The following is a 60,948-nucleotide window of genomic DNA, read 5'->3' as shown; positions in this document are numbered from 1 at the left end:
AAGTGTTTGTTTCAGTCTCTTAAAAGGCTTATTTCTGTTGGTTTGCTCTGTATATCAGAGTGCGGACTGTGTTCTTTGCAAAAATCTCTTTTGAAATAAGGAGACTAATAGATCCTGCTCATTTGTGTTCCTTTTTTCATGAACAATGTGAACTGGTCACTGCCAGCATGACAATTCACATAATTGTAGCTTTGTGTCACAGACTCTAATGTCTAAATTTAGTCATGGGACATTTTAATTGCACGTCTCTATTAAATTGTCATAATTAAAAAGAGCATCGTAGAATTATGATAAGATGCACAATACAAAAGTCTCGGGGATGTGTGTGGATTTTTTTCCATAAAACATCAGTGCTTCACCAAAATAAGTATGTCTGTGAATTATAAAAATAAAATAAAAAATGCTCCATTTATGGCTCCCCAACACTGTGTGATGTTAATCTTTTTTATTTTTAGATTTTTTATTATTTGCTTACAGCAAGCAGCATTAGTCAGGGTTTAATTTAGGACTTGTCATGTAAATAAAATCATAGAAAATAGTCCATCAATTTTCCTTTGAAATAAAAATGATATATTTTTTTATATGATAAAATAATTGTATATATATTAAAAATATTATATATAAAATAGATATATACATATGTATATATTTATTTTTATACATATATTATTTTATCATATAAATGATACAAATAATATATGTAGGCCCTATATCATAACACACACACACACACACACACACACACACACACACACACACACACACACACACACACACACACACACACACACACACGTGTTTATAAGACTTGTAGGCTAATATATATATGATACAAATAATATATATAAAAATGAAATATATAATATGTATATTTTTTAATCATATATATATATATAGCTTGTTTACAGCTCTGGAAAAGTTTCACATTATCCAGTGAAGCAACAAGTGAGCGTCACTCTCAGGCCACGCCCACACGCCTGTTCACATAAAGAGCAACGGCGTGTGGGCGTGGCCTGAGAGTGACGCTCACTTGTTGCTTCACTGGATAATGTGAAACTTTTCCAGAGAAACATTAACGGACCTTTGACAAAACTTCACACAACTCGTCTGTCTGGACGGCTCGCGCGTCCTGTTGAGTTTTCACTTCCAACTGATACCGGTTGGGTTTTCACAGAAATGTCTCTGGCAGAGCAAAGCCAGCAGTGGTATCCCACCAGCGTCCAGGTAACGGTGCTCCAGGCGAGGGGCTTGCGGATCAAGGGGAAGAATGGCACCAACGACGCGTATGCTATCATGCAGGTGGCAAAGGATAAGTTCTCCACCTCGGTGGCCGAGAAGAGCGTCGCGCCGGTGTGGAAAGAGGAGGCCGCGTTCGACCTGCCGCTCTTTCACCCCAATAACGTGGAGCGCTGCACCCTACAGGTGTGTGTGATGCACCGGGCTCTGATAGGACCCGATAAAACGCTCGGTCAGGCGTCCATCAACCTCCTGGAGCTCCAGGACAATAAATCCCGTAATAAAACAGAGTGAGTGAACATGACTTTACATGCATCCTGATGACTAGTGCATTCCTAAGTTCTGTTGCGTCAAATGAAACACACACACACACACACACACACACACACACACACACACACACACACACACACACACACACACACACACACACACACACACACACACACACACACACACACACACACACACACACACACACTACTAGTCAAAAGTTTGGAAACCTCAAGTTTTTTTAATGTTTTTGAAAGAAGTCTCTTAATCTCACCAATGATGCATTTATTTGATCATAAATACAGCAAAAAACAGTATTATTGTGAAATATTTTTACAATTTAAAATAATTTCTATTTATTTTAAAATGCTATTTATTTATTTATGTGATTTAAGCTGGATTTTCAGCATCATTACTCCAGTCTTTAGAGTCACATGATCCTTTAGAAATCATTCTGATATGATGATTTGCTGCTCAAGAAACATTTATGATTATTATCAATGTTGAAAACCGTTGTGTACAATTTTTATTCAGGATTATTTAATGAATAGAAAGTTCAAAAGAACAGTATTTATCTGAAATCGAAAGCTTTTGTAACTTTGTACTACCGTTCACAAGTTTTTGGGTCGGTAAGATTTTTTAAATTAATTTTTTTAAAGAACAAAGAAATTAATACATTTATTCAGCAAGGATGCATTAAATTGATCAAGTGACAGTATTATAGACATTTATAATGTTGCAAAAGCTTTATATTTCAGATAAATGCTGTTATTTTGAACTTTCTATTCATTAAATAATCCTGAATAAAATATTGATAATAATCATAAATGTTTCTTGAGCAGCAAATCATATTAGAATGATTTCTGAAGGATCATGTGACACTGAAGACTGGAGTAATGATGCTGAACATTCAGCTTTAAATCACAGAAATAAATTGCATTTTAACATATATTCAAATAAAAAAAAAGTTATTTAAATTGTAAAAAATCTTTCCCAATACTGTTTTTGCTGTATTTATGATCAAATAAATGCAGCCTTGGTGAGATTAAAGGGATAGTTCACCCAAAAACGAAAATTTGATGTTTTTCTGCTTACCCCCAAGGCATCCAAGATGTAGGTGTCTTTGTTTCTTCAGTAGAACACAAATGAAGATTTTTAACCGTTTACGTCTGTCAGTTGTATAATGCATGTGAATGGGGTCCAATTCTATTAGAGTAAAAAAACAGGCACGGACAACTTCAAATTAAACCCTGCGGCTCGTGACGACACCTCGATGTCTAAAGACACGAAACAATCGGTTTCTGCGAGAAACCGAACGGTATTTATGCTATTATTTCACCTCATATCAGACGAATGTCATCAGCTCTCCAGACTGCCATAACTTCCTGTGAATAAGGTCAAAATACCGGCGCGGTCATAGATATATACATAGATGCCTCATTAGTGGCAGAACAAAAAGAAACCGACTGTTTCGTGTCTTTAGACATCAATGTGTTGTCACAAGCTGCAGGGTTTAATTTGAAGTTGTCCGTGCATGTTTTTTTTACTCTAATTTGGACCCCATTCACATGCATTATACGACTGACAGACGTAAACGGTTAAAAATCTTAATTTGTGTTCTACTGAAGAAACAAAGACACCTACATCTTGGATGCCCTGGGGATAAGCAGAAAAACATCCAATTTTCGTTTTTGGGTGAACTATCCCTTTAAGAGACTACTTTAAAAAACATGAAAAAAAAACCTTAATGTTTCCAAACTTTTGACTGGTAGTGTGTGTATATGTATGTGTATATATGTGTATGGCACAGGATGTTTGATTATATCCTTTTGACAAACTCAGGCATTTCTCAAGTGCATCTAACTTTTCTCTGCTTCTTATTAGTGTTTGAATGGTATTTCACAAGGATACTTCTGTGCTGAGGGATGGCATCAAAGCTTCCTTATGTGGAAATAATGAGTTTGAATTCTCTTGCACTTGGTCATGGTAGACCAAAGGACACATGGCAGGATTTTCCCCCTCAGCTAGAAATGCCACAGTCCTCCAAAACTGACTCTGAATTGAGTCTTTCATATTTACACAAGATGTTTTCTTTTAAGGATCGGTAAAATGTATGCTAATCGAATATGGGAACTATTGTAATGAGTTCAAACAATGTTGGATAGAATGTAGAATAACCTGTTGGATCGAAATTCCTCTCTTGGTTTATTTGTTCAGAATTTCGGTTTATCCAGTGGGATTGTATGTGATCGTTTCTGAATTATGGAAATTTCACTGGCTTTCCATTGGAATGTTTGTACAAGGTCGGTGGAAATCTGTTCGACTAGATCTAGTGGTTATTACGTCTCGCTGTAATCCAGAGCCACAGGGTGTACATTATGCACAGACTTCATGAATAAATGAGTTTGGCTCTAGTCATCATTGTAACGTCAGTCACGGCAAAGCGGCAAAGGTCTGAACTGAAATATACAAAGTGGCACACAAATCCGTCACAGCATTCTTCTGCCCTTGGGTTTGAAGAGCTTGTTTTAATGAGCTTGTGTTTCCTCACCTGCTCTCTGAATGACTTTCATTGTTTGCTTGTAAATGGACAAAGTTTTTGATTATAGCTCGCCTGGTCATTTTCATTATGAGACCTAATTTAACCTCATGCTCAAAGGCAACCAGCGCACGTCTGGCCTTCTGCCGAATAATTGTTTTGCTCTATAAGTTCAGCTCGCATTAGAGTCAGAATGAAAGCTGTTTTCTAATTAACTGGGCCGCTAGAGAGCTCGGCTTTTGTGGCATTGGGTTCTTTTTGGGTCCGACTTAGACGTTTCCTGTTGTCATGTGATCGAGTTTATGCTAAGGAAGTCATATCTTGTCCTGTTCCAGCATGGGCTGCTGTTCCCCCAGGTCAGAGGAACCGGAAACACGGTCAGGTGAAGTAAGCTGACTCTCGTATGAAACCGGACCACTGTGTTTCTTGTAAACGGATCTGCCGTTCTGATGGTGATTTGAAGTATAAGATTGCCAATCTTGTGGCTGACATCAACAGGGTGTTCTCGCTGGAAAATTCTATTTGAATATTATTCAAGATTCAATGCAAGTTGAGCAATTGACAGCTAGGGTTGGGTATGGTTTTTTTATTTATTTTTTTACGATACCGGTGCCGAACCGATACTTAAAAAAAAAAAGAGCCACAAAACGAGGTGGGTGAGATTAAAGAATGGCATTTTATAGATTTATTTATTTATTATTATTTAAATTGAACAATTTATTAAAAGTTTAAAGTATACTTAAACATATAAATAAATAAATAAATACCAAACACAATTTACTTAACAAATTCACAGTAAAAAAAAGAGCCACAAAACGAAGTGGATGAGATTAAAGAATGGCATTTTATAGATTTATTTATTTATTATTATTTAAATTGAACAATTTATTAAAAGTTTAAAGTATACTTAAACATATAAATAAATAAATACCAAACACAATTTACTTAACAAATTCACAGTAAAACCTAACCCAGCTACAATAGGCCTAATTTAACACTAAATAACAGTTACTCTACAGTACTAATAACAGCAGTAGTTGGTATTCTTGGTATGCTACAAACTAGCTTCAAGGTTAAGCATTATTTTGCAGAAATATGACCATATTCTCTGGCTAAATATTTTAGAACCAGGGATGGATATTAACTTTTTTGTCCACCGGCCACTGTACCTAAAAAATGGTTGATTACCACAAAAATAACTGATTTTGCATCACCTTTGCTTTGGCCTCTTCTTTAAAAAAGGTTTGAGGTTGAATGGGGCCCAAGGATTTTGGAGGATTTCAAAGCAGAAATGAAGCTTTTATAAATGCACCTAATTCTTTTAATTCTCTTAAATCTGCAGAGCTGTTTAAATATTTATTTTTAGGTTTTATGATGTAAGCATGGCAACAATCTTAAAGGATTATTTTACTTTAAAATGAAAATTACCCCATGATTCACTCACCCTCAAGTCTTCCTCGGTGTACATGACATTCTTCTTTCGGATGAACACAATCGGAATTACATTGATAATAAATATCCTGACGCCTCCAAGCTTTATAATGGCATCGTTGAGTTTGATGGGGTCCATTGAGATTGAAGCTCAAAAAAGTGCATTCATCCATCATAAACATATACTCCACACGGCTCCAGGGGGTTAATAAAGGCCTTCTGAAGCGAATCAATGGAGTTTAGTAAGAAAAATGAGCTTCTGCCCGACCGCCTTCCCTATTCAGCCATTCATAAAGCTTGGAAGCGTCAGGATATTCACTAAATTAACTCTGACTGTGTTCATCTGAAAAAAGAAAATCATATACACCTAGGATAGCTTGAGGGTGAGTAAATCATGGGCTAATTTTCATTTTTGGGTGAACTATCCCTCTAATAACATTATGCTACGTCAATTAAGCACAACTTGAATTGATTGATGAACTTCACATTGTTGTCAAAGTCACTGCTCATCATATCAGTATTTTCTAATCTACTGTTCCCAAAACGAGTTTTTCTTTTATCGTAACATTAGACATGAAGGTCATTACTTGTAAAACATTTAGTATTAAGACTATAACATCACTATTACTATTGCTAATACTTAGTGTTACGCTGCCGTTCAAAAGTCCGGAGTCAGTTAAGATGGATGTTGATTTTTTTTATTTTTGTAATTTTTTTTTTTTTTTAAGAAATGAAGAGTTTTATTCCGCAAGAATGCATTAAATTGATCAAAAATGACAGTAAAGTCATTGATAAAGTTACAAAAGTTTTCTATATCCAATAAATGCTGTTCTTTTGAATATTTATAACAAGAAGAAATGTTTCTTGAGCAGCAAATCAGCATATTAGAATGATTTCTGAAGGATCATGTGAGACTGAAGAAGACTGGAGGAATGATGATAAATGCAGATTTGACACAATTTCACACAAATTTGACACAATTATATCACAGGAATAAATTACATTTTAAAATATTAGAAGATGGTTATTTTGAATTGTAATATTTAACAATATTGATGTTTTACAATTTTTTTGATTTAAATAAATGCAGCATTGTTGAACATAAGAGACTTCTTTCAAAAACATTAAAATGCCTTACCAACCCTAAACTTTTAAAGGTGCACCATGTAAAAAAAAAAAATCAATAAAAAAAAAAAAACCCTAGGCCAGTTATAGATTTTGTTCAGTTGAGTACTTGCAATGTCACAAATGTTTCCAACTATTTGTAAATCGTGAGAAAATTGCTATTTTAACCAAGGAACCAGGACGCGTGAGGGAGTCGCCTGTCGATTGCGTCATATCTGCGTTACCCTCGGTTTCCAGTTTTATTTTGCAGAAACGCTTTATTCTGACTGCAGTGTGTAACAAATGTCATAGCAGCCGCAGAGCGAACGCACAGAGTAACGCCATAACATCATTTTAAACACTCAAATGTAGGGGTGGGCGATATCTCGATATTTAAAATATATCGAGATATTTTTTAAACACGATATGGATTTTGACATATCGTATATATCGATATATTGTTTATATTTAATTCTGATTCCGCCACTTTGCTTGTTTGCCTTCTCTGTGCTGTGCTCGCGCCCGCTCACTCGCCCCCCGCCTCCTTGCTTTTGTTCCCCCTCCCCTCGCGTGTTGTCATGGCGGCGTCCGCAACCAGCTCGGAGGCTACAGAACTCGTCTTAAAAACAACTGGCTCCATTATATGGTGATACTTCGGTTTTAAGGCGTCGGACGAACAGCAGACAGATGTCTACTGCCATGAATGCGGACAGTTGGTTCTCAAACACTTGATCCAAGATACAGTTTACCTAGGCAGCATTACTTTGCGAGACAAGAACTCCCGCGACTGTACACTACGGAGAGAGAGCGGATTGCTTGCTGGAGAAGGTTACTTACTATGCCCTTGATTTGAGTTGTTTTATTTTTGAATGAAAATTCATTATTTGCATGCGTTTTAAAGCCTTGCGCGTAGGGCACCATGCGCTTTCCCGAGCGCGCGCACTAAAAGCCTGTCAAACAAGTGATTACTGGACTAAATCTTACTGCGCTAATACTGTCAAATACTCACAAGGTTAACATAACACAGTCGGTTGTCTAAAGTGAAAGTAAAATCGGCGTGTGTCTGTATATTAGATGCGTGAAAGTCTTATATTGACAGCAGGGCAGCCAGTTAACACGCTGCCGCTTGTCCTTAAAGGGACAGTTCACTCTAAAATGATGTCATTATTTACTCACTCTAATGTTGTTCCAAACCTGTATTAATTTCTTCTGTTGAACACAGACAGCTGATGGTAGCGATTGACATTCATATTATTATTTCCTACAATGGGGACCAGCAACTGTTTGGTTTCCAATATTCTTCAAAATATATGTTATGTCCAACAGAAGAAATAACTTTATTCAGGTTTAAAACAACTTGAGCGTGCGTAATCAATGACAGAATTTTAATTTGAGTGAACTATTCCTTTAGTGGTTAATAAAATAACAAAAGACAAAGACAAAATCACTCACGGCTCTTGACTGAAAAACTAATACAGTAGCTTTAATAAGAATCAGTGTATATTTTATAGGGAAGTCTATGTAGTGTTTTATTTTTACATTTACATTACATTTACATTCATACATTACACAGCTCTGAGCTGCCAGTGTAAATCTTTATAAATATATATTTATTTTATATTATACAGTACACTAGGAATGTGTACAAGGTTTTTTAAAAGTAAAGTTTTAAGTTTAACTAAGGTTTTTCAAGTCTTTTAAGTAAAATAAAGAAAGAGTTTGCAATAAAAAAATAGTATTTTTTCCTCCTTAAGCTCTTGCGGTTCGGCTAAGAATAGAATAGCAAAAATCTGATGCGACTAGCCATCAGAACCAAACCGAACCGAAAACCGTGGTAAAAAAAAAACGAGGTATGTATTGAACTGTGGACTTACTGTATTGTTGCATCCCTACTTTGTTCCTACATGAACTGCCTACCTATTTGCATTTCAATAAAAAAAAGACTGTGTGTTATTTGGCATATTTGTTTTTGCAGTAGTTTTTGGGGGGTTATTTTTCCTGTAAAGATATCGAGATATATATCGTATATCGAGATATAGCAAAATATATCGAGATATATTTTTTGCTCCATATCGCCCAGCCCTACTCAAATGTATCTAACATGATAAACAGAGCTGCGTTACCTCATACTCATGACCGGAAAAGCGGAAATGGCGTCGCGACTGTGGCATAATAAAAGTCCCGCTGCTCGCGAGGCATGTGTTGCGTTCATCTTATTAACAATCGCTCCTGCGGCATTTGCTCAGCTCCACAACACTTGGTCCTGCTTTGCTTCATACTATAGTAACGTTAATAATCGCATCCATGAACATGATTTCTGCCCGAGTCCTATCCCGATTCTTTTCTACTGGCTGTGAGGTGTAGACCACATGTCCCAAGCATCTACACTCAAACGTGGCGTCATCAAAGTACGTCTTTGTTTTAAGTAGGCGACCTCTAGCGGACGGAAAAGTTACATAGTGCACCTTTTTAAATGGTAGAGTATGTGTTTTTAAAGGGTTAGTTCACCCAAAAATGAAAATTCTGTCATTAATTCCTCACCCTCATGTTGTTCCAAACCCATAAGACCTTCGTTCATCTTCGGAACACAAATTAAGATATTTTTTATTAAATCCGAGAGCTTTTCACATAGGCAACAAAGTCATAACCACTTACAAGGCCCAGAAAGGTAGTAAAGACATCGTTTCAATGTCAAAAGAAATCCATTTGACTACAGTGATTCAAACAAACAAAAATAAGGAATTTATTCAACAATGTTAATCTTCCCAGTTTCTCTCTTACGCTATTCACGTTGTTGGGCTATTCACACAGTGCAGCGCTTCCGGGTTCTATGGCAGAACGCCGGCTCACTATTGGCTGAGCACCACATGCATGCGTTGTGGTACTTGTTTGAATCACATAGGAGAGCGACACGAAAGAGAAGAGATTGTTGAATAAAGTCGGTTTTGTTTTTGTTTTTTTGCTCAACAAAAATTCTCATCGCTTGATAACTTTAAGGTTGAACCACTGTAGTCACATTAACTATTTTAACAATGTCTTTTACTTCCTTTCTGTGCCTTGAAAGTGGTTATGACGTTGCTGCCTATGTGGAAAGCTCTCGGATTTAATCAAAAATATCTTCAATTTTCTTCTGAAGACGAACGACGGTCTAAATGAACCCTTTAACCCGTCAGAACCTTGGTGTGGAACTCACACCCCTTGTGTGTGTGCGCATTTAAGCTTGCACTCAGATTCCCCTGTTATTTAAATTAAACAGTATTTTGGAGAAGGTTAAATATCTAACATCCCCTTTTCTGGTGTCTGATTGTTCTGTTTGTGCCCCAGTTCTCTCTCAGGCTTTGACATGCGTGTTGCCTGATAAATAAATTTCTGTTAGCGTGACATAAAGTCAAGGCTTGTCACCTGCTTCAGACTTCAAACAATGTCAAGAGAGCACTTTGTTTTCTCTCTGTCATGCATGTAGAGGATGCTTCAGAGGATATGCCTAAAATATGCTAAATGCCTCATGCTAATACAGAAGCTCATGAAAGGCATCAGGCGTTTCTTTCTGCGTGACCTCATCCACTGAGACTTTAACACAGTGACTCTTTCCTGATTTGAGGCAGAATGGGAGCACGTCTTCTCCAACTGCCAACAATGTTTCTGTTGTTGGCAGTCTTTTTGCATTGTTAAATTCAGTGTCTTTTTACCTCACCCACTCCCACCGGTCTGCTATAGAGACGCTTACGAGAGTCAAGTATAGCCTTGCTTTAGTAGGAAATACTACTTTGCAAACTTTTAGCCATAATGGTGTCGACTTGTATTATTCCCAGCAGTGTTCATTTCGTTGACTAATAATTTTCGTCAATAACCTTTTTTCACTGTCGAAGACGAGATGACTAAATAAAAAACAGTTTTGGATGGCAAAAACTATGACGAAAATCTACTGTCATTTTCAACAGCGAATAAAAAGACGACAAAAATGTTAGGGAGGGATTAGAGGGAATTAGGGATTAGGGAAGCGATCCAGTCAGATCTGATGTCCTGTGTAATGGATGCGCACATTTTAGTTATGTGCTGATATAACCGCGGGAAAACGTGGCGCTGTTGCTCATTCTAAAGGCTCACACAACAGCGCTTCAGAGCGGTTCAATCAATGAATCGCACACATTTATGCCAGGTAATGGTTTATTAGGGCTGTGCGATATTTAAGAAAAATGCGATATGCGATATCCTTGTTAAATAATGCGATACGATATTGCTTTAGTGTGTAAAATCTATTTCTTTCCCCAACTGATATCTTTCACTTAAAGCATAACCGACTGTGTTTACATGAATACTCATCAAGACATAACTGTGTGTGTATTTGACAGCTCGAGTGTGTAACAAGACACGAAAAAAAGAAAGGTTTGTGCCCACGTTTCGATATGTGTGTCAGACAGCGCAAGACTTCAAGGAGTTGTTTTTTGCAAGTTATTGCGTTTAATAACTGTTAGGGGTGCACCGATCCGACTTTTTCAGTACCGATACCGATGCCTGGGCTTTGTGTATCTGTCGATACCCGATACCGATCCGATACTATTGTTGAATTAATAATAAACTGCATATCTTCCACCTTATACCTTCCTTGAAGAGACTAAAGGCACTAGACTTTACTAACTAAACATAACTAAGACAAAATAACAGATGTATGTAAAGTGTTGCATTCTTATTTATTTAAAAAACAATTGTGCATTCAAATCTAAAATAGAATGTAATCAAACTTCTTTAAATAAATCAAATGTAGCAGTGGAAACAAAAAACAGTGTATTGGTCGAACATACAATAGTAATCTGACAGTTACCAAACATTTTTTACACTACAGATAATTGTTTTGGTATATAATCATATCAATATTAAAAAGTAGCATTACAAATTATCAAATAGTCTAATTTTCTGCCATATGCAATTTAATACAAATGATCAGCTAGCTAATAACTTTGTTCTGGTTTCACCTCACTCCAGTCTAAATGATTGTAGGCTAGGCCTATTTATTTTACTACACATTGTCAACAGAAATAAGCTGAAATATTGTTGATAATTAAAAATAATTCTTACTACCCTCTCTTGCTTAATTGAGTAAGCACACTTGTGTTCTCATTTCAGATGTTCTGAGTAAATTAATAAACTGATTCATGAGTTCAGTGTTGGACAGATCAGTTGTTCTAACCAGTCGTTAAAATGATTCGGTTCAAAGGAGTCATCAGGTCGCGAATCGGACATTAGCAGACGCGTTGTGTGCGAATCCCGTCTGTTAGAACATCGAGAAAGATGTCAACACACAGAAAACACTTCATAACTGAATATAATTTGTCTCCCGTTTATTGAAAGTATGCTTTATGTCAGCTGGTCAGAGAAGAGTCAATGTTTTTTGAGCGCAATTCACACCCAGCGATAATTCAAGGACAAAATTGTCCGAATGTGTCACGTGCAACATGGTTTCGGTCTTCCCACCTTTTGATTTGGATTAATATGTGAAATATGAGAGAGCTAACAGCTAACACTGATTATTTTGAAGACCCAGAGAGTGTGTTCGGGGGCGGAGCTCAGTCACAAGCGCAGCATCTGTTCTACATCACTCGTAAAACACAATAACTCATCAAATTAGGCTTTGGCGGCCGTCAAAAAATGTTCAATGCAGGAAAGACCCTGACTTTGCAGTAATACCTCCCCTCGAAACATTTAAGTTACTTTGCAGACATTGCAAACAGCCGACGAACTAGTTGGCGTGGCAAGCGTGAAATATCTCCTCCACACAGTCGACTCTCTGGCTCGCTCCATGTTGCTTCTAGCATGCGACACACGTGAAGCTGACGAATGACTTAGATTCTGATGCGACGAAAAAAAAACACCTGGATCGGCTTGTGTATCTGTTCATTTTTCCGATCCCCGATCCAGCTATTTTGTCAGTATCGCGGCCGATATCCGATCCTAATATCGGATCGGTGCACCCCTAATAACTGTTACTTATGTGACTTGCTTGATATCTAAAACAGTCGTGTGCCCAGTCTGTTCTCTGCTATATGCGTCGACCTAAAACGTACACTTTTCACAATGTTGAAGTAGCCTATTAAAATATTCAGATATTGCGAGCTGTTGCGATATGCATATTGCGATATGTACATTTGCAATATTTCGATATATTGGGTAGCCCTATTGTTTATGTACTAATAATATCTGTCACCACTCAAATTAATGCACGGCTCAGTGTAACTGTACAGCATGTGTGTAAGACTGTGATAACATTATAAAGTAATTATTCTATCATAAAATAAATCTCTCAATCAAGTGGCAGTGTCTATAGTATTATACACAACATTATAATATTTTCAAATACATTTTTATATTATTATTATTATTTAAAATGATTATTGCCCCTGGTTCAGTAAGGAACTCTTGTTATAAAGTAGCAGTGGTTGGGACAAATTTTAAGTATCAACGCCACTTAAAAAGGTGCAATCTAATCCTGTTTACATGAAATAAGCCTGCTCGCGAGCAGGTTTAATCTTACAGGCCTGTTGCTATGACAACAAGTCCAGGATGAGCGTTGAAGAACCAAACAATCCAAGATCATGCCAAATCGTCAACAATCAAATCCAGCTAACTGAGTTAGCGACGTACTAAGAACGGACCCTAGGTAACACGGAGAATGTACATATACATATACTACCAACATTGTCATGCTGGTTGAAAATCTGCGAAGTTACACTTAGTTTTGAGTTTTGGATAGTGATGTTTTGCCAGTTTGGAAGTATCAATAAATTCCTATTAAGTATCATATTTTTGTTGCATGACAAAATATGTCCAATTATCTGAGCATCTTAGTTCATTTGTTGAATATTTTGGAACAAAGTGAAGAAACTGTTGTTTCCCTGCGCAGCTGTGTGTGATATAACAGTCCTGCCAGTCAACGGGCTTATCAGCGCACTGGCACATGCAGGAAGTCAAGCTGCTGAGAGACACACTGGAACAATGAGACATCCAGTGCTGATTCATCTGATGGTGCTTGTACTTCCTGTCAGGGCACAGCTGTTATTGAGGATCTTTCGGGGGAAAACTGATGACTTTGCTTATTTAGGTTTTTATTATCTTACCTGACACTTTCCATTAGTAGGGTTTAAAATGGGGCCGAAAGGCACTTTTCATAAACTTTCAACAAATGGTCAATGAAAAGAGGCACTTAACTGAAAAACCTGAACCATCAATCATATAAACAAGCAATTATATGAGCATGTTTTAATTAGCGTTAAATTAAAGTATATCTTTTACCAAATGTTGGTTTGATAATGTACACCGATCAGGCATAACATTATCCTTATATTGTGTTGGTCCCCCTATGGCTGGCAAAAACAGCCCTGACCCGTCGAGCCATGGACTCCACTACACACACCCCTGAAGGTGTTCTGTGGTATCTAGCACCAAGATGTTGGCAGCACTGCAGATCCTTTAAGTCGTGTAAGTTGCGAGATGGGGCCTCCATGGATCGGAATTGTTTGTTCAGCACATCACACAGATGCTCGATTGGATTGAGATCTGGAGAATTTTGAGGCCAAGTCAACACCTTAAACTCATTGTGCTCCTCAAACTATTCCTGGTCCATTTTTGCTTTGTGGCAGGGCGCATTATCCTGCTGAAAGAGCCACAGCCACCAGGGAATACCGTTTCCATGAAAGGGTGTACATGGTCTGCAATAATGCTTACGTAGGTGGTACGTGTCAAAGTAACATCCACATGGATGGCAGGACCCAAGGTTTCCCAGCAGAATATTGCCCCAAGCATCACACTGCCTCCACTTGCTTGCCTTCTTCCCATAGTCAAGTGAATCCTGGTGCCATGTGTACCCTAGGTAAGCAACGCACATGCACCCGGCCATCCACGTTATGTAAAAGAAAACATGATTCATCAGACCAGGCCACCTTCTAGCTTTGCTCCGTGGTCCAGTTCTGATACGCACAAGCCCACTATTGGTGCTTTCGGCGGTGGTCTGCCTGACTGGTCTGTGACTATGCAGCCCCATATGCAATAATCTGCGATGAACTGTGTATTCTGACGCCTTTCTATCAGAACCAGCTTTAAATTTAGCAATTTGAGCTACAGTAGCTCTTTTGTTTGTAGCCTTGGCTCCCCATGTGCATCAATGAGTCTTGGCCGCCCAAGACCCTGTCGACGGTTCACCACTGTTCCTTCCTTGGACCACTTTTGATAGATACTGACCACTGCAGACCGGGAACACTCCACAAGAGCTGCAGTTTTGAGATGCTCTGACCCAGTCGTCTAGCCATCACAATTTGGCCCTTGTCAAACTCCCTCAAATCCTTACGCTTGCCCATTTTTCCTTCTAACACCGACTTTGAGGTCAAAATGTTCACTTGCTACCTAATATATCCCACCCACTAGCAATGCCATGATGAAGAGATAATCAGTGTTATCTTCATAATGTTATGCCTGATATAGGTGTATATTTCACATAAATTCATGAAAATATTTGTTTGATCACTTTTTCCTATGCTGTATGGTTGAGCTTGGCAATGTAAAATGTGAGAAAATTGAATGATTTAGTTTTATTCTACGTCTAAAACGATATAAAAACAGTACTTGAAATGAAATAAACATTAACTAAAAGGAAATGACCGTTTATTTTATTTCAGCTGTTTGCTAAGGCAATATTTCTAATATTGAAAATAGTTTTTTTAAGTTGAAGTAGTGACCAAATTTATAATAACTAAAACTAAATATTAAAACTTAAACTATATAAACATATTTAAAACAGGCAAAAACAACTAAATTAAATGTGAAAAATTAAAACAAAATTATTTAAAATGACAACCTACTACAAATTATAATAGTATATCAATAATACTAAAATCTAAAGAGACCCAATTTTAAGAGTTAATTTTATGAGGACATTTTTAAGAATATCTTTTTGAAATGGAGAAATCATGATGTAACATCAAAAGTAAATATCAGTTCAATATATTATGTTAAAGTGATGACATTACCTGATTTGTATTATTTGTGTGTGTGTGTGTGTGGGTAGGGGGAGGGGGTTAATTTGTTTAAAACCGTAGCTTATTTTCATGTTAGGTTAATTCTTTACTAGATAATGGCTTATCTAAAAGGTCTCACGAAAACGCTCTCAAACAAGCCAACACCCTGTTGCAACTTCCCTTCTGTGAACAGAACTGTAATGCAACTTGTGAATGACATCACATCACCAGGAGCTGCTTGCGTGTTGCATCAGTGCGTTTCTATGGGTGTGAGGTGTTGTCAGAACATGTCGTGTCAAATAAGCACCTCCTAGATGTGCAAAGCCGTTTCTCTTGTCATTGTGTAATTAGTTGGTTTAGCAACGTTTAATGTTTAAGGGCACAATTACGATTGTTTATGGTTCAGTCTCTCCAGGACTTGATTCAGCAACCTTCTGGTTACCAGCCCTTTAACCACTTCTGTTTAACACCTTGATATTCCTGTTTTACACCATGATTTCAGTTAATGGGGCTAGTCAAAATTCTGCCATGTCAAATATGACATCCTTGTTATGATTCAGAAATGTGGTCAAGTGAGATTCAAAGCCTGGTGATAACATCTTTCTAGCATATTAAAGGGGTCTTGATTTGAGAAACAACTTTCCCTTGAGCTTTTGATATATAAAAGGTCATGGTAATATAAGAATATCCTGTACATTTCAGAGCTGAACTTCCTTGTTAGTTAAAGAAAAGCTTTTATTGACAGCTGGCTCAGCAAACGATCGATCTGCGAATGTTCTTACCTGTGATGTCAAGTCAAGAGTGCAGTGAAACTAGGGCTGAATGATATGGACAAAATTTCATATCTCGATTTTCATGCCAGATATCTCGATATCGATACAATACGATATGACTACATGTTCGGTGAAAACCAGAATCTGAATTAAAATATTTGATCTAAGCCTACATTTCAAAAATTTGTGTCAGAAAATGTATTGTTTTTAAGCCTTTCGCACGTACGATCACACAGGTGTAATCAGTCTAGGCTGGTCCCTGGAGCGTATGATCAAGTGCATCACATGATCAACTGCTAAAGTCAAATGTTGAATTTAGCCAGAGACCGGCGCGCTCAGAGCTGTCATATATCACAACTTTTTAGTGTTTTCAACCACATACAATTTTTTTTTTTCGGTTTCAAACATATAATTTCACATAAGTACTAAAAAAACAATACATTTAGAGTTTGTAAAATACACACTGATGTCTATGGAAGAGGTAATAATAATCCTTTCCATTATAATTCGACACGTTTTATTCATATCAGATACACATTGTGTAAGTAACTTCAATGTTTACTCTATTCTATTCCCAGTTCACCAGCCACTTACTTTTAAGTATTTCGGGAGAAGTGGATGAATTCACGTGTTGTAAACATGGAGGTTGTAAATCCAACAGATCCGGTTCTCTGAAATGCGTCTGCGGCACAAACTAACACGGCGGCGCCCATCGCGCATACAGCTCAACTAACGCGATCGTTATAAAGGTGTTTAAACAACAATATACTTCCACTTGCATGTATTTGACAATCGGAATATCAGATATTTCATGCCATAGCTAACACATTTGTGAATATTCTGAATAAAAAAGGAAAAAATGACATAAAAGCAGATCATCATTCATTCAGCGCTGTTGCTGCTGCAGTGTGTCACGTGACAAGCAATGACGCGTCACCATGGAAACGCCCCCCCCCCCACCCCCTTTCACAATATAGTTCCCACGTCCCTGGTAGTGTGTGCGTGCTGGCTTTAGCGGTGCATTCAAGGGCACTCGTAAAACTGATGTTTGTTGTGACTGCCAGAGTTGTATGCAGGGCGAGCGCGGAGAGGGGAAATCTATATCGTCTATATCGTTGCTTTTTTCGATAGTAATATCTTGAAAGTTCATATCTAGATATAGATACGATAACGATATATCGTTCAGCCCTAAGTGAAACGCTGCCTTAACCGAGTGAAACGCCTAATTCTGTAGCCCCACCTACCGACTTGCGTCTGACATGTTATAGATAAATACCATAGGCCCTACGTGGAGCTAAACCGGATCGAACTTCCAAGCAATAAACATGCCGCATAGGCTTCATTCGGATTCCAATATTAGTTATGCGGTTGAACTTTATTTTTAATGAAGATCCAGCTCACGTGGGGAAGACTTTGCACGTTTGTTCGCTTAATTTCACCACAGATTCGTTTGTAAACAAGAGACTGGATTTGCAGACAGAATGAGATAAAAAAAAACGATGCTCTGCCTTATATTGGATCCGACAGGAATGATGCAACACATAGTATTGCATTGTTACAGATTGTTTGATATCTACTGATTATGTGTCTAACTAAACATAACTTACCAAGCTGTCACAGGATGGAGTATCCTTTGTATTTGTGGTGTTGTTGGTTCATTGTCCTGCGATTCGGGATCAGACTAGAACATGTATGGGCCCCTAATGTGTTTTCCAGTCGGGCTACCAAAATGTATCACCGGCTTGCCTGACGGGCTATCTTAGATAGTGAAATAACATTCCTTTCTTAATGGGCATTGTTCACTCTCTTGACTTGATATTTGTATTAAAAATACAATCGTGGAAGTTTTGAACATGCTGATTCGTCTGCAGTTGAAGTTTTACAGGTGTGTGTGTCTGTGTGTGTGTTAGTAATGCGGTTCACGGTTATTTCCAACGATCGGGCGGGCCAAGTAATAAAAAATATCATTGTGGGTGGATGAGAGAGAAATGTTCATAGTTTTCACGTGACGTCACACTATTATAGGAACGCCCACCTGGAGGGCAAATAAGGCTTTCCTCCATTGCCTGCCAGTTATTTTTACCAGGTTTGTAGTCAGTGTTAATGCAGTAAGACGGTGATATTAAAAAACAAAACAAATTCAATATACACTTTATTGATGTTGCATATTTTGTACAGGCAGGCAAATGAACACAGAATATTATTGCAACACAAGGTTTCTTAAAGCTACACTGTGTAACTTTTTTAGTTTATTCTTAGCTAAAAGCACTTAGTCCTTTCAAAAATGTGCTCATTAATGTATATTTACTTATTTCAAGTAATAAAGTATTCTCGTAAGTTTATAATATGCCATTGAAAATACATACGGGTGAGGGGTTCGAACGCCGGTCGCCATGTTGCCCCTCCATCTTGAAAGTACATTAGCCAAAGAGGGACATACCCGTAAATTCGCCTTTCGCGTTTTAACACTCGATGGCACCGTGTCGAATGTGGACGAGGTCGAACTGGAAGCCATGTTAATCTTGGACTAAATCGGCCACCGTAGGAGTTCAAACGAAATCGGAATTGAGGGGAACAGAAACTAATAACATAAACATGGTAATCTGTGTTTAAAAGTAAGTGGTGCAATACAACTCGATTTAAAATAAAACCCAGATCAACAAATCCTTGATTAGCATTAAACTTTGCTTAATTTAATCCTTATTAGTGCAACTCACCCTGTAGTGTTTTTCACGTTAAGCGTTTTAAAAATGTCCCGCTGTTTTTAGTGATTGAAATACTGCAGCAGGTGCTCTATATGGATCACAAGTACCCAAAACTTGCATCTTGTTTTTAAGATGGAAAATTGACAGGCTTGTGCTGCAGTTCTATGGCTGTTTTGCCCTCTAGGGCTCCGCAACGGTCACGTGACTGAAAACTATGAATTGCGAGCCCTGTGGGCAAATCATTCCGGTTGCCATTTTTCCACGCGTTTTCAAAACAATTCCCCACATGTACTGATGGAGGAGTCGACACATTATAATATGCAAAACTGTTATCCAATCATAGCAGTGGGCGTTTACTTCCAAGTCTTCAATGTGGCACACCCGTAAAAACCGAGTGTTCCAGGAGCTAGGGCTAGGCCCAAAACCAGGGTAGAAAATGGCCTATTACTTATTCATTATGATGTTTTTTGAATGTAAAAACCATGCGAACATAAGTTGACAACAGTATACATTTTTTTTAAAAGCCAGTTTATGACCTTTTTAAATATTGCTTTGTTGTCAGTACAAAATGAATCAACATTGTGATGATTTTTATAATAACCTAATGAAATGGAATTTTCATGGAATTTTACACGCTTTTAAAACATTTTAGTTCATATATGAAGGTGTATATTGCGGTTTATATATTTTGTTCGGTGTATAAAGTTCTTTAGTGTTCATTTAATGCAAAGCATTGTGGAAAACAAGACCTGTCCTATTTTACAAAACGAAATCGTTGGTGTTCTTGTTTCACTTCTGCTTGGAAACAAAAATGTATGTTTTGATTATGATCCACTGATTAAAAAAAACAAAAAACGCTTTGAGCCATTTCAGAGGAAATGTATAAATGGCATAGCCAAAACGGAGTTGTTTTTAGCTATATTGGTCCATTCCTACTAGCCATTTTGCTATTCACTGATGTTGATGTTCTGTGTAATGGTGCTAAATGTTGTTGAGGCGTAGGCGGGCGGCAGAGATCATTCACTAATAATCCCAGGGTTAGATGCTATATTTAGCTCAAGAGTCATCACAGTATTATTCATCAGATAGCCACAGAGTTATTTAAACCCACACCCAACATGTTATTTTCTCCATAGCATTATCGTTGCATTACTCACAGTGTCCAGTGCATGTTCGTCATACCCCAGGCCTAATCCTGCCTTAATCTAAGCCCTGTCTGTGAAACCTGGCTTTAAAGTAGCAGCTGCTGTTTAAGTGGCGATTGAGACACATAACGATTAATAATAATCCGTTACTCAAATTTAAGATTTTTTTAAAGAAATTTAAGTAAGTAGAACTGACAGATTGTACTCATACTTTTTAATTACTCTTAACTTGAAATAGTTCAGTAAGCTAATTCATACATTATATTTTTAGTAGTGGAAACTTGTTGCTTTAACTAGCTAATTCAGTAAATGCTAACTTGCTAACTGGTAACACAATGCTTTGATAACATTAGCGTAGCATAACAATTGCTGAAAGAGTACGGCAATACAGAACGTTTAACATGTACACTATATTGCCTAAAAGTTTTGGAATGCCTGACTTTACATGCACATGAACTTTAATGACATCCCATTCTTAATCCGTAGGGTTAATTATGGAGTTGGCCCACCCTTTGCAGCTTTAACTGCTTCAAATCTTCTGGAAAGGCTTTCCACAAGGTTTAGGAGTGTGTTTATGGGAATTTTTCACCGGGGGAAAAAAAGGCATTTGAGGGTTAAAATATGTGTTATTTTGGCAGGGCTGCCTGCTAAAATTGGCATTCCTGGGTCTGTATATCACATAATTGGGGTCGCTTCAACCCGCGGACATGGAAAACAACCTGCGGACTTGGCAACACAGTGCGGTTGAGTTCTGTTGACATTTGACAACTAACGTTATGCGTCGCTCCGTTGCTCTGATTGGTTGTAGGTCTATCCAATTGAGGTCTTTCCTGGTTCGGTTGAAACACGCCCCATAATCACAGCCCAACGGAGCAGTATCAGACTCATATTCTGACTAGAATTGAGTATGACGACGTCTGGCTAGCTCCACTCGTCACCATGATGGTGACCTCTTAGACAAAAACAAGACAATTATCCCAGCATTTAATTTCACTTCCAAACCCTGAAGTCAGGCACTACTTTTCCTGTTTTGTCTAAAATGCAGATTTTAATTTTAAAATGCACTTTCATTTGAGACAATTATCCTTCTATGCAGTAGATTTGTTGTTTTAGACCCTGAAGTCGGTGTTCTCCGCTAGTGTCCTTGAGTTATGATAAGACCGTCTCTTGGTCATTTGAACTGTAATGTACCATTCTGGTTTGTAGCTCTTGAGGAATGTCAACAATCACGTGAAACTATTTACATAGACTTTGGGATTTATTATCTTTTATCACCAAACCTTATGTCAGGTACTGTGTGCCATATTTTATATGGGTTTTTTCCTGTAATGAATAAAGTTGTGTTTAAAGGAACAAGTTTAACTGTTTTAGTGATTTGCCATGTTTCCTCTTAAACCCCTCATCTGACCCCAATATGCCAAAGTATGTTTTCTGCCCCTAGTGCCAGTATTGTGTTATTCACAGAGCTCAAAATAGCTTTTTTAAGCCACCCACTCCAATCTCACACCCATACGCTTACGCTACTGCAAGCTTAACTTTCCATTAAATGAGGACCTTGTGTCCTCATCTTATTCCTCTACGTCTTTCATGGATCCAACTTTGTTGTTTCTTACAGTCACGTGAGCTCACCAGCTCAGTCATTAATTTCCTACAACATTCAGCTTGCTCAAGGCTGTATGTTGTTGTTTTTTGGTCATTTTAGATTGATAGACCTATTTTATTGATGCCCAAAAGGAAAATGCCGGTTTTTAATTCCAAACTGTCCAATGCAGTAGATTTTTTGTTTGTTTTAGACCTTGAAGTCATTGTTCTCCTCTAGTGTCCTTGAGTTATGACAACTCCATGTCTAGTTCATTGAACCATAATGTGCCATTCTTGTTCATAGTCGCTGAGGAATGTTAACAATCACGTGAAACTATTTACTTGGACTTTGGAATCCCATAGCTTTGAGTACACAACAACCTTGTCGTTTTTGCAGTTTTGAAAGTGTAGGATTTGTATTGTTTTTAGAATAAGTCTCTTATGCTCACCATTTAATTTATTAAAAAAAAAAAGTAATGTTGTGAAATTATTTAAATGTAAAATAACTTTTCTATTTGAATATATTTTAAAATGTAATGTTTTCCTTTGACACCGCTGAATTTTCAGCATCATTACTCCAGTCTTCAGTGTCATGATCCTTCAGAAATCATTCTGATATGATGATTTTATGCTTAAGAAACATTTGAGTATTTTCAATGTTTAAAATGGTTGTCTTTTTTTTTTCAGGAATCTTTGATTCTCTTCAAAAGAACAGAATCTTGTGTAACATTATAAATGTCTTTACTGTCCCTTTTGATCAATTTAATGCATCCTTGCTGAATAAATGTATTTAATTTCCCGTATTAATACAAAAAAAAACATTATTACTGACCCAAAACTTTCGAACGGTAGAACAGTGTTGCAAAAGATAAATACTGTTCTTTTGAACTTTCTATTCATCAAAGAATCCTAAAAAAAAAAAATGTACACAACAGTTTTCAAAATTACTAACTAAAATTACTAAATTACTTTTTGAGGTTTAATATTAATAAATGTTTCTTGAGCAGCAAATCATCATATCATAGAATGATTTCTAAAGGATCATGTGACACTGAAGACTGGAGTAATGATGCTGAAAATTCAGCTTTGCATCTCAGAAATTACATTTGAAATTATTTTCAAATAGAAAAGTTATTTTACATTTGAGTAATATTTCACAATATTACTGTTTTTTGTTGTTGTTTTAATAAAATTAAATGCAGCGTTGGTGAGCATAAGAGACTTCTAAAACATTAAAAATCTTACAGATCAAAAACTTTTGAACGGCAGTGTATCTACACAACACAGCAATATCTCATTCCATAATCTTATATCTTACAACTCAATCTTGCCTCTAGCATTCTTTCTCTGAGTGGGTTCTCTGGGAATTGAAAAATGCTTGAAACTAAACATCCTGTGCAATTTGTTTTCTACAGATGGTTCAAATTGATGGGCAAGACGGGAAAGGCTGACAAAGACAGGGGTGAGGTGCTCGTAGACATTCAGTTCATGAAGAACAACATGACCGCCAGCATGTACGACCTCTCCGGGCCGGACAAGTCACGATCACGGCTTGGCAAGTTTAAGGATAAGCTTAAAGGGAAAAAGAAAGATGGGATGTCAGATTCTGCTTCCGCCATTGTGCCTTCAGTTGGACAGGTACTGACTGACAGCGAGGGCGAGGAAGAGCCTAACGTCACACCTGGAGCCAAAAAGAAGAATAAGCTGAAGTCTCTCTTCGCACCCAAACCGGGTTTGCAGCGTAACATGTCCCAGTCCATGTCCACGCTCGCCACCCTGCCTGAAAAAGACTCGGCCATCAGTCTGAGCAGATCATCTGGTCTAAATGTAGAGTCTCCTGAAGGTATCACCACACAGCGCATTGCTGCAATATTTTCAATATTAGAAATGCATGATATATCTGCTACCATATTGTTCCATTAGTACCGTATTATGCTAGCAATGCCAAAGTTATGGCTTTGATCATTAGAGTAATCATGAACTGATTCATATATGCCCTTGCATCTGCCAAATACAATAATGCAAAATGCATTATTTTTAAATTTAAAACAATTCCCCCATGACATTAGGAATCAAGTCATATTCATTTAAAATTCTGACCGATATTAATAGAGATGCACTGCTCATCTCTATACAGGACTGACTTGCGCACACAAACTGCAGTGCAATCATTTCCCAAAATGTAAATTGTGTGGAAATATGAAGTCTGTAAACAGGACATTAGCACAGGCCAGACACGGGACATGCTGAATATGGATGCAAAGAAGATAGCAGATGCACCAGCAGAGTAAATACTGTACCAGGCACAAAAGCTCACAATGCTCGAAATATAGGAAAAAAATATTGAATTGGATGTGGGGGTTTATATGAATGCATCTCTGAAGGTAACTGACTGTCTTCAGAAGTTTCAATGGCATTTTCTTTTCCTCTCATCTCCATATAAAGTAGTATTTATAAGAACAGCGCTGCTTTGTGTACAACGGTACCCAAAGAAACTGCTGTTGTTCCAGAAGCGCCACCTACTGTCAGAGAGTGAATTTTCATTTTCATTCAGTCTGTCTGCTGTTTTTTTTTTTTTGTGCAGGGTTCGTTAATGTAGCATAATTTTACAAATCTAAAGTCAGACCATTCTGTTTTTGCTTTAAATCGTGAAATTATACAATCTAATTCAAATAAAAAACAACTGCTCTTTGTTTGGATCATGATTCAAATACAGTGGTTGCCTCTAATTTCAAATGGCTACATTTATATTTTTGTTTAATACAGTTTGGTCCGTTATAGAGCAAATAAATGTTGCTTTTAACAATGGGTATCGGAATCGGCCAATTTACATGAAAAATCATAAATTCTGGCTGATCCCAATACAGTGAAATATTTTTGACTTATGGCCAATAACCGATACATTTCAGATGTTGAAATTCTATACTATTTTGTCTGAATATAGCACAAATTAAACACTAAACTCAAATCAATATTTAAATGCTACAAGGGAATTTTCGCATTACAATGTACAGTATGAGAAATGGATATTCATTTTGAGATTTGCTAAAAATTTCATTATCTAATTGTGAAAATGAGCATGAAAAATGCAATATTCAAATTAAATATTTGATAAATCCGATAAATTTAACATCAGTATCGTATATACAGATAATCGCTATAGTACTGATATATTGTGCATCCCTTCGTAACATAATTAGCAAAAGATTTAAAAATATATATTTAATGCAAAATTCCAATGGTGTAATGTTATTGGCATCCCTCTTTTATCTTCAAAGGCAAAAAGAAATTTAAATTTCTGAAGCACAAGCGGACCGGAAGCTCTGACAGCAAGGTCTCCCAAGGCACCGGCTCACTTGGACTGGGCACGGCGCAGGGAAATTTGTGCATCAATGGCAGTCACGTCTACACGGAAGAGCCAGATACCAGAGGATCCAGAGCTGGTTCCACTTTCAGCCTGAACAGCTCAGGCCATGGGTCCATGGAGGACCTGCGCAGAGGTCATGACCAGAAAACCTCCAGCACCTCTGTGGACTCTCTTAAAACCTCTGACCTGCAAACTCAAGATAATTCCGTGGTAGAGATGCACCGAAAACAAGAGGAACAGAGGAAACAGGAAGAGGAAGTCAGGAAACGGATTGAGAGAGAACAGGAAAAAATGAGATTAGAGAAGGAAGAGGAGCGGAAACGGTTGGAAAGGGAGGACGAGAAGAGGCAGCTAGAGAAACTGGAAGAGGAGAGGAAAAGGACTGAGAGAGAACAGGAAAAAAAGAGATTGGAGAAGGAAGAGGAGCGGAAACGGTTGGAAAGGGAGGATGAGAAGATGAAGCTAGAGAAACAGGAAGAGGAGAGGAAAAGGATTGAGAGAGAACAGGAAAAAAAGAGATTGGAGAAGGAAGAGGAGCGGAAACGGTTGGAAAGGGAGGACGAGAAGAGGAAGCTAGAGAAAAAGGAAGAGGAGAGGAAAAGGATTGAGAGGGAGGAAGAGAAGAGGAAGCTAGAGAAACAGGAAGCTGAGAGGAAAAGGATTGAGAGAGAGGAAGAGAGAAAGAGGATAGAGAGTGAAGAGGAACGGAAACGGATGGAGAAGGAGGAAGAGAAGAAGCTAGAGAAACAGGCAGCGGAAAGGAGGAGAATTGACAAAGAGGAGACCGAAAGGAAAAGGATTGAGCAGGAGGAAATTATCAGAATAAAGAAGGAACAGGAAAGAATTAGACAGGAAGAGGAAAGAAGAAAGCTTGAGGAGGAGAGGATCAAAGAGGAGAAAAGGAAGAAAATGGAGGAAGATGAAAAGGCTAGGAAGGAAGAAGATAAACGGAGACGAATGGAGGAAGAGGAGAGAACGAGACTTGAGGACGAAAAGCTGCGAAAAAAAGGAGTGACAGGAAAGATTGAGATGGAAAGACACGCTGGAGAAGAGGAAAGACGACGGAAGGAAAAAGAAAAGGTGGAAGCGGAGGAAAAGAGGAAAGTGGAAGAAGAGAGAAGAATGACTGAAGAGAAGGAACTGAAAGAGCAAGAAAGGTTACGGCTGGAAAAAGAGAAGGTGGAGTTTGAGAAAAAGAAAATGGAAGAAAGGATGAGAGAGGAGCAGGTGAGAAAAATGGCTGAGGAAGAGGAGGAGAAGAGGAAGCTGAAAGAGAAAGCAGACCAGGAGAGAATCAGGCAAGAGAAAGAAGAGATGGAGAGACAGAGGAAAGAGAAAGAACAGCGGCCTGAGGTGAAACCCAGGAGTGCTCGACTGAATAAAAGTAAAAAAGCACCTGATGAGATGAACTCCGTCTACACTCTAGCCACCAATCCCTTTGAAGACCCTCTCTCATTAGACGAGAGCTTCACCAATCCCTTCGAGCAGCCCACCGGTCCTCAACCTGAAGCCATCAGTCGCTCAACCAAAGTGTCTGCGGTCAAGCCAAGGTCAGTGTGTTACCTGACGTCACAGAAGCTTGTGTATTTTAACTACACTCTTTTGGCCTTATTCATGAAACATTTGAATGTGAATCCATTCTTATATGCCTTGTTGCCTAAAGCCGGGTGCACACGATTTGGCCGTCTGAGACAAGTTTTGCAAATCCTAATTGATGAATTTGATCTTAAGCTAAAATCTGAAGTCTTTGATTGTTAGTTTGACATGTTCACCGGCAGACGATTAAAGGGTTAGTTCACCCAAAAATTAAAATGTCATTTATTACTCGCTCTCATGCCGTTCCACACCCGTAAGACCTCCGTTCATCTTCGGAACACAAATTAAGATATATTTGTTGAAATCCGATGGCTCAGTGAGGCCTGCATAGCCAGTAATGACATTTCCTCTCTCAAGATCCATTAATGTACAAAACCATATTTAAATCAGTTCATGTGAGTACAGTGGTTCAATATTAATATTATAACGCAACGAGAATATTTTTGGTGTGCAAAAAACCCCGAAATAACGACTTCTTGTATAGTGATGGCCGATTTCATACACTGCTTCATGAAGCTTCGAAGCGTTATGAATCAACGTATCGAATCAGCGGTTTGAATCGCCAAAGTCACGTGATTTCAGCAGTTTGGTGGTTTGACACACGATCCGAATCATGATTCAACACATTGATTCGATACGCTCCGAAGCTTCATGAAGCAGTGAAATCAGCCATCACCATTCAAGTCGTTATTTAGGTTTTTTTGGCACACCAAAAATATTCTCATCGCTTTATAATATTAATATTGAACCAATGGATCTTGAGAGAGGAAATGTCATTGCTGGCTATGCAGGCCTCACTGAGCCATCGGATTTCAACAAAAATATCTTAATTTGTGTTCCGAAGATGAACGTTCTTGTGTTCTTACGGATGTGGACCAGCATGAGGGTGAGTAATAAATGATTTTTAATAAATGAAAATTATTTTCATTTTTGGGTGAACTAACCCTTTAATGACCGCTGCGATCAAATTTTACCTCAGATGAAATTCTGGCGGTGTCTGAAAGTTTGGCGCACTATCTTGCAGTGTGACTTCTCCTAGAGATTTCTTTGTAGCCACCATTTCAATCCCGCATGTAATGCAGCTCACTGTCACGAACGCGTCATTGATTGATGATATAAATCTTTCTTGCTGGCGTCCGTTTTTAACGCGCCTTGACTATCGTATGACATTAATGACAACTGAGATCTTTCAGCGTGACATGGCTTACAGCGGGGATCATGTTCGTACAGTCTGACAAGGAACAATCTTAAAGGACTATTATAAATCGCACCGTGTGCACCCGGCTTAATGTTTTTTTTTTTTTTTAAATGATTTACACAGAATGTTATATGACTCCGGCCCTAAAACATGACCACTTAATATCTGCCCTCAGTGGGAAGTGTTAAAATCAGAAAACTGTTGATGTTTAATATACAGCTTTGTGGGGTAGATTTTGGACAATGGGATTTTACTAGGGATGCACCGATACCACTATCAAGCCAGATACTGCACTAGAAATGCTCCGATACCACGCAGCCTGTACAGTACAGTGTTTGTGACAAAAACACAGACAACAGAGCAAACGGAGAGCAGAATGGATATATCAGAGAAGCATGTCTATGAAGTAAATGTATCCAATTAATAGAATGTTAAACAAATTAAATATTTACACCTATATAGCTGCTAAGCGCTCAGTGGCACAGACGCTGGCAAGTTTGTAGTTTGGTCAGATATGGCAATAGCAAAAAAAGTAAATTAGCAGCATATTACTAACGTTAACTGACGTCACAAGTCGTATGTGCAAGTAAAAACATTAATTTGTTACATGATTTATGTATAACGAGTGGTTCCCTACATTATTACAGGAAGGCGGTAAGCACATGACGTTTTCAAGCAAACATCTGAAGCACGCACCCAGAAAGCTGCCTATCAGACAGCGTGCAAATAGCTTATTAAATCAAATTCTCTTTCATGTCTTGCGCTTGAACGGACAAATTCACACAAAATTGTCAAAATGCCCATATAGAGGGTATGCACATGATGTTACCATCGGCCAGAGTGACTGCGGTTACGCCTACTGAGTGGCAAAAAGAGTGGCTTTCAGCATGAATGCTGCGAAAAACACAAAACGCATCTAAAACGGGAAAGAGCTTTGAGGTTGATGGTACAAATAGATTTGACAAGAAATCTGAGGTGTATTTATTTTGTAGACTGACGAAAGCTACAGAAAAGTGAAACAAATAGATCACTGCAATTCACAGAAACAACTAGACTCCCGACAGCGTGACGTCAATGCATATCCTCTGTAGGCAAGTGTCCTTGTGAAACACAGTCGGTTGTGTCTTAAGTGAACGTAAACGGTTGATTAGAAAACATGTGTAAAAGTATGTTGGATACGTGTTGCTCTTAAAGTGACAGCAGCCTAAGGCCCCGATCAGACAGAACGCGTTTTTGCTGCAAAAGGCGCCTTTTTTTTATTAGATTTCTGCTGCTTATGCGCCCCGGGTGCCTCGCGTTTTAACCGCCTGCTGCGCCTCGCGTTTTAGAACGAACGCTCTGAGCGCCTGAAGTTGAAAAAAAATCAACTGAGCGGAAAAGCGCCCGACGTCATTGCGTTTTTTCTATTGTCCAATTGAAAGAATGGAGAGGCGGGCCTTCCGTTGTGGTGACCGTTACCTTGATGAGACTGACAGGACAGCTGATTTGGGGTTTTCCTAGCAACATTAAAAAAACTGCAGCACACTGCTATTTTCTAAATTGAAAAACGTTGACCGCCTTCTGTCTGATCGGGGCCTAATAAACCTGCTGCCGTCTTTGTCCTCAATGTTAATTTTAAAGAGCACCTATCATGGCATTTAAAATGTTCCAAATATTGTTTTAGAAGTCCCCAACAACAGTTTTGCATGCATGCAATGACAAAAAAGATTCAATGCAATGACAAAAAAGATTCTCAAATGATTCCTTTAGTGATTCACTTTTCAAAACCCGGCCTTTACGTGACGCTAATCTGCGGTGATTGGTCCGATGACCCAGTCAGTTGTGATTGGTTTAGTCTGTGCAGATATTTTCGGAAACGGAACGCCCATCAAAGTCTTATAGTGACAGTAATTTGTTAATATGTGTCAGGAGTTATGAATATGAAAACCGCGTCGGTACTGTTTGATTGTAATATGAGCCTCAGCTGATCTCATTCATAAAAAAACTCCTCTATTCTCCTCACGAAGACTCGCGACAAATCAACATCCCTCAGGGCTTTTAGTTCAAAAGTGTGCAGATGAGGAGACATATTGATAGATTCTCATATGTCTGTGTCAAATTTCTAAACAGAGGAGTATTTTTTATTCAATACTTCCTCAAAATGGGCAGTTATAGCCTAATCATGAGCGATTGAGTCTCTTATGTGTTGTTTTCAATTCATACTGGCAGCCGGAGGGCGCTCTGTGCACATGTAGTCCATGTATGGTACAGACAGACGAAGAAGAACCATGTGCCATAATAGAAGTCCATAATAAAAGCTTCCTGAGATCGCGAAACATACATTTGACGACTAATAAACACACAATCGCGACGATGTATGGTTTGTCTTCAAGCCACTTAGTCTTCAAATGCTCATCCTTGGGCAGATGAAAAAAGTTTGCTTTTGAGTGGCACTTCAGAACACAGGGTCTCGTCGCCATGATGTTTTCTAGTTTTCACTGGCGTCTTGGAGCGCAATAAGTGGGCGTATCGTATTCAAATAACTTGACAAATTGACGTCATCTAGTCAGAGAAAAAGCTTCGGTCTTCTAACGATTCTTAAAAATGACTCCGAGTCGACTCTTACTTTTGAAAGAAAATAACTATATATACGGTGCACTGTCATATTTCAAACTATCACAGGATGTTTTTGTTCACTTAGATCTATGTTACACACTACATGAAAGGTAAATTTCAAAATTCCATGATAGGTGCTCTTTAAACAAAAAACAGAAAACTCACTGCTCTTGACTGGTTGAGCCCTGCTGGATCAGCTCTAAACATTCACTGTGCCATTAAATTAAAGATGAAAATATAAATAGCAATAATATGAACAACAGTGAAAGTAACAGTAACATTTTAACAGGCATAATTAGGCATGACAATAACTGAAGGAAATATCAGTTTGCTAATCCAACTAATTTGATTCATATTCTGTTGGTTTCACTGCCCAATATTTTTAAAAACTAAAAATGCTTTGAAAATACAGGTATCGGCATGTACTACAAAAGTGGAGAGAAAAGTGGTATCAGTGCATCCCTAGATTTTACTGTGGGCGGGCCACTTTGCATAAACCGTTCTAAAATATAAATAAGTAACCTACTAAATAAATAAAAACTAAACTTTACTTGACAGCAAATTGACTAGTCAGTTGAACACATTTAGCTTCTATTTACCAACCAGAACCAAAAGGAAGCACTCCTTTTTCATGAAGTTTGTGGCTTGACAGACATCCGGCTGACTAACTCTTAACTTCTTTGCAGCTCACTGACAGTCCATATTCTTCATTACTCATTCATTTATCATTTCACAGAACTTTTCCATATAATTTTCCAAATGTCTCCTTTTTACTCATTTTTTTTTTCTGTAAGGCAAATCCATGACCTGTGATCACAGCTTGAATATTAAAGGCATGGAAGTGTCTCTCAGCGTTTCTGTAGTATGTGTTTGGACTCAATTTCAGTGTGGTAGGGTCCATAACACCACGCTGCCACGATTAACACCGTCCTGTAAGAGCTTTTGGCACCATTATGAAATATGCAGTAGCCTGTTTGTGTGAGTGTGTGTCTGTACGTGTCCAAAAAAATGTCTGGCATGAGCAGCAGTTGTTTTGAAACTTTCTCAAGGACTCCAAGTCCTTTACAACTTCTATTCGTCTTTCTCTATCATATTTTCCGAAGATGATTGCCATATCGACTAAGTTGAATAACCCTCAACCAAATGAAATGCAAAAACCTGAATAAGCAGAATCTTTCTTACCATGGTATCTGTTTATTTCTGCTGAGATGCATTAATGCTGACAGTTATTTATAGGATCTCTAACCCTCATTGTGTTAACTCTCGTGTGGTACTTAATTGAGGTCTAACCCAGAGGAAACTGGGGAAATATGTTTCCCTGGAAAACAGCTGATCAAGCGGTTCCTTTTCTCTGACTCGTGTGTTTAGACTTGAGGGCTTCATGAAATGGTTCTGGAATGTGTAGGAGACTGGGAGTAGACAGCACGATTTGTGGGTGGCTCTTTAATTTTAAACCAGTTATCTCCAAGCCAGCAGTTAAAGGACGTTCTGTCCTCGTGTTTTTTTTTGAGACAAAATTATCGGAGTTTGATTCTGGTGTTTACAATCCCTTTAAAAAGTTTATGGATATTGACAATATTTACTCCGTAACACCAGAAATGGGTTTTAATGTTTGATTGCTATTGAGCAAAGCAAAGTGGCTTTATCTTGCAACTTATTTAGATATTTAGCAGATGTGTTTTGATCAAGTTTAATCTTCCCTCTCATTATCCTGCTCCTTCAGTTCTTCTGTTTCTGGAATCTTCTTTTCACAAGCATCTGAGCCAAACACCAACCCATTCTTGGATGATTATGATGCCATTAGCGGAAACGCAGAGAATGTTGTCAGTCTTGGAAACATTGCGGAAAGGTCTGAGAAGAAAAGACGTGCCCCGACACCTCCCCAGAACAAGTCGCAGATTGGAAAACCAGACATCCCTCCAAGAGCTCAGGCGATTCCTCAAGACACTCAAAGTTTTCCATCTGAGGACGGTGGAGACTCTGATCCCTGCAGTTTACGACAAGAAAAACGCCCCACACCTTTTCCACTAGAAGTCTCAAAGAACAGGCAAGAAATGCAAAATGAACATGCAGACCAATCTACCACTTCTGAGGCAGACAATTTTGGGAACACCAGTTTATCACAACTCAGCCGGAGTCTTCCCAGTAACCGACAAGAAACCAACCCTTTTATATCTACCGAGGTAAAAACAATTAAACACAACAAGGGTCCAGCTCCAAAGCCTTTAATACAGTCAACACCATGCAAGAATTCTGCATCTGAACCTGAACCCAACAACCTAGCGATTCCTAACGTCCATTTGACTGAACATGCTGTATCCCTTATTGAAGACAGAGATGCCTCAAACTCTTGCATTGGTCAACTAGATGAGTCTTCAAGCCAGTCGACTGGAAAGCTTGATAATCTTCCTGTATCTGAAGAGCCTTCCACCAAACCTGAGTCTGTACACTCTGATGACCTTTCGTCAAACAAAAGTACACAAGAGGATTTGCCAGCAATGTGTAAACTAGACTCTCTTGAAAGAGACCTTTCTTTAAGGCCTGAACCAAACCTTGTAAAGGTTCTTTGCAATATCGAAAATTTCCATCCTGATATTGGGGTTTCCAAAAAGAGGAGTCGGGCCCCATTGCCTCCTGCCAATTCAGCATCAACTGGCAACCAGAACTCAACAAGCAAGCAACCTGAAGCTGTTCTGAAGTCAACCAGTAAACCCACCAGACCAGATCAAGACAAGTCATTAACTATTAATAATAGCATGTCAACCTCAAGTTTTACCCCATCCCATGGAAACTCCTCTCTAATCTTGAATCAAGCTCTCAAGAAAAATGAAGTGCAAATTAAGAACGAACATTCTCTGAGAGTGGAAGCAGGTCAAGCGTCAGGGCAGCGGTCTCTGCCTCAGGCCAGAGTGTCACCGATTGACGTTAAGCCCATCATTGAGCAGAATAATGGAAGTGAACATGAGAGAACAGGTGATCCTGCCTTTCAACCCTGCAGGTGAGGCCTTTCGTAGACCCTTAGAAGTAGTAGCAGATGTCGCCTGTAGGTTCCCATTAGCCATTAGTTAAAATTCGAAGTTCTTGAGATTTGAAAAAGTTTTAAAATTTGTTCGACACAGAATTACTCTTGAGTAGTTGCAAATTTTTCTTTTTTTGCTACTCAATTTCGCTGGAGAGCAGACCGTAGTATTAGAATTATCTGAAAAGTAGAAACACATTATTAAACTCAACAACTTAGCTCCTGAATATTACTTATGTGACCGTGTTCACCTAGTTCTCCAAAACTCGGGGGTGTCCAGACCTGCTTCTGGAGGGCCACTGTACTGCGAAGTATAGATCAAGTCTGCCTCAATACGCTGCCGTGTACTGCGTTTCCCAAAACGATAAGTAGATCCATAGGCACTAGTGGTCTGTATGATCAACTTGTTTTCTTCTTGTTCCTAGAAGTTTCTAGCAATTTTGGAAACCTTGATTATCTTGTTCAGGTGCGCTAGGGACTGCGGTCTTTAGCCTCCTTGTTAGAGCAGGTCACGGTCCACAATTTGAATCCCGCTCCGAGCGGGTTGAGAATAACCGGTTACATTTGATGCTGTTGACCCGGATGGGAGTGAGGTTTAGGGGTGTGAGAGTAATGGCTCGTTTCCACCGAGCGGTGCGGTAATGTACTGTACTCTTATAATAGGCGTGGTGTAGCGATCGACGGGGAGTGGTATGGTACGGATCAGCATTAGGGTTCCATTCACAACTTCTGACAATGGAAACTGCAAAAATTGCACACCCCACCGCTCAGTGGAAACAAGCCATAACTGTTGTAGGCCAGTAAGAGCTGTGTGTGTAAACCTCACTCCCCTTACCGCAAGAGGTGCTCTAGCAACTGACACTAGAGGCTGCGTCTTTAGCCGCCTTTTTAGAGCACCCGCCTCCCACACTGGAGCTCATGGTTCCAATCCCGCTTGAAGCGGGTTGAATAGGGCCGGTTACACTTGGAGCTAATATCTACAGGAAGTTGGCCCTCCTGGAGCAGGATCGGACTCTCCTGTCCTGCCTGAATTGCTGCTTACTGCTTGTGTGTATGATTACCAACAGAACCCTAAGTGTTGAAATTATCATTTGTTGTGGCCAACTGCATTTTGTATTTATACTTCAGACTTCAGTAACATACAATTCTTTTAATGAGCTTTTATAATGATTGTGTAACTCTAATATAATGATTATAAATAGTGAGGTTATGAGAAGTTATTTATTAAAGTGTCTGTTAAAGACGACAACAACAAAATTTTATGTAACATAATCAGACTGCAAGATGTTACATCATATTACACTCTGGACTAGGGCTGTGCGATATTGAAGAAATATGCGATACAATATTGCTTTAAGTGTGTAAAATCTATTTAAATTATATTTAAAAAAGATTATTTAAAAACTGAGAATACCATTTATGTGTTTCACATTCTTTCGGGGAAAAGAAAGCATCGCTACAACTTCTGAAAGTGACCAGCAGTGTTTTAGCAAAATTTGTCACAAATCTGACAACATAATTTTAACATCAGTGTAAACAAACAAAAAATGTAATGCCAATATTTAAATACCAAAAACTCTTTGCTTGACTTGGTAATATATAGTTATATCAAACTAAAACTTAACATCAAGAACATCCAGGTAAACAAAGACGCCTCAACTATGGGTGGACAATTATTTTTGTTATTTTAATTTATCTTTGTTATTAGAAATTAGAACTAAAAACCGTAGTCTTCACATGATAAATATACACTGATACATAATAAAGCTACAAAGGTTACACAGTCTATTCTCTGCTATATGTGTCGCCCTAAAACTTACAATTTTCACAATGTTGAAGTAGCCTAGTAAAATCATTCAGATATTGCGTGCCCTTGCGATATGGATATTGCGATATTTCGAGATATTGTGCAGCCCTACTCTGGACCCTAGATATATTAATTGTTGGGACTTCCATTTGATGTTCCACATAACTGATCTTTTCAGAGTTTCGGGTGAAATGGATGGGGTGTTTAATTTCCCAGTGTGAACCTTCTCTTTTACATTTCATTCTAAAATGGTTATACAATAATTAAAAACCACAGATATGAACACTTTCATCTTTTGAAATGAAGGATTCAATTTTCACTTTTTTTTTTTTTTTTTACAAAGTACTTTAAAGCTGGGCAAAATGTATTTGTCACCCTTTCTTTTTCTTCTGGCAGAGTCCTCCAATTGACTGCTTTTTATTCCACCCCTGTAATCTCAGATCTTCCTGTAAGTCTTACGGCTCTCTTTCTGTTGTCAGGCCCCATGCAGTGAAGCCCTTGAGCACCACTGACAAGCAGACAGACCTCAAAGAGACCCAAGACGATTCCAGATCTGCTACGATTCCAGATGACGTGCAAGTCAAGATAAAGGTAGTTTAGGCTTTTTTTTTTCTTTTTGTTTCTCATCTACTATTGTGCAACGTTTACCATGCGTTGAATAGAAGTATGATATGGTGTTTAAGATGTGTCTCCTCTCACTTGACTTGGTATTTCTGTGTACTTTCAGGCCCCAGAGGCTAAAAGGACCGGGCCGTACTCCCAGTTAACCAATGAAGAACTCATAAACTTGTTGGAAAAGCAGAGGGTGCAGCTTTCTCAAAAGGACTCTAAGATAGGTGAACTGGAGCAGTATATAGACAATCTTCTGGTCCGTGTCATGGAGGAGAACCCCACCATCTTAATGTCCTTGAGCATGATGAAGAAGTCAATTTGAGGGACAGTACTTTTGTAAAAGAGGGTTTTGTATCTTATGTGCACTGTTATCACACATTCGGGATGAACAACAATACAAGGTTGTGTGCAACTCACAGAGGCCTTTCACTAAACCACACTACTGAGCTGAATATCAGGTTGATGTACACCTGATTTATGACATCTCACAATAAATGGTGACAACATGAATGTTTATTATTTGGCTTGCCTCAGATCCTTGTGACTGATTTATTTCAAGAATTTAAGTATTCTTCCCAAAGGTTTTTACTGTCCACTTTTTCCATTTGAATTGCTAATATTCTTGGATTTAGTATTTTGGTTTTCTTTTTTTTTTCTTCTCCATGTTACCATCTATTAAATGTTTTGGCCAACGCTTTCAATGGCAGTGACCCCCACATTTTCACTAAGTAAACAAAATTGCGTTATATATCATTCTCTATGCAAAATATTTTATATTGTTTATGAAGCTCTATAAAGTTTTGTAGACAGAGCGCTGTATTGTTACATATTGAAGCACTTTAAAGAATCAGTTTGTCTGTAAATAATAATGTGATCATTTGTATGTTATGCCTTCTGTCATGTAACTTGACAGCTTTATTATTCTCTGCTTTTGAAATAAAGAATGTCATCATAGGTGTGGCCTTGAAAAGGGCAGCGTCACAACATTGTGTCTATGTGCATTTTTAAGAAGGCAGGTTAAGCTTTTAATTATTATCTAAAAAGCATTGCGTGAATGTCTAACTGACGCTCTTGGTAATGTTTTCGTGCTGCTGTTCCTCTAAGAGGAAGACCAACCACGTTAAAGCTTACAAACAAATTTACTATAATTTCTTATAGCCACCACTGGCATACATAATAAATTGATAAATTATGAGAGCTTCTTGCACTGTTTGAAGGAAATACCATATTAATTTATTTTAGTTTTACAGTTGCAACAATAACTAGTTAATATAACAATTGTTTGCACTTAAAGGGATAGCTCACCTAAAAATGAAAATTCTGTCATTAATTACTCACCCTCATGTCGTTCCAAACCCCGAAGACCTTCATTTATCTTCAGAACACAAATGAAGATATTTTTGATGAAATCCGATAGCTTTCTGACCCATCCATAGACGGCTATTTTATTAACACTTTTAAGGTCCAGAAAGGTAGTAAAGACATCGTCAAAATAGTCCATGTGACTCCAGTGGTTCAACTTTAATTTAATGAAGCAACGAGAACACTTTTTGTGCATAAAATCTTGTGCCAGTCTCCTACACCAGACGCTGTTTACGTTGTAAATACAGTGCACCTCCCGCGTCGTGGTGCTCATGTGAACCATAGATATACATAATAAAGGCTAGTGAATGTCTTACGGCGGAATCTCTACGTCATCAATGGCGGCCATTTTGTCACAGGCAAGCTTTCTGGCGGGCTCTGTGGTACCTGATGTAAGGTGAGTGATCTGCACGAACACAAATACTCTTTCTCACTGAAATCTTGACGGATTTACAAATGGGTTGGTTTCTTACAAGCGTTATTAACATGACTATAATCCTGGATGCTTTAACAAATTATGAATAATTATTCATAAGTATGCAGTGTCATAACTACATCTCTGACGTTTATAACAAACCAAACAGTTTGAAAATCGGTAGAAAATTTTGCAAGTTATGGTTATTTAAAAAGGACATGTACCATTAAAACTGTGACAAGATGGCCGCCAGGACGTCGACCTCCATTGGCCAGCAGCGCGGACGAGACTAGCCTTTATTATGTATGATGTGAACAGCATCGGCTGCCGTAGAATTCGAGAGCTCTGCACTATTTACAACGGAAACCGAGAAGGAGATTGACACAGGCTAGAACAAAATTGTTGATAAGTCATTATCTTTGTTTGTTTTTACACACAAAAAGTATTCTCGTTGCTTCATTCAATTAAGTTTGAATCACTGTAATCACATGGACTATTTTAATGTCTTTACTACCTTTCTGGACCTTGAAAGTGTTCATTAAATTGTGGTCTATGGAGAGGTCAGAGAACTCTCGAATTTCATCAAAAATATATTTATCTTATTTGTGTTCCGAAAATGAACGAAAGTCTTACAGGTTTGGAATGACATGATGGTGAGTAATTAATGACATAATTTTCATTTTTGGGTGAACTATCCCTTTAATATACTACATTACTCATTATTACATTTTACACTACAGTTTAATTGTAATCTGTAATTTTATTAAACTGATTTCTTGTCAGACACCAGTTTCGCATGGTGGGAACTTAACTAGCAATTGAATATTTCCAACTACAAAAATATTGAAATAACATCATGTCAGAAATGTATAGAAGAGAATATTATTTGCTGGTGTGTTAAAATTTGTCATAGAGCTGACAGTTTTTGTAAATTTATTTTACTATATTTTATTTTCCACTTTGTATTATTATTATTAATCAAAGATTTACATTATAAAGGAACTTTTATTGACCAGTCTTGTTTCCGCCCGGACCAATTACGTCATAAAGAAGCGCGGCGGCGTCCTGTTCAAAACAAACGTACACATGTCGCAAGAAAACAAGAGAAAAGCCGCTTTCAGAAGTGTGTGCACAACAGGAGCAACGCATTTTGATTGTCTGCAATAATAACACCCCGCTGGTGACCAGTAAGATCTGCAAAATCCGCAATTATTTTAATAATAAATATTGTTTGTTTGTATTGATACGTGCGGAAGAGTGTAATTCTCTTTCGTTTCGTTTCATATTGCATACAATTGCACGTTTATCTTTTGCTGATCAGTTGACATGAAGAAATTAAGCCCTGCCAAATGCCTTTAATATAAATATAGATATTTTCTGTAATGTGTCCTAATATGCAATGTTTGCATTAAGAGTCTGATGATTATAGCTGATACACTTCTCATACAGGTATGCCGAGCAATTGCCCTGAGTGTGGTTCGTCCCGTGTGGTGGAGGATGATCTGTACTCTCAGAGGCAGTTGGTGTGTGAGGACTGTGGCTCAGTGGTCTCTGAGGGGCATCTGACCACCTCACTGAGCGATGAGACCCAGGGCACAAGTAACCCAGCACGGGACTTTCACTTTTAACCTCTTAATCTCAATTCACTTGGCTTGAAAGCTTCTGGTTTGACATCTGTTTCATTTTATCCAGATGTGCCCTATCATGCTTCCACGGAGGTGATCAAGAAACCATGTAGAAATCTAATCATTGGTAAGATCAACAGCTCACATTTAATGATCTATTTCATAGTTCTTATTAGAGCGATGCGTGAGGGTTTTCTATTTAGTCCTGCGAGTCCATGAACTAAGATTAATACATGCTTTAGAAGTACAGGGGTTTGACAATGAAACTGAAACACTGACCAATATAATGTTGGAGGTTTCACGTCTATATTGCGCGGCCTGGTGGCCAATCATTGATGAGTGTGAAGGTTGAATTTACAGATCATAGCACATCTGCACATAAAAAATTGTAATCCACACAACATAATGGGAGACATATCAGAGTTCAAAAGAGGACAAATTGTTGGTGCGCATCTCGCTGGCTCATCTGTGACCAGGACAGTCTTTGCGGTGTATCGATCGAGCAGAGGTGGGTAGAGTAGCCAAAATCTGTACTCAATTAAAATTTCAAGTATTTACGGAAATATTTACTAAAGTAAAAGTAACAATCGTAATATTTACTTGAGTAACAGTAAAAAAGTATTCGATGAGAAAACTACTCAAGTAGTTAGTTACTAGTAACTTTCGATCTGATTGATAAGAAGCGAAAACCCTGAATTTCAGGCTACTTGGAGAGCTTTCACACACCTCTCTGTAACACTTTACAATAAGGTTGTATTAGTTAACATTAGTTAATGTATTAGTTAACATGAACTAACCATGAACAACACCTCTGTTCAGCATTAGTTAATTTTTGTCAACGTTAGTTCATAAAAATCCAGCTGTTCATGGTTTATTCATGTTAGTTCACAGTGCATTGACTAATGTTAACAATATTTTAATAATGCATTAGTAAATGTTTAAATTAACATAAAGATAAATTAGTGCTTTATAAGTGCAGTTCATTATTAGTTCATGTTAACTAATGTAAGCTAATGAACCTTACATTTATATATATATGTGTGTGTGTGTGTGTGTGTGTGTGTGTGTGTGATTAATGGTTAAACAGTGTAAATTAATAGTGTGCTGGGCTAACTAGAGCTCTATGAAAGATGCAATACTACTCAATAGGTACTCAAGATTGACATGAGATTGACTGAAAATGAGTGTTTCACCCCTCCTTTAAAAATAAAGTTTTGATAATTTATTATTATTACATTAGTGTTAGCATTGTTACATTTGAGACGTATATAAATTCTACTGTACAACAGTAATGTATTTGTCAAGTTAGCCAAACTTTTATTTTGATGGGTTGCCATGAAGACCTTTGAGTTTCTGTGTTTGATATGATGGTAGTTTTTCTCAAATAAAATTGTAAAATGCTGATGAAGTGGCTCTCAGTGGCTCTGGAGATGACGTTTGTGCGTTCATGTCCTCATATGAGATAGCAGATATGAAAACATGCTACCATCACGCGTGATTCTGAGTGTGTATGTGGTGAACCGCGTATATACGACATTCATTCGCACAGAGACACGCAGGATTCGTATTTAAATAGTCTTTTTAATATTCACAGACATTTAGTCTATATCACCAGATACGTTCTCAGGTACCGAAATTTGTTACCGATTGGTTTAATGTGAATCGGTACTCGGTAGTTCACTGTAGTCTTCTTTACCAAGAAATACTATTCAAATCTCCCCCAGGACAGTTCAATTCTTTATAATATAATATGAAAATAATTAAGCGGTTACACTGAGATGGTTCTAAATGTGTTTTTGTACAGTCATTTATTGGCGACGGGCAGCATTAAACCATCTATATTAAAGGGATAGTTCACCCAAAAATTAAAATTGTGTCATTTACTCACCCTCAAGTTGTTCCAAACCTGTATGAGTTTCTTTGTTCTTCTGAACACAAAAGAAGATATTTTGAAGAATGTTTGTAACAAAGCAGATAGAGCAACCGTTGACAACCATAGTATTTTTTTCCCTACTATGGTAGTCAATGGTTGCTCTATCTGCTTTGTTACAAACATTCTTCAAAATATCATCTTTTGTGTTCAGAAGAACAAAGTAACTCAAAAAGGGTGAGTAAATGACAGAATTTTCATTTTTGGGTTAACTATCCCATTAAATGTTTGTTTATTGCTTATGAATTTCCAAGATTTTCTATATCAGGGGTTTTCAAACGTTTTAATGGCAAGGATCCCTAAACAATCCCCTTGTGAGATCAATTCTTTATTAGGCTTACACTATAATACAATTATAATAGCCTATAATATAATATAAAAACTAATGGAAGTATTTAAACTGATAGTGTATTATATCAGTTTAAATGCTTCAATTTGTTTAAAAAAACTAACTAACTGAAGTTATTAAATAGATCTAATAGCTAAATATGTTCAAGGGAACATGTGAGCTCTTTTATAGTTATCTAAACATCACTGAAACCCAAACCACACACACATCTACAGGGAGTGCAGAATTATTAGGCACGTTGATTTTCTGATCATATTTTTTTTCCAGGCACATTTGACCAATTCCAAACCACAGTAATCCTAATAACTACTATTGATTTAGTATTTAATAATGTATAAGTGATATATAATTGTTCATGAAGGCTGGAAATGAAAATCACCTTATATTCAGGTGTGCAGAATTATTAGGCATGTTTTCTTTTACAGATAAATTGAGCCAAAAAAGAGTTTTAACTCAGACTGAAAAGTCAAAAAGTATTAAATGCCCATGAGAAGGATGCAATACTAGACATTGCAGTTAAGGCATGACCATTGGACAGTGAAATGCTCGTTGGGTCAGCAGGGTCAGACAAAAACATGTGGCGGAGAAAAGACACCTGTTAACTGCAAAAGAATTAAGAATTAAGGTGAAGAATTAAGGGTGAAACCATCAGGAAGCCTTTAGTCTCCAGCGCCACCATTTTCCAGAGCTGCAACCTACCTGGAGTCTCCAGAAGTGCAAGGTGTCAGGATCTCAGAGACTTCAGTTAGGTAAAGAATCCTAAAAAATGACCCCCACTAGATAAGAATCACAAGCTGAAGTGTTGTAAAATACATGAAGAAGGTTTTTTTATAGGCTTTATGGACAGATAGGTTGAGAGTGACTCTTGAAGGACCAGCACCACATCCTCTAGTACCACTGTTTGAAGAATTCATCTTCCAGAATCTGGCAGTACGTTTTGGGAGTTTAGTCCATCTCTGCAAAACGGACTTCAGGATGGACTAAAATGAACTCCCAAAACGTACTGCCAGATTCTGGAAGATGAATTCTTCAAACAGTGGTACTAGAGGATGTGGTGCTGGTCCTTCAAGAGTCATTCTCAACCTATAAAACCTATAAAGCCTATAAAAAAGCAGGCTTCATGTATTTTACAACACTTCAGCTTGTGATTCTTATCTAGTGGGGGTCATTTTTTTAGGATTCTTTACCTAACTGAAGTCTCTGAGATCCTGACACCTTGCACTTCTGGAGACTCCAGGTAGGTTGCAGCTCTGGAAAATGGTGGCGCTGGAGACTAAAGGGTTCCTGATGGTTTCACCCTTAATTCTTCACCTTAATTCTAAATTCTTTTGCAGTTAACAGGTGTCTTTTCTTCACCACCTGTTTTTGTCAGATCCTGCTGACCCAACGAGCATTTCACTGTCCAATGGTCATGCCTTAACTGCAATGTCTAGTATTGCATTAGTATTGCATCCTTCTCATGGGCATTTAATACTTTTTGACTTTTCAGTCTGAGTTAAATCTCTTTTTTGGCTCAATTTATCTGTAAAAGAAAACATGCCTAATAATTCTGCACACCTGAATATAAGGTGTTTTTCATTTCCAGCCTTCATGAACAATTATATATCACTTATACATTATTAAATACTAAATCAATAGTAGTTATTAGGATTACTGTGGTTTGGAATTGGTCAAATGTGCCTGGAAAAAAAATATGATCAGAAAATCAACGTGCCTAATAATTCTGCACTCCCTGTATTTAAACTGATGTGTGTTACTTTGGTGTTTAGAGTTTGCACGCTACACTTGTGGTGGGTGTTAGTATAAATGTCTGTTTTGTTACCGTGCTGTGTCCATCATCTGTTATTTCCACCACTTAATCAAGCCACTCTTCTTTATAACATGATGAGGTTTTATTCTACGTCTTTGCGTTTCTCGTTGTCTCTCATTTTGAGCTATTTGGACAGCAAATCACACACGTGACATCACTGACTACGTTTACATGGACAGCAGTAATCTAATAATTATTGACCTTACTGAATAAGACAATATTCTGATTAAGGTGTTTACATGAGTTGCTTTTAGAATATTCCGTTCATGTTCCCGTTTTACATGTTATAGAACATAGATCGATTAATGGTACGTCATTACGTCCCCATGCCACGCTACGGTGTCCGAGGTCCAATCATAGCGCGACTTTCGTGGGTCTGTTCAAACATAGGTTAAAATCAATGGGCTCAGGCAAACCGTTGTAACTTTACCTGCGGGTGTCGCTGTTGGACAGTGTTCCTTTATTCAAAAAAGAGTGATTTAAAAAAAAAAAAAAATACTTTTTAATGCTGTATGTATGTATGTATGTATGTATGTGTTGTTTTACTTTTGTAATATTATATATTGTCTTTCAGTTTTTTTTGAAGAGACACTGCCCATCTTGCCTCCTTCTTAACAGCCTACATTTCGAATAATAGCTTTGATTAATGATGAAAATTTAAGGTTTCAAAATCGTGATTGTTTGGATTTTTTTTTCTGCCGTCGAGCCACAGGCGTTCACTGAATGGCCATATGACTCGCGAGCCTAGAGGTTCCCGACCGCTGTTGTAAGCAGACAATTATGAATCTGGGATTACAGATACAAATTTATTGTATTTTACTTTTACAATGAGCAGAATTATTACAACACGAAGAAAAAAATATAGAGGAGCGTCAGAATGAGCAGTCAAGCAAGACACGCAGTCACGCACCATAGCAACACGTCATGGCAACGACATTTCAGACTGACAGATACGTAAAAGATAAATGGGACATTTGAGATTTGTTACTGTTTTGTACGCGCTGTTATATTAATTAATTCAAATTCTGTTTTGTTTGTCACAGTATTATTGATGATTGTTGAGAGGGGCACTTTTGATACATTTTAGGGCAGGGACGAGCCCCCAAAGCCCTCTCCTATGCACTTGCCTGGTGTGTGTCGTGTCACAAAATGCGGCGAAAAATCCTACACAACGTTAATAGTTAGATTAAAGGTCCTGTTCTTCGTGATCCCATTTTTACTAACTTTAGTTAGTGTGTAATGTTGCTGTTAGAACATAAATGATACCTGTAAAATTATAAAGCTCAAAGTTCATTGCCAAGCGAGATATTTTATTTAACAGAAGTTCCCTTTCAAAGCCTACAGCGAACGGCTGGTTTGGACTACATCCCTGTACTTCCTGCTTTAATGACGTCAGTAGAACAGTTTGTTGACTAACCTCCGCCCACAAGAATACGTGAAAAAGGGGGCGTGGTCTTGTTGCTCTCCCACGTGGAGAAGAGGAAGTGTTGCGTTTGTAGAGTGTGTTTGTCGCCATGTCGTCCAGACGCTGTTATTTTCATCCCGGAGTCAAATCACCTTTGTTTGGCCTTCAGGGACGCTGTACTTTGAGCACATGCATCTCCCCGTAATGGTAAGAGGCGTGACCTTTCCGGGCAACGTGCCCTAAGCTGCTGTCGAATCACAACACGGGAACCGCTGGCACAATCAGAACTCGTTACGTATTTCTGAAGGAGGGACTTCATAGAACAAGGAAATCATCAAGCCGTTTTTAGGACAGTGAAAACAGCGGTATACAGATAAGTAAATTGTGTGAAAAATACTGTTTTTTTTTTTACACGCGAAACATGAACACGTTATATTGCACACTGTAAACACAATCAAAGCTTCAAAAAAACTGGAAAAACGGGACCTTTAAGATGTGTACATGTCTACAATGCACTTAGATAATGCGACTAAAATAGGCATACTCCACGTCTTAATTCGATTTTTGTTTAATTCGAGTATGGCTTTAACCGGATTAAGGTAATTAGAAATTGCTGTTTAAATGGTAGTTTATTAATCAGAGTATGATCTTAATCAGATTAATATCGGAGTATTGTTGTCCATGTAAACGTACTGAATGTCTTTCTATGAAACCTGTAAACCGCATCCACCGGTTCTAACACGATAGCGATACTAACTCTATAGCGGTAGAACAGAGCACTGCAATTATTTCTCATTTAAACTACAATCAAATGGATTTCTCCCCACATTTCGCATCTGTGTCTATCGTCTGCAAGGCATTTTATTCTTTCTGTGTGTCCGCACACGCGCGCAACTTAGAGGGAACATTGCCCCCAGGCGTCCTCCAGAAGGTTCCAAGGGGTCCCCAGAAAATTTCGGAGGTTAAAAAGACAAAGCAAAAATGGATAAAGTCTACCGAACATTCTAACCGTTTAATTTTTAGGGGTGATTTTTTTTTTTATTATTATAACTCATTCAATTACATTATATAAAGCCTTAAAGTTCTGCGTAATTAATGGCGTGGCCACTTTGAGTGACAGGTGGATAGCCATTTATCTGCTGTCTGTTAGTCATCGCGTCACCTCAGCACCACCCACGTCCTGCCTAAAACTCCTGCTTAAAACTCTTAAATAATTAATCAAAATTCTCATATTAACAACTATCCAAACTGTTTTACCCCTGAAAGAGTGTAGTAGTAGTTCCAGTAGTCAGTACCAATACCATAAAACTTTTACGGTACTTGGTACCAATTTTGGTACCACAGCAAAATGTTTAATATATATTAAATATTTTTATTTTATTCAACAATTTTTTTTTTTAATTAAATTAAATTAAATACGTTTATTATTTATGATGACAATCAGTATAAGTAAATAATACATAAACATTTAAAGGCTGTATGCTGTTTAAAAGTAAACATTGTTTATAAATAAAAGATCCAGTGAAAAATAAGCAACCATCTAGGCATAATTATTATTAGTAGAGACATATTATAATTACATAGAGACGTAGTTAAATCTACTGTAGGCTACAACAGTAGTTTAATATATTCTGTCAGTTTCTTCACGTTAAACCAAACTTTTATTTTGATGGGTTGCCTTTAAGTTGACCTTTGTGTGTTTGTGTTCATGCTATGACAGTTTTATGTCATGTTATGACAGGGTTAGGTCCTCATTTAGTGACACACTGCAGAGACTACAAAGACAGCGAGCGAGTGTCATGTGTGTGTGTGTGTGTGTGTGTGTGTGTGTGTGCGCGCCCACACATCTGCGCCCACAGAGATGCAGAACATGCAGGAGTAATATTTAAATAGTTATTTGCAGTTTAATATTCACAGACACTAGTATATATTCGGCTACAGTCGAGCCCCGTGCTTATATTAACACGGAAGTGACTGAAAGCAGCTGCGGGTACCGAATATACTCTGGAGCCGGTACTACAGAAATGCTGGTATCGTCACATTTTAAAAAATTTCACTACCGACATGGTACCAAAGTCAAGTACCGGTACTTGTGACATCCCTACATTTGCATGTTAACATTTACATTTGTTCATAAATAAAAAATAATAACCTCACGGCCCATATGTCAAACTTGATTTGCGTTGGAGAGGATGGGACACCTGTCCATATTAGCTCACTGATTAGATAAAAAGTACGTCTTGGCGAGCTACCTCCAAACAGGCCACGCTCACGAGTGATGTGTTGGAGACCCCTGGTCTATGGGCTAACCTCATGCATTTACATGGGAATGGACTGTTTTCCCCCACGCCACGCCCCCAGCTATGACACGACGCCGACCAAGTCTATGGATTTTAGGCCACATTGCCCATCCCTAGTAGCGTGAGTCTGTTTTGTTTACAAGGATTACCGGGGAAACGGCTACATTTCTGCTGTTCCATCAGCGCCATCTGCTGTCAGAGTACATGTGCATTTTCATTTAGCACATCTCCTTCACTCATTCCGCCATGAGCTCGGCTCATGCACATTGGGTTTGTTTACATCAGTGAGCGTTCCTCTTTGACGTGTTGTTCATTTTTAACAGTTGGTAAAGTATTCTTAATGCATTCTAAAAATCTGAATAATTCGTAAAAAAATATTATTCACTGTATTTTGAAGTGCCCACGTTAACGATATCGTTCATGTTCATTAGGGCTGAGTAAAAAATATTGATTTCTCGATTTTAATCGATTCTCACTTTACAAAACAATATCGATTCTTAAATCCCAAGAATCGATTACCGGTAGTCTATTTTTTTTTTTTTTTTTTCGAAATTCAAAAACATAAATACCGTTTTGGCGCTGTGGCGTGAGATCGCTCTGCCGCAGCTCAGCTCAAGAGAACCAGCAGCGTGGAGCAAACATGAACGGATCTTCTTCCGCCTTATACCAGTAAAAGCGCGAAATAAACACGAATGAGCTTCTGAAAGCGTGTTAAAAGATACAGGACAACTTCCCGAAATCCGTATCATGTCACATAGAATCGCTCAATCAGTGTTTCAACCGCAGAAAGATGCAAGTAAAACGGCTTACAAGTAAACAATGTCACGTAACGTCACAGTTACCTCAGAAAAACATATCCAGTGTCCATAAACTCGTTAGTCTGCTAGAAAAATTAACTCTAGAGAGGAGCATTTTGCTAATTATATGCACCACATTACATGGGATATTCAATGTCAGTGTTCTTCAATATTTAATAAATCTGGCACGTTTTTATGACAGCCACCCTTTAAATGTTTATATTTAAAAAAAACTAATTGGAGTAGAATTATGATTATGTAATTTGTAAAGTTAATATTTTAACTAAAAAACATAATTTAGTGTCATTTAAGTGTTTGTATACAAATCAGTTAATTTATACCTTCAATATTAGTAGGCTAATGTAGTATCAACTGACTCCCATAGTTTACAACATCAGTTCAGAAATTAGTTTTCCTTGAGAACATTTTTCATGTATTATACCTGATACATATCCAAAATAATCGAATTGAATCGATTCCTAATGCCCTAATGTTCATCATTGTGATATATCGTATTACCGTATACCGGCACATGTTACTACAGTAACGGTAATAAAACGTTAATACATTAGCTCATCTATGATCATGATTTCTGCTCAAGTCTGTCAGATTCCTTTCCATTGGAGGTGAAGACGACAAAAATTACATATTGTGCCTTTAATAGTTCTTACAAGCCCTATTTTTATTTCTGTTATTTTTTTAAGCATTTCTAAAACACTTTTTTTCTAATATATTTACATTTTAATCTAATAATTATTTCAGCTTTATTTGTTACCTAAAATGATTTTTAATAGTTTTACAAAAGTTAAAGGCTTTGCTGGCTTTTCATGGTTTTGAATTTTGTATGGACAGTATTATACAATTTTTGTCTTGTTTTTCGGTCTTTCCAGGCTTCATTCGGGTGCGTGCGCTGTGCCGTATCCTCAGGTTATCCAACGACATGGAATCGGAGGTAGCGAGTCTGTTTGAGCGCGCTTACAATCACCCGAACTTCCTCCATGTGGCCTTAACCAAGAAAGAGGTCTTGGGAGGCTGTTGCATACTCTGCGTCTCTCGCCAGAGAAACTGGCCTATTGCCATGGGAACCGTTGCTTACCTGTTGGGGGCGGACAATTCAGTGATGGGCGCGGTATATCTGGAGCTCATGAAGAGTCTAAACATTAAGGCCACCACGACCAGCATCACAGACCTGATGGAAAGCTTCTGCTACGAGTATGTCTGGCGCTCTCATGACTTCCACAATATTTTAGTCAATGTAAAAGTCTTGTTTGTTTACTTGCAGTGTTTTTGTAGTTTCAAGCTGGGTCCTAATCAGGTGGATGAGGTGCTTTCTGAAACCCCCCAGCGGCTGGTGGACAGGATGTCTGCTTTGATTGAACTAGCTTCTGATACCTGGATCGTGACGGGCCGCCAGCCTTTGCCCCTCCTCATGGGAACAGTGTATGTGGCCTGGCAATCGCTGAATCCCACAGTGAGTGACAAAATATTCTGAGGAGTGTGTGTTACTGAAATCAGGACATTTGTGCTCAAAGAATATAATGCCCTTTGTAAGAATGAAATCGACAATACAAACATGTAAACAAGTTACTGAACATTAGTAATTAGTTAGTTACTAGTTGGGCTGCACGATTAATCGAAATCGAACCGCATTCGCGATTTGGCTTATGTGCGATTATGAAAGCGCAATATATAATAAATAAATACCCAGCGTTTTAGTGAAGAGCGGCTCTTATAACGTGCGTTTGAAGTGTCAAACAACTTCACAAACTGTGTTCATAAACCTGTTGTCCAACAAAATACGTTTAATAACACGCTTTAACTCACTTCATATAGTCAGTCGAGTGTTTGTGAGTTGACGTGGCTTCTTATCACAGAATGAGCCAGACAACGCTTTATTTTTTAGGCAGTGATAAAGTCTATGTCAATTAGCAGTGCTTTATTATTATGAAAATACCAGAGAAGGCTTGAAGAACTCAAATACACCATATCTTGATGCAGTAGTGTTTATTGTCCTCATGTTTAATCAGTCAAAGCGTTTCTATCTTCCTTTTATTCAGCCTGCAGCTAACTTAGCTTCACATTAGGGATTTCCCATAGGGATTTCCTGAAAACAAACGATTACTTCTCTAACGCAAATGTGGAGTTTCTGCTCGAGGGCGCCCTCTGGCCTCCAGTATGAAAACTTTTTGGTGAGAAATACTTTTTATAATATTATACTTTAAATTTATATGACAATCCATATGTTTTTATTAAATATACAGGTGTTTTCTTCCACACAGTGGATGCATAAGAGGCTCATATTTCATATTAAAGACATAGACTTTAAGAAATTGATATCACAGATTAAAAGCACAGATTTTTTATAATAATAATTTTACGATAAATCCTTAGACCTTTCTAATGATTTTTAGTCAGGCTGTCTGCATATTAACAGGAAACCCGGCAGTTTTTTTGTAAAATAAATTTTCTGTAAAATATAAATATTATTATTAGTAGTAGTAGTAGTAGTATTATATTGTTATATTTATTCTTAAATACTCTATTTTTAATAATAAGAAATATTACAATAAAAATTTTCATTTTGTTAAATATTTTTATTTAGCAATAATAATCATAATTATTATTAGTCATATTAATATATAAACACAAAATGTTATACACATACACTTTTCATTTGTAAAAAAAAAAAAAAAAAAATCGAAATTCACAATTTTAACCAGAATAATCGCAATTAGATATTTTCCCCAAATCGTGCAGCCCTAGTTACTAGTTAATTCTTTTAAAAGTAATTTAATTACTTTACCAATTACTGTATATCAAAAGTAATTAGTTACTAGGGAAAGTAACTTTTAAGTTACTTTTATGTCTGCTTTTTAAATGTAAATATGACCAGTACTGAACTGTCAAACACAATAGAGTGCCGAAGTTATGACGTCACTTTGTAGGCCAAAACGCGGAAGTGAGTTAGCATTTTAGCCCTTCCGGTTCCCTCGCCCTAAAGTCTATGGGTTTTTTTAATGGGTTTTTGCTAAATCGCCTGAAATAAGGTCTGTGGTTAACACAGCCTCTAAATATTTTCACGTTTTGATCTATGACATAAAACACATTATTTAAAACCTGCTTGTGATTTTTTTTTTTTTAACTTTATTGTGTCTTAAAAACGGTGGTTGCTAACAAGTTGCTAAAAGGGACTACATCCTTTGGCGAGGACTTCATCGTGACAAACGTCATCTTGACAAACAGGCAATCTCTCCATAGCCCGCGTTTCAGCCTTATGAAGAACTTATGTGGCGTGAATAAATCGTGCTATTCGCGCAAAGTTGGATGCTTGAACATTTGGAGTTTACTCTTCACATGTTCGTCTCGTTGAGAAATGGCTGACATGGGCTGTGTTTACATGTCTTTTTGTGTTAAAATCTACTGTTAATGTGTGACAAAACGTAGTTTTAAGACTTTTTCAGTCGATAATGTAGTTGTTTAAAGCTCAAATCTGTGGTTTATTTATAAGAAGAGTGCCTATTTTAAAATTTTAGCTGGTGTTTTCGGAGTTGTGAGCTCCAGTGAGTCAGCGGCGGTCAGCGCTTGTTTAGCCGGCGAGAGTAGACTTTCCTCGGCTAGTCCTTCTGCCGTCTGCCGCTGGCTCTGATGTCTCTGTGGCGTCTCCAGCTATAATTCGTCTTGTGGAGATTTAACGGCCCATATTTGCTCTCATGGATCTATAATTTGTTCCCTGGCAAATCGTTTTGGCTGAGGGCATAGTGAAGTTTCATTACTTGTTTGTTTTTAGGCTATAACTGTACGTTACCGTTGTAAGTTAGCCGACTAGCACTGACTTTGAATGTTTGACTGAATTGTTTGCTTTATTTAATGTATAGCTTATTATATCTTTTACTTGTACTTTTGTATTATTGATCATACATAAACTTGAATTTAACAAAAAGAGACTGGGTTGTGTTTCATGTCATTTAATGTCATCACAGTGATAATTATATTGTCTGAAAAAACATTAACAAAAGATAAATCTCAGAGAGGCACGCATAAACAAAATTAGTTTCTAACATTTTTGGAAAAAACGAATGGGCAATATTTCTCATGAAAAAGTGGATAAGTGTTCATACACAGCGCAGATCATAATGAGCGAGCGTGTTTTTTAAATAAAGTTTGAGGAAGCTTGATGATGACGTTGATCCGCGACCATGGTGTGCTGTAGTCCGTTTATAGCCTACCGTTAGCATTTTATATCTGACGGCTTTATTTAGGCTTCAAAATGTATACATTTTGGATTAATTTGTAAACATTATCTTGATAGACAAAACGTGTAAGGGTCATAACTCTTTGTTGAACACAGATCTTATTTTGTGCGATTTTTTCCAAAAGTCTATGGGGAAAATGCATGTCTTTTCGATCGAGGGAACCCATGCGCCGCTAACTTCCGGGTTGGCCTACAAAGTGACGTCATAACTTCGGCACTCTATAAACACAATTTTTAGACCTATTTATTGTAATCAACAGGGCGACACTAGTACAAAAGTCCCTTTTAATACTTGAAACAAAATAACTGTCTCAGTCTTTTAAGTGTTTTTTTTTTTTTTTAACCACATTAGGCCTAATTAAATAAAAGTGATTGGTCTACAGAAACATAGAAAACAAAGGTGCCTTGAGGTGCTGCATAATAATTGAATGTGATTTAACAAAAGCTTAACAAAATGGTTTAACAAACATGCCTCATAAGGCAAAGCTAAATAGAGATAAGAGATGAGATTCTCAACAAACGTTAAAATGGGCTAACACGTCTCATGTCTCAACTCATCGTTGTGAAAATCGCGGTCTACTCTGATTGGCCAGCGATCCAGTGCATTGTGATTGGCCCGAATACCTAATGTGTCTGACGGAAATGTCACGCTTCTTACAATATTTGGAACATCAGCTCCCAAAGCAAAGCAATAACAGATGATAATGTCGGATCTACCTCATCAATTCGAGTCTGAATCTGATAGATCAACGTTGCCAGCACGACTGCACCAGAAAGTATCAGATTGGTAAATTTGCATTTTTTTATCATAGAAACCACAAAGACGTAGAAACGGTCTGTGCTCTCTCAGGTGATGGAAACAGTTCTCTGAAAAATGCGCAGCACACAGTCGAATATTTGGGTTCTGGAACAGTTTTGTAACTAAAGCTTAGCCACTGTTTTCTAATTGTCCCCTTTTTTGGAAGGCCAAACAAAGTAGACATAGCGGCACGGGCGGCAAGAGTTCATTTTTCACAAAAGAGAGTAACGCAAATAACAAACTAATTTAAATTTCAGTAATTGTAATTTCATTACTTGAAAAAAAAAAAAAAAATTAGTTACAAGAATGTTACCGCTAAAAGTAGTGGAATTACAGTAACGCGCTACTTTGTACGCTTGTCAATTCTCGGCACGGTTGTCTAACTGTACTGAACCGTGCTGGTAGAATGCGTGTAGTGACGTCGCCACTCAGGATTGGTCACTTGCCTGTTTCCTGGCTACCAGTTTCTCTGTAGTTGGCCAAGCGCTCTATTTGAGCAACGTAAACACAAATTAATAATACAATTAAAAGAAATATCTCATCATCCTCTATACTGCGGTCGTTATTTACGTCTCACATCATCAGTAAACCGTTGTGTTACCAAGGCAACGACTGACGCTTTTGAATGACATTCCAAAGAGTGGCCATTATCAGTCCCACAGTGGACCATGAAACCAGAACCGTAACAGCTGGCCTGGATCGCACGGAATAGAACGGTTATGCGATGAGAACCATTCGCCCCAACGATGGAAAAGCAGCTAATGCTTTTTTTCAGTAAGAACACACTTGATCAAAAGTGACAGTAAAGACCTTTTATAGTGTTACAAAAGTTCTTCGTTCAAAATGTATGGCTTTTCCAACTAATATTAAGCAGATCAGCTGTTTTCAACATGGATAACAATCAGAAATGTTTCTTGAGCAGAAAACCAGCATATTAGAAGGATTTCGGAAGGATCGTATGACACTGATATGGAAGCCCATTTCTGCCACACAAGGAGGGGGGAAAATCATGCTTTGGTAAATCATAATTATGACTTGGTCATAATTATGAGACACAGAGTCATAATTATGACATACTAAATCACAATTATGAGATTAAAAAATTGCCGTAATTTCAATGTCATAATTTTGATTTTGTCATAGATTCGACTTGGTGTGTGTTTTTTTTTTATTTTTTATTTTTTTTTATTTTTATCTAATATGACTTCATAAGTCAATTTCAACTTGTCAATTTCGATTGGTCGCATTTTTACGTTAATAATATCATATTTTCAAAGTCATAATTTCTTTAATTTGTCAATTTCATCTTCTTGTCGTCATTTTGACTTTTTTATCTCAATTTCGATTTATTACAAACATTTTATGTGAGAATTTCAATTTAGTATGTCAATTTTGACTTTCTCATTGACTTTAATCTCATAATTTTGAACTTGGTATGTCATAATTTTTATTTTTCAAAATTTTGATTGGTCAATTTAACCTTTTTATATAATAATTTAGATTTTTTTTAAATCTCATGATTTCAATCTTAATTTTGACTTTTTCCTATGCCATAATTTCTATTAAGTATGACACAATTTTACTGTTTTTCTCATAATTATGACTTTTAAAATCATGATTTCGACTTGTCACAATTTTAACTTTAATCTCATAATTTAGGTTTTTAGTTATCTAAAAATGTATTTAATCTCAATTTCGATTTAGTATGTCATAATTTTGACACGTATATTTCACCCTTTTTGTCATCATTATTATTTTAATGTCAATTTGTCATAAATTCGACTTGTCTATTTTAATTTAGTATCTCATATAATTTTGAGTTTTTTTCATGTGTGCTGAAAATGGGCTTCCATACACTGAAGACTGGGGTAATGATGCTGAAAATTCAGCTTGGCCACCACAGAAATAAATTAAATTTTAATTTGAGCATAAGAGACTTCTTTCAAAAACATAAAAAATCTTATCAAACCCACACTTTGAATGGCAGCGTAAACATGTCATTTTTTGACGTTAATAGTATTCTGAGTTGAGGTGTCCTATCATATTCACAATAATTTTGTCCCCACAAAAACAGCATAACTGAAAGCATCTTAATTCCGATACTTGCATTTATTCATACAAAAAATTGTAATGGTCTCTACATTCCTACACTGTAAACAATTACGGTGAAAAACAGTTAATTGGTTTACATAGTTTCCGTACTATACATAGTGAATAACCTTACAATTAATTTTATAGTAAAATACTGTTAAATTTACAGTTTTTGGAAGTGAAGAAAACTGTAAAAAAAAAAATTTACTGTAATTATTACGTTATAAATCTTTAAATTATATGGTGGTAACCTAATTGTTACTGCCGTATTTTTTACACGTAAAGTTCTGGCAACCACAGCTGCCGTTTTTTTTACCGTAAATTTTACAGGGATTTTTTACAGAGTACATCTTCCTTCCAATACAATGCAAATTAAGTTTATATTCTTGTGTAAAAGAATTGAGTGACATTTAAGTGTTATGACAAATAGAAAGTGCATTTTATTTTTTGCAACAAAAAAAAAACCATAAACTTAACAGCTGCACTGGTTTTTCCTTCAGGAAATGTTAAAATTATTCACGACTATTCATCTTTTGCAGGCCCGCATGAAATACTGTTTCACTAAGTTCTGCAAGATTGGAAAAGCACCTGAGCAGTCGTGGCGCAAAAGTAGAGAGACGGCCCTGATGCGGGTGAGTGAGCTGCTGGAGGTGTTGTGTAAACTGGGTCGAGAGCTTCCGTGGCTGAGGGGCGTCGCAGTGGAGCCCAACACCGTCACCACACTGGTGGATGACATCCTGAAGCACCGCAGGGCTTTGCTCTTGATGGCCGTTAAAAAATACGAACAACAACTGCAAAATGAACTCTTAGAATCCCAAACGACAGAATGTGACAATGACACATCAGAGTCGAACCGCTCCGAATCACCTTCCCCAGAGACCCCTGCGGTCATGAGCTCTGACCAGGCCGAACGTGAGAATCCTGCGGATGAAGAAGCCACAGATGGTCAGCTACCACCAACCCACTGGGGTAAAAGGCACTTGTTTATACCCCCCTGCGTGAAGAGTCGCAAGCGGCAGAGGGTGGACGTTCCACAGCTGGAAGTGACCGGAAACGAAGACATATCGGACAGTGAAATTGAATCGTACATTCGCTCTCCGGATGAGATTAAATTGTATCTAAAGGCTCAGAAGGAGCTAAAGCAAACGTAATTATCATAGCATGTACATATAATTTATTACTGCTGATTTCCTGTTGCAATCAGTTTTTCTTGTTACATTGAAATCTTTTTTTTATTGATAAAAATACTTTTTTTTGTTTTCTGAACGTATGTTCCTCCATTATTTTTGTACTGTTTTTATATAGCAATGCAGTGCCATTTCATTCAGGGTTGAGTCAGTGAATTAGTGCTGTTATGAATAGCTGCTTTTGCAGGAAGTAATTTATAATCTTGCAGGAGCCTGTGATTTAATATTATTTGATTGATTCCACTTGCCTTTGTCGTAAATAACCGGCTCTAAAGTCCCCGTGTCCAAAACAAATTGTTTTTCCTTTGAACATTATCCATCGGATGTATTATTCCAGGAAAGTTCATTTGACCCTGGTATAATTAGCGCCCAAGTCACAGCTGTTCCTGCTCATGTTTGGGATGGAATCATTAGTATGAGCCGTTTTCATTTGTTCATTTGCTTGAGGCTGTAATACAGACCATTTAAAATGTCCCGCAGGTGTGTGTGGTCTTGACAATGTGATACAAAGGCGGTCGCAATCATTAAAGTGCTTGTTCTCATTATGTTGTCGTGTATTTGTCAGGTCCTTCAGGAGATATTTTGGTTTTAAGATCAATAGCGGTTTTGAATAAAAGTGCTTTCTGGCAACTGGAGCTCAATTATGACTCATGTCCGATGCCATGTCCGATGCCTACACAGGACACGTGAAAATGTCATTACATTAGTTGACACAATGTCAACCCAGCTGGCGTCTATTTAAAAGAAAGCACGAACATGCTTTCCGTAGTTAAAGGGATAGTTAAAAATAAAAATTCTGTCATCACCCTCAAGGTGTTCCAAACCTATATGTCTTTGTCTGCTGAATACAAAGGATACAAGGAGGGGGGAACTATCCCTTTATCTTGAGCTGGCGTATAACTTGGAGCACGAATGCTGTTAGGCACGATGAGATCTATAAGTGTTCTGAGTTTCATACTAATACATGCAAGCGTATTTGATATATGGACCAAGTTCTCGGACCGCGTTCAACGGGGTGCTGTCGAGCTGATCTGTGGTTGTTCTGCTAGTCCGGAAACCTAGGCAGCGATATGCTGCCTTCAAAACTCGATCAAATGAAGGTATCTCTGGTGACAGGAAGTGAAGCTAACATTAGATTCGGACGTGTCTTGCTGCCTTCCTGCCTTGAAATGTGTCCTCCGAAGGCAGCATTTTCCAGGTTTCGGACACAGTTTGTCAACTTGAGAACTGACTTCATAGGCTACACAAGTGGTCAAAATTTGGGGTCTGTAATAATTTTTTTTGTGAGAGAGAGAGACAGACAGAGAGAGAAATGAATAGCTACTTTTTTCTGCATTTGTCAGATATAAACTCACAAGTTTAGCCTATATCTCGCGATTCTGAAAAAAAGTCATGCCAGACAAAAAGACACATTTAAACGTTTTTCTTGTGAAAATAAATATTCGTGCCTTAAAATATTTTGAATGTAACTCTAAACCTAATGTAACCCTTGCTTCATTTATTATGTATTAATGAATATGCAAATTAGCACACTTGCACATGGCTCTTTACAACGACGCATAACGGTAATTAAAGGTGCTGTATGTAAGTTTTTCACTTTACTTAAGCATAAAAATACCATAATATGCTTGCAGATATGTAGGAAATATGCTAAATTCACCTACTCGTTTCTCAGAAAAACAATGCAGCCAGTTATTCTTTGAAATGTGCATTCCGTGTCGGAATGTCTGTTTTTGTTTTGGTCTGCGCAATCCCACGCTGCCAGTTTACCCAATTGTATTTCAACACCACAGGTTTCCAGTTGCCGGAGGACACAGCATATTGCTGCCATAGAAGCCAGCAAACAAATTGGGTCGGAGATCGCAGATTCTACCCGACCTAAAAAGCCTCAGCATCCATCAAATAATCTCTTTGAACGAGAGCATATTAAAAAGCGGATAAATCAACTCATCAACTTAGTGTGGCTTTCATTGTCTATTGCGCTTGCTCCTGTTCCTCATGCTAGCAACCCTCACGAGCGTTGAGTCTGATGGTGTGTTTACACCAGACGCGAGTGAAGCGATAAACGCGAGCGACAGGTTAAGTCAATGCAAAGACGCGAATAGACATTCTGCGGCGCGAATGAAGCGATTTGAATTGAGGTTTCTGGCATCTGACGCACATAACGCGTGATTCGCGCAAGTTGAAAAATCTGAACTTTGGTGGATATTCGCGCCGTGATAACCAATCAGGAGCTTGCTCTAGTAGTGACAACAATGAGGACAAAATCACATGTGGATACCCGGAGCTGCACGATACATCTTCGTACTTTATAGAAACAAGAATAAGGATAAACAGGATGGAAGAAAGTGAGTGAGGAGGTCATACAGTCTAGCTACGTACAGTCTGGTAAGTTGTAAAAAGTGCTCTTTACATACATATTGACTATAAGCTAGCTAAAGCCGGCAAATTGAGCTTATTCGCTGTACTCTAAAACAATCCATGTCAGCCATTTCACAACGAGACTGGAGCTGCCTGAGAGAAGCCCCTTCCATGACGCGAATTCGCGTCTGTTGTGAAGTGAATGTCACGCGCGAATGAAGCGAGTAAACTCAAAATGTTCAAGGGTCCAACTACACGCAAATAGCGCGATTTATTTGCGTAAGTCGCGTCTGGTGTGAACGCACAGTGAGAAGGAGGTGAGGAAACAACAATCTCCAATTGAATTTGGACTGCAGTACCCATTACAACCACAATCCTGCATACCGCACCTTTAATATGATTATCCTTTTGCTTGACTAAACAGCTAATGTGTTGCTAATGTTACGCAAGCCATATTCCCGTTTGCCTTCTCAATTCATCATAACATCGTAATATACATCATATAATTGACCTTTTTTTTTATATGAACAGAACAATATACCGGTATAACCTGGCTTCTCTCAAGACTCCACTGCTTCACAGAATAGTTAATGAAATGCTAAAGCCTGCCCGCACGTTGACGTGATTGGTTAAAAGGTAGTTTGTGACGTCAGAAACACTAAAGATTTCAAACCGCATTTTTGAAACTGTCTTTGTTTCACTGCAGTCTTAAAGAGAAAGTACTCCGCAATGGTGTTGACTTATGAATTTGCGCATGGTTTGTCTTAAAGGTCCCATGGCATGAAATTTTCATTTTATTAGGTTTTCAACATTAATATGAGTTCCCCTAGCCTGAATATTGTCCCCAAGTGGCTAGAAATTTTGATCGGTGTAAACAGAGTTGTGGCTGTCTCTCTCTGCCTTTGAGAAAATGACAGGCCAGACTAGCCAATCCTGAAATCTCCTGTTATGACGGTAAAACAGGAACGGTTACCTCCCTTTCCTCCGCCCAAAGCATTTGGTACGCCCATGCAAGCGCTATATTTGTTTGTCCTCGAGAGATCATGGCTTGTGAACGAGTGAATGCTGGCAGTTTCTCAGTGTTTGGATGTACAAATGAAAACAGAAGTCTTTTTTCAGTTCCTTCTGATCTGTGATCAGTGATTTCTGATGTGTAGCTAATTATTTATTATTCGTGCACACGCTGCGGCTTCTCTCTCTCCCGACACAACGGTGTTTTCTATCTTGTGAGTCCATGTTTTTGTACGTCCTCGTTGCGTCTATGTGTTCTAAAATGTGCATACTGTGCATACAGTTGTGAGTTTCTGCTCAATATCGGCAGAGTCACATCTTTAGAGATAAACTTCACGCACACGCCGAAGCTCGGGCTGCACTGGCCGGTCGGCCTTCAACATCACCGACCCCCAGTACTGCATCTGGCCCACAGCGGAGGCACCAAACGCGGCGCGAGATTAAGCAGAAGGGGGGTAAGCGTGAGCATATCAGGGCTAGCCAGCCTAGACCCACAATAAACTGGATTACATTCGATTACTGCTGTTGTGTCTTTGTTTGCGCTGTGTACTTAATGCGCGTCACTGACACTTTTCAGATGATAGGAAAATATCTAAAAATAATGCTATAATCAACACTTACTCGTAACTTGTTCATCTCGACAGCTGTAATGGTTCATTGCATGTGTTACAAAGTTGGTAGAATAATGATGAAGACGGGTCGGCGTGACTGGGACTCGTGTTTATTCAGAACTCTCAGATACACACAAAATAAACTCGCGCTGACAGCTCTCTCACAACTCAGAAGTTACTATAAATAACCTTGTTAGCAATCGCTCCATTTCTTGTACATTAGTGATGTCCGGTTCGCGAATTAATCATTCTTTTGAACCGGTTCTTTTTAGTGAACCGAATCAGTTCACCAAATCGGACTGAATCGTTCTAAACGGTTCGCGTCTCCAGTCAGCGCTGATCCATAATTTACTAAAGTTACTAACTTTCTGACATGAGTGACAGCCCCTCCGACTAGAAATAAACTAATAACCTGAAGTATATCCTAGTAACTACAGTTCACTGAACTGAGACGTGGTCCAGTGGTCCATCCGTCTCACTGGCAGCAGCTCGTGCCTGGTAGACCTCGTTAAACCACGCCCCCTCTGCTCATTTCAAATGCAAAGATGTCAGCCAATCACAACAGTGGGCGTTTTTACTGAAGTCTCACAGGAGACACGTCTCTTGAAACAGGGCATTCAGCCACAGGGCAAACAGCAGTATAGAAAAAATGCCTTT

The 60,948-nt window shown here is 38.0% G+C and overlaps 2 protein-coding genes across 3 annotated transcripts; both read left to right on the top strand.

Annotated features, from left to right (window-relative positions):
* The first annotated feature begins 995 nt into the window (after nucleotides 1-995).
* rab11fip1b (RAB11 family interacting protein 1 (class I) b) lies at nucleotides 996-36,973 on the top strand. 2 transcript variants are annotated; one of them, XM_079804886.1, is made up of 6 exons: nucleotides 996-1,526; nucleotides 23,208-23,635; nucleotides 25,071-26,709; nucleotides 32,272-33,546; nucleotides 35,854-35,965; nucleotides 36,102-36,973. In XM_079804886.1, exons 1-6 carry the CDS (start codon nucleotides 1,177-1,179, stop codon nucleotides 36,306-36,308), a joined length of 4,011 nt encoding a protein of 1,336 aa, XP_079661012.1. In that variant the 5' UTR covers nucleotides 996-1,176; the 3' UTR covers nucleotides 36,309-36,973. The 2 variants fall into 2 exon arrangements, with proteins under 2 accessions (XP_079661012.1, XP_079661013.1); XM_079804887.1 differs by lacking the exon at nucleotides 32,272-33,546 and having other exon boundaries at nucleotides 36,102-36,969.
* Nucleotides 36,974-38,804: 1,831 nt separating this feature from the next.
* brf2 (BRF2 general transcription factor IIIB subunit) lies at nucleotides 38,805-56,947 on the top strand. The gene is made up of 6 exons (XM_079804885.1): nucleotides 38,805-38,950; nucleotides 39,213-39,362; nucleotides 39,456-39,515; nucleotides 48,870-49,191; nucleotides 49,273-49,450; nucleotides 55,661-56,947. Exons 2-6 carry the CDS (start codon nucleotides 39,215-39,217, stop codon nucleotides 56,270-56,272), a joined length of 1,320 nt encoding a protein of 439 aa, XP_079661011.1. The 5' UTR covers nucleotides 38,805-38,950; nucleotides 39,213-39,214; the 3' UTR covers nucleotides 56,273-56,947.
* Nucleotides 56,948-60,948: the final 4,001 nt, after the last annotated feature.

This window comes from Gobio gobio, assembly GCF_949357685.1.
Source record: "Gobio gobio genome assembly, chromosome: 22".
Taxonomy (NCBI): domain Eukaryota; kingdom Metazoa; phylum Chordata; class Actinopteri; order Cypriniformes; family Gobionidae; genus Gobio; species Gobio gobio.
This window is presented reverse-complemented; position numbering and strand designations above follow the sequence as displayed.

Excerpts from the sequence above, each read along its gene's own strand:
- rab11fip1b (XM_079804886.1), top strand. The coding sequence starts at position 1,177 with ATGTCTCTGGCAGAGCAAAGCCAGCAGTGGTATCCCACCAGCGTCCAG. Across the intron at positions 1,527-23,207 it reads AAATCCCGTAATAAAACAGA|ATGGTTCAAATTGATGGGCA; the intron begins GTGAGTGAACAT and ends TGTTTTCTACAG. Across the intron at positions 35,966-36,101 it reads ACGTGCAAGTCAAGATAAAG|GCCCCAGAGGCTAAAAGGAC; the intron begins GTAGTTTAGGCT and ends GTGTACTTTCAG.
- brf2 (XM_079804885.1), top strand. The coding sequence starts at position 39,215 with ATGCCGAGCAATTGCCCTGAGTGTGGTTCGTCCCGTGTGGTGGAGGAT. Across the intron at positions 39,363-39,455 it reads CGATGAGACCCAGGGCACAA|ATGTGCCCTATCATGCTTCC; the intron begins GTAACCCAGCAC and ends CATTTTATCCAG. Across the intron at positions 39,516-48,869 it reads ATGTAGAAATCTAATCATTG|GCTTCATTCGGGTGCGTGCG; the intron begins GTAAGATCAACA and ends CGGTCTTTCCAG.